This window comes from Paramisgurnus dabryanus, chromosome 13 (assembly GCF_030506205.2).
Source record: "Paramisgurnus dabryanus chromosome 13, PD_genome_1.1, whole genome shotgun sequence".
NCBI classification, from domain to species: Eukaryota; Metazoa; Chordata; class Actinopteri; order Cypriniformes; family Cobitidae; genus Paramisgurnus; species Paramisgurnus dabryanus.
Window position 1 is genome coordinate 36,127,445 of NC_133349.1, and position 72,089 is coordinate 36,199,533.

General features: G+C 38.0%; 1 protein-coding gene across 1 annotated transcript; it reads right to left on the minus strand.

Moving 5' to 3' along the window:
- Window positions 1-11,010: 11,010 nt before the first annotated feature.
- znf407 (zinc finger protein 407) lies at window positions 11,011-54,671 on the minus strand. The gene is made up of 9 exons (XM_065243054.2): window positions 54,609-54,671; window positions 36,674-39,583; window positions 28,731-28,845; window positions 27,040-27,114; window positions 23,119-23,285; window positions 21,029-21,112; window positions 20,819-20,939; window positions 13,510-13,688; window positions 11,011-12,513 (listed from the first exon to the last, which is right to left on the minus strand). Exons 2-9 carry the CDS (start codon window positions 39,525-39,527, stop codon window positions 11,672-11,674), a joined length of 4,437 nt encoding a protein of 1,478 aa, XP_065099126.1. The 5' UTR covers window positions 39,528-39,583; window positions 54,609-54,671; the 3' UTR covers window positions 11,011-11,671.
- Window positions 54,672-72,089: the final 17,418 nt, after the last annotated feature.

Sequence of the window (72,089 nt, forward strand, 5' to 3'; positions counted from 1 at the left end):
TTGAGTTGGTATACTGTCACTCTGAAGAGAAATTATTTTGTGCAAACAGGTAGTTTCCTTTAAACATCTATTTGATTTTATAGAAATAAACATGTATTTAGGTTATTTTGAGGAGCTACATTTTACAAACTCCATATCAGATTGGCCTGATACGGTGTAAGTGACACCCTCAGATGGTATACTGTCACTCTGTGGTAAAATCATTCTGTGCAAACAGGTAGTTTCCTTTAAGCACCTTTTTGATCTTATAAAAATAAACGTGTATTTGGGTTATTTTGGAGAACTGTATTTTACAAACTCCATATCAGATTGGCCTGATACAATGTGAGTGACACATTGAGGTGGTATACTGTCACTCTGAGGTAAAACCATTCTGTGCAAACAGGTAGTTTCCATTAAGCACCTATTTGATCTCATAGAAACAATCAAGTAGTTATGATATTTTGGAGAGCTGTATTTTACAAACTCCATATCAGATTGACTTGATATTGTGTGAGTGACACATTGAGGTGGTATACTGTCACTCTGAAGTGAAATTATTTTGTGCAAACAGGTAGTTTCCTTTAAACATCTATTTGATTTTATAGAAATAAACATGTATTTAGGTTATTTCGGAGAGCTATATTTTACAAACTCCATATCAGATTGGCCTGATACGGTGTAAGTGACACCCTCAGATGGTATACTGTCACTCTGTGGTAAAATCATTCTGTGCAAACAGGTAGTTTCCTTTAAGCACCTTTTTGATCTTATAAAAATAAACGTGTATTTGGGTTATTTTGGAGAGCTATATTTTACAAACTCCATATCAGATTGGCCTGATACGGTGTGAGTGACACATTAAGGTGGTATACTGTCACTCTGAAGTGAAATTATTTTGTGCAAACAGGTAGTTTTCTTTTAATATCTAACTAAATGTATAGAAAATAGAGAGTGTATAGGACATCTTAGAGGTCTCTATTTTAAAAACAGCATATCAGACTGTGATGATACTGCATGAGTGACAACCTGAGATGGTGTACCATCATTCAGAGATGGAATGATTCTTTGGAAACAGGTAGTTCCTTTAACATCTAACTAAATATATAAAAAATACAGCATGTGTTGGATATTTTAGAGCCTTCTCATTTAAATACCCTATCAACTATATAGCAATGCTCTGTCAATCCCCTGAAAAACCCAGCATCTAGTAACACTAACAGCCACCCATAATGCTGTATCAACTACCTATCATTCACTTACTGACTCTCTATTATACGCATAACAGTTCTGTGTTAACTACCCTGAACAGCCTAGCAATTTTATAAACCACCTAAAATACCCTAGCAAAGGTCTATCAATCATTTAGAAAGCCACAGCCTCAACTTCGCAATCACCAAGAAAATAACAATATCCTAGCAACCAATTTAAATACCGTAGCCTAGCAACAGCCCAGCAATCACATAGAATGTCACAGCAACAGCCTAACAACCACCCTTAATATGCTAGCAACTTGATAGTAATCCACCATAATATCTCAACAACAGCCTAGCAATAACCAATAAAACCCTATCAACAGTCCAGCAATTACCCAGAAAACAAGAGCAATAGCATAGCAACCAACCAGAATTCCACAACAACAACTTAGCAACCACACAGAACCCCAGAGCAACAGCCTAGCAACCGCCATAATTCCCTAGCAACCACAAAGAATGCCAGAACAACAACCTAGCAACCACCCATATAGCCTAGCAACAGTCTAGCAATCACAGAGAAAACCAAAGCTATACCCTAGCTACCATTTAAAAAACCTTAGTAACAGCGTAGCAACCACACATAATGCAATAGAAATAGCCTAGGAACCACCCATAATACCCTAGCAATGAATTAAAACAGACCCAGAATGCAACAAAAACAGCCTAACAACCACCCATAAATCCCTAGATACGATTTTAAACAGACACAGAATACAATAGAAACAGCCTAGCAACCACCCACAATACCCTAGCAACGACTTAGAATGCAATAGAAATAGCCTAGCAACCACCCACAATACCCTAGCAATGATTTAAAACAGACACAGAATGCAACAGAAACATCATAGCAACCACCCATAATACCCTAGCAACGACTTAAACAGAAACATAATGCCACAGAAATAGCCTAACAACCACCCATAATACCCTAGCAATGAATTAAAACAGACCCAGGATGCAATAGAAACAGCCTAGCAACCACACAGAATGCAAGGGAAACAGCCTAGCAACCACCCATAATACCCTAGCAATGACTTTTAACAGACACAGAATGCAATAGAAACAGCCTAGCAGCCACCAGTAATACCCTAGCAACGACTTAAACAGACACAGAATGCAAAAGAAACAGACTAGCAACCACCCATATACCCTAGCAACAGTCTAGCAATCACATAGAAAACCAGAGCTATACCCTAGTAACCACTTTAAAAGCCCTAGCAATAGCATAGCAAGCAACCAGAATGCAACAAAAACAACCTAGCAACCACGCATAAAACCCTAGCAACAGCCTAGCAACCACACAGAATGCAAGAGAAACAACCTAGAAACCACCCATAATACCCTAGCAATGACTTAAAACAGACACATAATGCAACATAAACAGCCTAACAACCAAACAGAATGCAACAGAAACAGCCTAGCAACCATTTATAGAACCCAAGCAACCACACAGAATGCAAGAGAAACAGCCTAGCAACCACCCATAATACCCTAGCAATGACTTAAAACAGACACATAATGCAACATAAACAGCCTAACAACCAAACAGAATGCAACAGAAACAGCCTAGCAACCACTTATAGAACCCTAGCAACCACACAGAATGCAAGAGAAACAGCCTAGCAACCACCCATAATACCCTAGCAATTACTTAAAACAGACACATAATGCAACATAAACAGCCTAACAACCAAACAGAATGCAACAGAAACAGCCTAGCAACCACTTATAGAACCCTAGCAACCACACAGAATGCAAGAGAAACAGCCTAGCAACCACTCATAATACCCTAGCAATTACTTAAAACAGACACATAATGCAACATAAACAGCCTAACAACCAAACAGAATGCAACAGAAATAGCCTAGCAACCATTTATAGAACCCTAGCAACCACACAGAATGCAAGAGAAACAGCCTAGCAACCACCCATAATACCCTAGCAATGACTTATAACAGACACATAATGCAACAGAAATATCAGCAGATTTAGTGAGAAACTTTTATTTTGAAATCATTCCTCTCGTGCATTTACCGTAATGTCTAATTTATGTGCAAACAGAAAAAAAACGGGGGGCTAGTTTGACCGTCTTTTTCGGAGTGGCGGCTGGCTTGACTGCAGTTCTCTCGCGCACTGTTGCTTGCAGAGTTCGGCGCTTCATATACAGGGCGGAGAAAAGACAGGGCGGCGGAAAGACAGGGCGGCGGAGAAAAGATTAAAAAACAGCAAAGGTAGAGGAAAACCACATGTCAGTGTTTTACTCCTCCCAAACGTAAGCGCGTCACCTGGAAGTTATAGCCGGCGAAGAGGTAAACAAACAAAGACGACACGCTTATGCTTTATGGAGCGACGACAGCGAGTAAAAAGGTTTCTAGAACGAATAAAAAACTCCAATGATATTAAACAAAGAAATAAAACGTTGAGAGAGAGTTGTATGAACGCTTTTCCCCGTCACGGACCTGTATGTTAAATCATTGCGCCGTCACTCTCCTGCTGTTCTGTACTGCGCGCTCCAGCTCATGACGAGCAAGGAGACGCGCGTGCCCGGCCCAACATACAGTACATCATACAGTAAGTGCCACCTGTTGTTGCATAAACATCGTCTTACATTTTTTAAGGCAAAGTAATGAATGGTGTATTTGCATTATGCGCGGGAGTAGAAGACATCTTCCGTTTTCACAAGACGCATTTATGTTTTAACAAATGAGATAGCTATCCGATCAAAGAAAACACATAAAGTCAAATATAAGGTACAAAGCTGTCACTGGGGCAGTACCCTTTATAAAAGGTCCTAATATGTGCCATTTAGGTACAAATATGTATCTTTGAACTGCCAATATGTACTTTTGAAGTACTAATATGCACTTTTTGGTAAATGTGTACCTTTTTGAAAGGGTACTGTCCACTGACAACTTTTGTGCTTTTATTTCTGAGAGTGTACTCATATACTATCTTTTTGATCCCATCAAGAGAGGCTTCTTGATGGGAAATGCATCATAAAAAAGTCTATATATTTGGCAGATGTAAAGCATACATGTGTATTTTTTGTGTTAGTCCATTTTTATGTTATTTTATTATTATTGTAACAGCTCAGGTGTGTTCAAGGAGCAACATGTTTGTGCAATTTCTTCTCTTTTAGTTCTGTTTTGAATAAGGGGTTGGAAATGAATGCTTTTCTTGTTTTTTGTTTTTTATCCGATTCATCGATTAATCGAACAAATAATCGACAGATTAATCGATTATTAAAATAATCGTTAGTTGCAGCCCTAGTTTTAGACTCAAATTTTAATAAAAAAAAAATATATATATGTAAAGAAAGTGGTGAGGACTATTAAACACAATATGGCAAACTTCAGACAAATTAGACAATGTCTTTAATTTTGATGTAGCTAAGGCGCTTATGCATGCCACAATCTTTTCTCATATGTCCTATTGTTTGACATGTTGGGGTCAAGCTGGAGAAACTGTTATTAAACCTTTAAAATCTTTATATAAACAGACATTAAAATTTTTAGATAAAAAACCTAATCATTTTCATTCCTCTAGGATCATAGAGAAACATAATTTTTTTAACTTTGATAATTTTAGACTTTATTCAAGTTTGTGTACGGTTCATAAAATCCTAAATGGTCTGGCTGGTATTACGTGACTTTAATCATCTTCGCTGTGAAACCTCTGTGAGATCTACCAGACTATCACTTATGAGTGCTTGTCTGGTTCCTTTTCGTCGTTCCGCATTTGGACTATCATCGTTCGCAGCGAAAGCCAGTTAACCTTGGAATGTATTACCAGAGGACATTAAAGGGTGTAAAGCAAGCTCATGGTCTTTTTAAATTGAAGTTAAAATCTTTTTTAAAAATGAACCAATTATGTAACCACTGAGATTGTTGTAGTTAAACTGATTGCTTGATTGATTTATGGCCCTGACAGTATGTGTGAATATATTTATTATATGTGAAAATAGGTATTGCTCGTGCTCTGCCAACATCCCTCCCACTGCCAGACCGGCCTCAGGTCCAGTACCAGCATGTTTATCACAAAGCTGGAAAAAAGCGTGGTGAGAAGTGGAGGTTAGTTGTCATAAGCACTTTGTTTCACCGGTTGACTGTGGAAAGCAAATAGCACACACGTTATACCAATACTCATTACATGTTTATTTTATATTTCCAGATTATTTTTTGAAGAGCCAGAACGTGTGCCTACTGTGAACCGTCATTTTCAGCCCACGGTGTCGTCCTCCTCCATTCGGCCAAAGCCTGCTGCGCCCATTCCCGTTCTGCCAAAGCCTGCTGCGCCCACCTTTGGATCACCCCCTGTGTCGGCAGCACCAATACTGTTGGTTCTCCCTTGACAGCCACAGGCTTCGTCAGTCCTGATTCGTGGGCCATCAAGCAGCCAGAGCTTTGTACCTCCTGCACCAACAGTCAAGGCATTCATGCCGACAAGTCCTTGTGGCCATGTGGGGCTTGCCACGTTCCTAATTGTGGTGGACAGCGGAAGAGTTACACACCTTCCAAGGACAAAGTGGCTGGAAGCACCCAGAAAATATTTTCTTACTGTCCATCCACTAGGAAATCCACCACCAGTTTGACAATGTGGTGTACGATAGCTTTAAACATTTTAAAAGTGTGGTGGATGCGGAGTTGGAAAAGAGTAGAATGGTGTAAATAGATATAAATAACTTTGTAAATAACTTATTTGTGTGATGCCATTTCTCCTGTGCCATCTGTAGGAGAGAGAAAGAGGCTTGTTTGTTTTTTAAAGTTTATAGTTGTTCAGAGTTTTTTAAAAGTACTTTACACTGTAATCTATTTATTTATATAGTTTCAAAAGTTCAAAAAAATGCACTCTTCAGTTTTACTTAAAGCTCACGTAACGCACGCTGTTTCTGCATTTCTGATATTAATCTGGAGTACCTATAGAGTAGTTTTACATCCTTTATATCTCCGAAGAGTCTTTACAGAGTCTTTAACTTTACTGAATCTTTCCTATAATGTATGAAAAAATGAAGAAGGAGAAGTTACAACCGCGGGAGGAGCGAGTACGAGTCATGCAACACTATACAACACTGTTTAACTTATGATTCACTAAATATTCATGTCATTTATATAATATGCACGCACCTATTTCCAGCATAAGACAGAAGTCTTACTTACCGCATGCAACTCATGACTCGGTTGGGAAAATCCAGTGCATCAAACACACAAGCAAAACTCCGCTGCTACCCCGGATAATAAAAAATATCCATTGTTTTTATAAGGCTGTCTTTCTTCTTGTACGAACCCTGGCGAAGTGCATTTGGCACAGAAATACTCTGTAACACGCCCAACTGCTTTTTTGACACTTTGCCTATGTTTAGCATGAGGAAACAACTTTATAACTGTGGTAATAAGTCAGAATGCACGAAATACCATTGAAACACCCCTTTAAGAATGTTCTTGTGTTTGTTTTTATTATTATTTATGCTGCTGTTAAAGTGCACTTTGTAGTATCTTTTTTTTATACAAATGTGCTGGCCTATGATCAATATCAAGACCAAACTACCTCATTTATTTTAACCTTAATCCGTTCCGATCTAACACAATCAGTTTACATACCCTTTAATGGTTGTTTATGTTCAGATAATCTGTGTTTTTGTCATGCGTGTGGTTGTATGTTTGTCTTTGTCAGCTTCATGTTAAATAAAAGTTTGCCAAAGAAAACACAAAAAATTGAAAATACAGGAATGGCTTGAGCCTTTATTTGTTGATTGGTGATCTGAGTCTTTGGATAATCCTGTTCTTTATTGGGCTTTGGCCTGTACAAACCAGTTGTTAATTTTTATCTTAAGTGCAAGTTTGTGTTTTTAATTGTTAAGTGTTTTGATTGTTATTAATGTTATTTATGTGTGCGTGTCCTTGTGATGTTTGTATGTCTGTCAGCTCCATGTTTAACTAAATGTTTGCAAATGGTATTAAATGTTTGTCTCTCGTCCTGTCTCATGTTCTCGCTCATAGATCTGTACCTTATCGTGGTGAGCGAGCTTTAAACTAAACAGATCTTGTTTACTTGTGTTTTCATGCATTGCTTTTTAAATGAAACACATTCTGGATAAAAAATAAAAGTTGTTAAAGTATTTCAACTATTTTGGAGTCTATGTATGCGTGGGTTTTAGAAGGGGTGGGATAGTGTAAAATAAAAGAAGTCTTCCAGACAAAGTGGGAGTGCACTGATACATTACAACCTTTCTTAATTCAGCCCAAAAATGTAACAATTGCCCACTTTTCCACTTAACTTTATGAATCTCATCAGCTAAATCAACTCAGTAACCTTTAAGTGAACCCATCCTCCCGTTAATTTAAAATAATATGGGTTTGGGTATAATGTTTCTGCACGGATCCTGGTCCAAACTTTTAAGTTTTAGACGAGGAGTTGGTTCTAATACACTCTGGAACAAGTAAGGTTTGCATATGGTGGTGTGTAGCTTTCCTGAACCCCATTCTATCACAAAAACAAACCGAGGATTGAGAAAGTTATGATATTTTTAATATTAGAAATCAGAGGAAAAACGTATATATGGATGTCAATTGAAGGTGTGTGACCGAAAATGCTGCTTATTCACATTTTTGCTTGTAACTTTCTCATTTCATCAGATATTTGCATTAAATTTTAACAGACGGTAGAATTTTGTTAGTTCTTTCAAATTAAATCATGAACATTTACTGTTTTAGCTGAAATGGGCCATTTAGTTGGAATTAGTTTTTCATATTCAGACTCAGACCCATGGTTTAGAATGATGCCTGCAGTTCTGATGTTCTGACAGGACATTCGCTTGTCTACACTGCAAAAAATGATGTGTTATTTTTTTACACATTGTGTGTGTCATGCCATTATTTCATGTTAAAATAAATGAAAGGGCCAACACAAGTTGTGTTAAAACAGTGATGAGAGTAACGGGGTTAAAAAGTATTTCCGTTACTGTAATTCCACTTCTTTTAGCGGTAATGAACATGTAACGAAGTATTTTTTTAAATCAAGTAACGCAGTTACAATTACTGAAATTTAAATGAGTTGGTTACTCGCATTACTCTATTTTGTGATAAATGAACACTTGCAGACAAGACATTTCTGATCTAATGTCACAGAACAATGGTGGGCGGCATAATGAATAATAACACAGAAGGTGTGTTAGTATAGGGACAACACATTAAATGTGTTGTCCCTATACTAACACACTCTCTGTGTTATTATTTATTGTGCTGCTTACCACGGTCCTGCAACATTAGATCAGAAATGTCTTGTCTGCAAAAATTTTAATACCTTCTCCTTCCTAGGTTTCAATGAAATTTTGTCAGTACCAAGAAGATATATATAGTTTGTCAACCCTACTTTTCAGCGGTGCCCGAGTGTGGTGAGACCGGTTGAAAGTGACACAAAATTTCAAACAGTTGCTGTAAAATAAAAACACCTCAGGACTGAAAGCTCAAAATATCAAATTCATCCGGTGGTTCTTCTTCATGTATTTATTGTAGTATTTAGTAATAAAATGCTACAACAATGCGGCGAGAAGTGGATATTGCATGACACGCATCTTAAAGTAAACAGCTGGATGAAACCTAGAAGTTTGACCCAGGCTCAGGAGCCCCTAGGGCTTAAGGGCCTCATTTATCAAGCGTGTGTATGAACAGAAGTGTGGGTAGGAACAGTTTTAAGTAAAGTGTGGAATTTATCAAATTGCACTTATACATAGAAATGTGTGTAAATATACGCACACCTTGAAGCACAGAATCTAGTGGTAGAATAGCGATACTACACAGGATCATCCCCAGTGTGTAAAGAAGTGTGCATTTATTATCCACAAGCAGGTGTTAAAAATTATTCGTATCAATACAATAAGCAAATCAGTGTTGAAGTTAAAGGAGCATTTCACCCGTAGAAACATTAATCTTTATTGAAAGTGTGTTATATTTGTAGGTGAAATGTAACATACATTTAGAATTTGGTGCCTATTTGACCGAGAAAAGGGGTGTTTGTAGTCTCACCCCCTCAACAAAGATATTGTACTTCCTTCTTTCAATGATGCAAAATGATGATTTTTACATCATTGAAAGAAGGAAGTGCAACACTGAAATCTGTTTTTCTCCTGTCTCAGCGGCAACTGAGAAAATTATGCATGACCATTCAAAAACATGTCTGGGGTTCTAGCTATACAAAGCTTAATGCAAATGGGTGAAGTGTCCCTTTAATGATTTATTTGTGATTTGTTTAAAGGGAAAATCGCCATCTTAGTCGCGTCCGCATTCGGGATGAGAGCTTACGCAGCCTACGGAGGCTACTCTGCTGCTGCTCTGTGCCCCCGCCCTCCGAATTTGTCATACGTCACTAAGAAAAGTGCGTACACTACGCTAATACTCTCTCCTGAATACAGAGGAGTCTAAGATGGCGGCGCTACCGGAAGGTATTTATTTTCGTTAATAAAGTTTTAAATATGGATATTTCTACAACAACACCGCGCGTATTACCCTCAGAAGACCTTTGTTTATCATCCTGGAGCTGTTTGGATTTAATTTGTGAAGGATGGACGCACTTTTTTGGGACTTGAAGGTCGTGCACTGTGGGTGGACCCCGTAACATTACATTTAATCAACTGAAAGATCTAAAATATTTTCTAAAATACAGTTGCACTGTAACATGTTCCCATGCAGATTTTTTCTGTTGTTAGTCATTCCTCTCGCACTAAGTGAACCAAACAGGATGTGTTATTAGGATTCAACCTCATCCACCAGGAACTCAATTTTTGTGTTTGTAAAGTTCCTCTTTTTCACTCTCTTTGACTTATAAAGGGAGGTGTTGTGACCATATATGGTTCATTGGAGGCGTTGGGGAATGCAAATGACCATGAACGTGCACGAGCATAGTGCTTAAGAACAAGTGGGATTTATCATCAATGATTATTTACTGATGTGCGTACAAACCATGTGTGCACGTTTGATAAATCCCGATTTTTTTGTACTTACACGCATACTAACTTTCATTCGTAGGTCAAAATATAGAACATTTTCTACGCAGTGTTGATAAATGAGGCCCCAGGAGTGGAATTGTGAATCACACTTGGATGCGGGTATACTAAAGTAAATGGGAGTGCGCCATGACACGCACACTGTAAATACGTTGGATGATTTTCCCCGCGATTCTGTCAGGGCTAGACTCACCACCAATCAACTATGAATTTGCTAGGAAAAGCCATGGGAGGCGGGTTGGCTTTGACCTTGTTCTGAGGACTTTTTCTTCAAACACGCTATTATTTTAACTTGACCTATTTTCCTTGACCTTTGTTAAAATGAAATATTATATTCAGTTTAATTATTTCTGTAAATCTAAACTGATTTGTAACACTAGCGTATTATATCAGGTCCTCACCGTGTCCACGCCCATTTAAGTTTCAAAGTGATAGTGAGATAGAGTGAAGCTGAAACAGCTAGTTTCATGACCCTTTACCTGATAAAAATGGGGACATGTTCAATACCCATTTTTCTTGCTGAATATAAATTATAGTTTTATATTTAAATACTATAATTTATTATACATAACATACAAAACATTCATTTTTAAATTTTAAAAATGACAATTTAACATTCATAAAATACCTTCTATGTGACTATAAAAATATTTCCAACAAAGCATTAATCCTGCTTTAAAATGTTATTAGGTACAGTCTAAATGTACCAGTACCTTTTGATGTGTCTAGAAATGTGTTTGAAACAAGGACATTATCCGAAAAACTTTATTCAGAAAAGTGGATAAACAGGATTATTAAATGCTTCAGTTTAATGATGAATACGAGACTCCAAACAATGACCAAAGCAATCCCAATTCTCAAACAGCAACAAACTTAATGGAAAATATTTACAGACAAATGTTTAATTAGCTTTAAAAAAAATCTTTACAACTCTTTCCTTAATCTGTACTTAAAGATCTCTCATATAGGTCTACTGACCGTCACTAGCTGTCTGGCAATAAAAAAGATAAGCAATTAATCAAACAAACAAACATATCTATGTTTCCATTTATTTTATGTAAATCAAGACTTTTATAAGTAATTTTAACATTCGCACCGTCAAAATGCAACCAATCTTGAAAAAGGTTTTGAAATTTAAAGTTCATTTTTTTTGCAATTTAATTAAATAGCTATGCCAACGCAGCCCTCTCTAGTGGGATGTGAGAAGAAAATATTCTGAATTTTTTTCCCAGAAAATGAAAACATCAGCATCTGATAGAGGTTTAGTTCACAAGAGTGTGGCTGTTTATGAAAACTTTAAAAAAATTCATCCAAAAGCAACCTTAGTTAGAAGTGTCAAAAAATGACCCCGAGTAAACGGTCATACATGGAAAGAGACACCAACCACTAGTTCAGTATAGTTTCAGTAAAATGATCTACAATCTGCATTGACGTCCCTTCACTCTGGATTGATTTCTGAGTAAACTACAGTCTCATCTCCACATGGATCTTCTATAGTGCCCTCTACCTGTAGAGTAGAGCCATCAAGCTGAGTGACTATGTAATGTGTCCCCTCGTCATTGACGATAACCTGAGTAAGACCCTCCTTTAACATTAGCTGACTGGCTGCAAACTGTAGCACCTCTTGCATTTGCTTAGATGTGTGCTCATGGCCAGAACCCACTACCTCAGCCACAACATCCACAGATTCCATTACCTTTTCATACACTTGCTCTTCACTTTGACTCTCTGTCTGGGAGATCTGATCAGTCTCCTCTGGGGTCTGTTCTGACGCATCGGTTCTGGTGGTAATCTCTTCCTCTCTAGCACTGTCCTGTTGCCCCAACTCTGTAACAGCACAAATCAAAGCATCTAAAGCAGACTCAGACATACTTTTTGCACCTTCCTGTCCTTCCTGTCTAATTTTTCCTACAGTCTCTCCGGATGACTCCACAAGCACATACTGGGTGGCAGTACCCGGAATCTGGATCTGCCCTCCCGTGAGCTGGGCCTCCACCGAGGAAACCTCTTGTCCAGAAGAGATGAGCTGTCCATCCTCAGTTATGTGCAGCACTTCACCCATTTGACTTGACATAGCTAGGGTCTGTAGAGTGGCGGCAGCTGATTCTTCCAGGGCCTGATTGATGGCCACATCTCCTTCAGTGTAGCCTTGAATGATGATGACCTGCTGAACTGTCTCTGAGCCCAGTTTGCCATCCTCAGGGGCAAACGAAGTTTCTGCTTGCACAAAGGTTGCCCCCTGTCCTTTTAAACGACACTCAAAAGACTTGGAAACAATTCCTGCCACAGACACGAGAGAACAACAACAGAAAAAATACAGATATTAATCTTATCTTGTAGCTTAATAGGACTTATAATGAATTTTAATTAACTAAATGCAAAGGACTTCATAATGTTCAGAGCAGCTTGTTTACAACTGTAATACTGGAGGTTTGTAAAAACACAAAATGATCTTTACTTTAAATGTATAGTTTGTCCAAAATTTTAAATGATACCATGATTTACTCATCATTTCAGACGAACACATTTTCTGTTATTTCAGAAAATGTCCTAGCTTTTCAAAGCTTTATATCACTTAAAAATAGTGTCCACTTTCTTCAAGTAGTGAAGGATGCAGTTGGGATATAGTGGAGTAGTGACGAACACAGGGGGCGGGGCACAGAGTAGCAAGCACAGCAACAACGCCAGTCACAAAATAAACCGAGGATTTTAAAGAAAATGGCGTTGGATTTCGAGGATACTCAGTTAACTCTATCTGTAGCTAAAACAGCTCACAACGCACGGTTCTTGCGAGAGTATATTCTCACCGGATCTTACGCATCGTATGGGTACGCATAATGAACATTTGCCTCTCAACAGAATCTAGCTATTTTTGTTTGTTAAGTTTTAAATATGGATATTTAGAAGGCCGGAATTTATTCCCCTGGAGCCGTTTGGATTTCTTTTGTGAAAGATAGATGCACATTCTTTGGGCTTGAAAGAACTGGACCCTGTTTCTAAGTGGTAAAAAGCTTGGAAGAGCTAGGACATTTTCTAAAATAACTGAAATTGTGATTATCTAAAAGATGATGGACATACTGTATGTATCTAGGATGGCTTGAGGGTGATTAAATCATGGGGTAATTTTCATTTTTAGACGACCTATCGCTTTAAGAGAAACCACATTTATTTTATTATGTCACATTAAAGTGTTAGATGACTTTTTCACCTTCTTACAAATAATAAATTAATGACTGAATGTATAAAATGTCAGAGAAAACAGAAAAAGATGAATACCTGCATGAAGATAAGCCAAGTCTGGATTTTCAATGTCAGGATGAATCTCTTTGAGATGGTTTCTGAAGTCCACTGGGGCATTGGTAGCATAGCTGCACACTGGGCAGTTATACATCAATACCCCCTCATGTTTGCCTGTATGAAGAATGTGCTTACGGATGTTCTCTGCACAGTTGGATCTGCCAAAAACATAAGAAAGGGTCAGAAGAGAGAAAATACATTTTGAACTAACCATTTTTACTGTGAACATTTAAAAACATGTTTCCTGGTAAGGAAATACTCTTGAGGATGACTGATCGCTGGAATTATATCCATGTCGCATTGTTTTGAAGATCTTCATGCGTGATGACGTTTAAAATCTCAGAAAACGTCTGTAGTCCCATGAAGCAACTTGTTAGCACGCCCTTTTAAACACATTAAAGCTTTAAAAACATGAGTGGGGGTATTAATGGTGTCATAGAATAAATCATAAAAATATATTTGGCTTATGTTAACTCGAGGTTTCATTTAACTCCCTGCCACTGATAAGTTAACTCGTCATTTAAGAAAAAACGCTTCCCTGCCAGTGACGAGTATTTCCGGCAATCTGTTATACTGCTATTATCCACCAGGTGGCACTTTTCCATGACTTATAAAACCCAGAGGTATGGCCCTAGGGCAAACAACTGTATGTCCGTGTATGTTTTGAGGATTGCTCTGAATCTGATCTCTAGCAAAAGTCCTTCACAAAAATTAATTTATCTCAGCTTAAATTGTAATAAAAATCGTAAACAATCTTACAAATAAACGTTTTCACTATAATAAAACCATGGAAAATTTTCCTTAGGGAGTAAGGATATCTGTTTGAAAGACGGGAAAGCTCAACTGTCAATCAGCGCTATTACATAACAAAGCGAGGCCAGAGATGAACGTGCTCATAAATGGGAGAAATATATGGAATAATGTGTGCATATTTAAATAACTGTAAGAATATAATATCATTTTTGTCATATAAAGTTTTGAGATAAAATAATGTTTTTTTCATCGTTACTGAGCTTATTTAATGTGCGGTTAACAGTGTGTTTGGCACATTTACATCAGAGTTTATTTCAGTAATATTGCTGTTTTTCCGGTAATAATAATACAATATGCATGTCAATCCTGCTTCCCTGTCTGTTTATTCATGTCATTATGCTGTTATGTTAAGTTATGTGAGGATAGTTATTGCCATATGAGACATTCATTGCTGTTATATGGTAAATAAATAAACCTTATACAACCATGTCTGTCACCTCTTCAGCAAGTTATCCTACTTATTTATATTTATGATATATGTGGAGATAAATAGACCTTTGATATATTCCTGATAACTAGGCTAGAGACAGGCTAGAGATTTTAAACATCCTTAATCCACACTTCTTATCTAGTCTATCAAATATTATCTAAAATATATTATTATGTGAAAAAAACGAAGGGGGCTATGTTATATTGTTTATTGAGAAGGTGCTTTTCCACAAAAAGTGTCAACCACTTGATCATTTGATACGCAGAAGCAGTGAGTCAGCAAGGCACTGCACATAGAGTATGTGTGAAACAGGTGTTATGCTTATGCGCATCCCATGCACAGAATTGATGCACTTGAAGCATCCTCTCAAAGGAATCATCACTTTTCAATGGAAAGTTTATAACTTTTATCTTTGCCTGTCTCGTCCTCGAACCTGCGAACACTGAGACTTACAGACCCAGTTCCTACTGTCATGAAGCTGATCACACCACTGATCTACTGGCCTTCCTTCATCATGGTGCCCAGCCGATGTCTGCCCAGTGACCACTCATTGCTTCCTGTTTAATTTCTATTTTTAGTTATTTTTATGTTTATTAACAGTTATTACATTTTATAGTTTAGTATTCTATAGTATTCAGACACATGAAAAAAAGTTTTATCCCACAAAATATGATATAGTATCTAATATATATTATATCCTTTATTGGATCAGCTATGTCTTGCTCTCTCTAAAGGGATTTTTTCTTCAAAGGACATTTTTCCCTAAAATTATTTTTTTCCTAGGAGCTTTTTCAACCCCTTGGGAGTCATTGGCTTAACTTAGAACTTTAATCCACAGTATATGTTACATTTTTACTCCACTCGCCAGTACAGTTACATTTTAGTGGCTGTACTTTGCTACTTTTGTTGTACTCTTGTACAATTGTAAAAAGTGCTATATAAACACAATTGAATACAATTGAATAAAGTTTGTTCTTCACATAAAGCTTTCAAGCATTAAAAGAAGACTTGAAATATAGTGCATAAAACATTTATTGTGCTTTTGAAATACTTTGTCTTTTTAAGATATTCAAAAAGCATCCCAAAAGAATCCCAAAGACAATTTAGAGCCCAAATACCAATAACTAATCAACAAAATCCTTCGATCTTTAACCCATAGAAAAAAATCATCTTAGTAACAGTTTAAAAGTAGCTGAACAAAAAAAAAACAGATGACTTGGCAACGCAGCACAAAACATCACTCATCGAGATCATGCTTTATCTCTGGATAAATGTACAAAGTCAAAGTTGGGTTGGAAAAAGTTGTTCCCAATTAAGTTAAAGATATAGGCAAAGAAAACCATGCTATTTTTTGCTTTATGTAATGTACATTGTCATGTTCCTTATACAACATAAGGAATCACGTCACATTTTTTATTATTAAAAACAGATAAGCAAACAATGATTTATTACCAGATAGAGACGTCCTTCTGTAATAATTGCTGCTGTTGTTCCTGTTGATCAATTACTGGATTGGATCATAAATGTATGGCTGTTTCTGACAGTAAGCCATAGTTATTTAAAAAAGGTTTTTATATAAGTTTTATTTACATTGATGTCACAGCTGTTGGATTAGTATCTAATTTGTAACTCTTTAGCTCTGCCCACCATACACCTTCGTCTTTTTCTGAAGAAACGAAAAGGCTGTTCTGTCTTTTATAAATCTGACAACACAAAAAATGTACCGTATTTTTCGGTCTATGAACCGCGTTTTTTTCATAACTTGGTTGGTGCAGCTTCTAACATTCAGGTGCACTGTAAGTCAGTATGAATAAATTTTGACATTTATGAGGCAAGAGACAACAAGAGAGTCTGCCATATCCTGCTTCTGTAATTATGTAATTCAATGGGTTCTGACATGTGGAATGACGAGTATGCGAACTTCACGCTAGTTAGCTTGTTCGGTTAATTTAGCTTATTCCACCTTCCAGGTAAGTTTTGTATGCTATGGTTTATCATTTAAATAACTGATAATATTACTTTTAACATACAGAGATCTATTCAGCCTGCTGTTCTGTCTGCTATTATTTAGTTGAATAACTTGCCTTTCCGGATTAAATGTCTGTTCTTCGGCTTGAATTTTATGAAATAATTTTGTAAATAAATGCTACGTATAGTCCACTCTGACTTATATATGTTATTTTGTCTTAACGAAGCATTTTTGAATGATGCGGCTTATACTCCGGTGCGGTTTATAGTCCGGAAAGTACTGTATGAAGGATGAAATACTATAAAGCTTCTAAATAGAACCATAGCTTACTGAAGAACCATTTTTTTTGCTGAAATGGTTCTTTGTCTTTGCAAAACGGTTCTTCAGTTCCCGCTTTTTTATTTTAAATTTAGTCAGTTATTTTCAAGCTGCCTCCTGATTTAATATGGATTATTTTCACCTGTAAAAGCCCTGAATCATCAGTCCTGCTGAACCGCCTGCAGACTAACAACACAAACAGGTAAGAGAGTAAAATAATCATCACTTACAGTTAAAAAAACATTTATTTCTTTTATAACAGGTAAACTGCTTCATTCCCTTTATAACAGGTAAGCTTCATACTTTTTTAAATGATATATTTAGGGGACTCTGCTTTAACAATGACTTGAGATAATGTAATATACATGTATATTGTACATTAAGTTTATTATAAAAGAATGTGATACAAAGTGTTTAAATTTTTTTATTGATATTTCAGAGTTTCGTATGTGTGGTAATCTTGCTGGGAGTGAAGGCAGTTCATATGACCGCTTGATAGGAGATACACGTCCTGTTTTTAAAGGTGTTGTATGCATGTTTCTTTCAATGCTGATATTAAAATAATAGTTATTTACTGTTTTAACATTTTGGAGATTGTGTGTGTGTGTTCTTGTGGCACATTTACTTGTAATAGCAGAATTGCTTATATTATTATTTTCTTTATGTTGTAGGTGGATCATAGTTCTTAAAAGTTGGATAGCTGCAGGTTGGCCATTGGCTTGATAACAGTGGTTTATGAATAAATCTTTCACCAACCATTCACGTGTTTACTGACAAAACAGGTAGCTTGAGCAGAATCATATTAAAACTTCTGTCAAATCATGTTTTACATACAGTACAGTATGTAAGCAAACTCCAGGCTAATATTAACTTTTTGTCTACATGTCTTATCCTTTCACCCATGACCGACAGACCCAAATCTTGTTTGGCCTGATGCTCAACCTTGTGATGACCACTGCAAAGTGATGGGAATCTGTGGTAATCACAGCCTGCATCTCAAGATCAACATGACAATAGCAGACCATCTCTTATCTTACTCTTATCTGACTAAATGTTCAACGTCACTGCCACAAAACAAAGAACATTGGATGGAGCACGTACTGTACTCTACAATGATCCAGCAAACAAAATATGGACTTTTTTAGCTTCTACAAACATTGACACAATTCTATTGACTTTTATTTTTACAGTTAGTATTAACATCCCATTCATTTGTATTCTATGCCATCTGTCTGTTTGTGCTAAAGTGTTTACATCTGAATCTAATGTCATAATATGTTAGTATTCAGTATTTATCTTATTTAGCATATGTCATGATTTTAATGATTATTTTATGTAATTGTTATCTATTTAGAGTTATTGTCTTTGCCAAATTTTATAGTTAATTTATTTAATAATCAAGCAGTTATTTAACATCCATATCTCAGTTGAGTAGTGATTTGTTATATTTTCATAATAATTCATATTTATTTTGATTTTAATACACATATTTATTATTGTATGACACTTCATGTAATGAAAAAGTAAAAATAAAAGTATTTTTCTGATGTCTTGAAGTTCTATTTTTAAACTGTTAAACCTTATAAGGGGCTATATATATATATATATATATATATATATATATATATATATATATATATATATATATATATATAACAAAAATAATCCTCCTGACTGCTGATAAATGAAAGGGTTCTTTATAGCACCACTGAGGTTCTATGTAGCACTTTTTAAGGCAAGGTTCTATATAGAACCATCTAAAAAAGGGTTCTATATAGTACCAAAACGGGTGCTGCTATTGTTACAAGCTGAAGAACCCTTATTTGGTACTATATAGAACCATTTTTCTTAAGGGTGTACTCTATAGGTAACCAAGATTAACATGAGATTGTCAGAAACAGTGTGTGTTATTTGATCTTTAAAGTTCCAGTACATCAAATGAACAAATGGATTTTGTTTTTGCATGAGAGAAGAGAACTTATTTCTTCAACTGTGGCCCAAACAACATGTGGTGACGGTGGTGCTATTGTTGTCACGTTTAATAAACATTGCATTATTACTCCGCTAAATAGTACAGATTAGTTTTAGCCGCTGTACTTTGATATTTTGTCGTCCTATGATTTTTCTGTTTTGTCCTGTTTTTATGAATGTAAAGCTGCTTTAGAACAAATACACAAAGTGCTATAAAAATTAAATTGTATTGAACTGAATTTTCTTTTTTAAGCTTTTTAAACCCCAGAATTCAACTGATTTCTGCAGTTCTCCATCTGTGATCTGTGAGAGTCTTTGTCCACTCAAATTATTCTTCTTGCTGAGCCTTAAAACAATTTATTACACGGCTCTCTGGAATGCTTGATTCTGATTGGTCAGTTGAGACATTTGCAGGTTCGTTCTTTTCAAATAATAACCGCTCCAAAATAATAACGCATAGCCGGACTACTTTCACGAGTAAAATCGCTCCGCGCCAATAAAGATCAATAAAGATTACTGTCTGTTTGGCGCCATCTTGTGACAAACACTCGACAACCACGACAAGACACAGAGAGCTTACTGAGACTGAACTTGACAAAATAGAGCATGACAGCTACGAAGCCAACACACACAAAAATACAGAATGGGCATTAAAACTTCTCAAAGACTGGCTAAAAGAGAAAAAATGGAGACAAGTATGAAGCAGAGGATCTTAATAAGGTATTACGATCATTTTATGCATCTGTGCAAAGTTTCGCGGAAGGATAAAAATGTTAATTTAAAACAAATATGCCAATAAAATGTTTCAAATTCATATTCATGTTCAGTTTTTTTTTCTTATGTTGCAAGTAGCCGTGTAATAAGCGGGATAATGTAGAGGCAGCCGGTAGTTATTGGGAAATAAGCCCCTTCAGTGTGATACAAGACCCTCCGCTTCGCGTCGGGTCCTGATCACACTGTCGGGGCTTATTTCCCAATAACTACCGGCTGCCTCTACATTATCCCTTACATAAACAAACATCCTCTTTCAGGCAGATTTGCAACAAATCCAGTCGATTAAATCGTCTTCATTATTGCCCTGATTGCGGAAATGGATTTTTATGGTTTTAAGTATTTCCTTAAAGCCACTTTGTAATATGTGTAGCTCAACAATTTTTTTTTCTGCACATCACAACTATAGTCTATTGTTTTACCCATTGTGATGAATGAATAAGGGGATTTTGGCGTTATGTTTAATAATATTTATTCCCCTGTGAAACAGGAAGTCGTGACTGGATAACATCATGTTTTTTACCATGGGACTATGGGAAAATACTTCAGAGATTTCTAGGGGTGCCAACAATTTTATCCATAGTGTATTAGAGAAAACCATTTTTTTATAATGTAACCCCCCAATTTCAATAAAACATGGTATTTTGTGATATTTTTAAATTAAAGATCAAAACAAGAAACATTGTACATTTATTTTTTACAGCTTTCGTTGCTCATATTTACCAAGGGTGCCAATATTTTTTTCCACTGTAAAGGTTGGAATACTTTTTACAATATTCAAATAAGGTAATATATTCAAATAACTCTATATGTGACATATGCAACTTCATGTACTTTAAAAAAGTAAAAGAAAAAATAATTTAAAAAGCCATGCTTTTGTAATTCTTTTCTATTCTGTGTTTTCTTTGTTTCAATTTTATGTAAAGCTGCTTTGGAACAATGAGCAATTGTGAAAAGCGCTAAATAAATAAAATTTAATTATTTAAAAAAGTTAAGCTGAAATGACCTTTTCATACCTGTAATCACACCAGGGACAACGGTAGGGCTTCTCACCCGTGTGTACACGCTTATGGCGTGTCAGGTGGGACTGTGTGGTTGATGCAAAGTTGCACAGCTGACATTTGAATGGTCGTTCACCTGTAGTTAATAAAGCAAATGCATTACAACCAGACAAACACTTAAGAGAAAAGAGACATTGTTGCATCTGTAGATGTTTCTGCATGTACCTGTGTGTTGGCGACGGTGTTTTGTCAGGGCATGACGGGTGCCACCAGCAAACCCACACAGATCACACAGGAAAGACTTCTCCCCTGCAAAAAAAGAAAAAAAAAGATTGACAGCAAGAAGAGACACAGAAGCAGAAGTTTTTGTTTTAAAATTGACTAGATGCATGTAATGTTATTAGGAGCATGCAGAGTGAACCGTCACTCAGTGGTGTGGTGGTATCTCCAATATACTGAGATAGCTTAACAGCATCAATATGTAATACTTTGTAGGGGTGCCCGGGGTGAAAACTAACGCAGGGTTAGTTGTAACACGGAGCGCACAGGGTTGAGCGATTTGTTTTTTTCCATATTGTTTTCACACTGCCAAAAGACGGTCTCCTGCAAATTCATGGAAAAGTGTATTTTTTTTCATAGATTTACTGATCAAAGAGTGTTTTGGTGACATATAAGTAAATTTTTTCATCATATGTTTTTATTTTTCGGTTTCTGAGTTGGGTGTGTAAGATACCAAAACCAATGTTATGTAATCTTTATCAGCGTCTTTTTGACTAAAACATAGCATCATTTTGAAATATGTCTGCAGCTCTTAGCAACTTTTTTGGTAGGCTTGAAAATATTTTCACCCTTAAATTAAAGGAGTAGTCCACTTTAAAGATGGGGTCCATTGACTTTTTATAGTAGGAAAAAAAAATACTATGGTAAGTCAATGGGCCCCATCTATAAAGTGGACTACTCCTTTAATTAATTCAAACATAATGAATTAATTTAAGAGACGTTTACATTCCAGCATCATGAGCGGACAACAGCTGAGCACTGCTGCGTCTCTTAATATTTCTCCTCAGCAAAACTCAATTTGACCATCAATTTTTAAAAATTTTGAAAGCAGCAAGTTAAGAATGAAATCCTGTAGCTGAGAATTCACTGGAAATGCCTGAGCTGGCTTATCAAAAATCAGAAAGTAACCATGCCATGTGAGGTTTTAGCAGACATGTTCAGAAATCTCTGGGGCCTGGTCAGTATACAAATGGTTAAGCACACAGATGATGGTACCCATTGACTTCCATTGTAGGAAAAACAAATACTATGAAAGTCAGAGGGAACAGTCAACTGTGTGTTTACCATTATTTATTAAAATATCTTCTTTTGTGTATATAAGAGAGCACACTCTCTGTATGCTTACGAATCATTTTTGTGGAACTTGCTGTAATACCCCTGTCAATCTGCATGGCACTGCATGACATTGAAGCATACTGGTCTCTCTTTATACCAGGGCGGAGTCACGGTACAGTATGCAAATTTCTTTGTGATCAATGTTCATTGATCATTCATTGGCCATTTTCAGATAGTATCAGAGTGATTGGTCCCCCAGGATCGAACCCCTAGTGTCACATCATCGACACAACGTCAAGTGAGTGATAGAAGGGGAACCGATGTAATTGATATAAAACAAAATGAAATGTGTTCTTTGTGTGATGTTCTTGTAATTATACGGGTAGCTCAATTCTGAACCAACTGAAGTTTATGAAGAAGTGTTTGAGGTAAACCAAATAAAAACTGAGTTACACTAATCAATGCGTAAAGTAACCAGAGCATGTACAAGAATAGCTATGGTAGGGTGTAAGAAATGGATGAAGATGACAAATGTTTCATAGGTGTGTAGAATGAGTGAGATTATCGAAATGCATCTCAAATGACAACCTGCTATCAAAAATGACACCCAGGCTATTAACCTATGGAGATGGAGAAATTTTGGAATCATTATAAAGAAGATATTTTTGTAAATGATGGTAAGCACAGTTGACGGTACACATTGAATTCCATGTTTTTTTTCCTTTTATGGAAGTCAATGGTTACAATCAGGTGTGTTCTTACCATCTTTTATCAAAATATCATCTTTTGTGTTCAACAGAATAAAGAAATTTATACAGATTAGATCAACATTAGGATGAGTAAATGATGACAGAATTTTAATTTTGGGTGAACTATCCTTTTAATTAGTTTGTGCACAACCTGTTACAATACTGCAATGATAAGGACTTGACCATTAATGTATTATCATTGTATTATTCTTGTTTTAGGTGTGTTTGTACCTGTATGTGTTCTGTGATGGTCCTTCATTGCGGAGAGAGTCAGGAATGCATAATGACATGAGGGCCAACCGCATTTAAATGGCTTGTTTCCTGTGTGCAGCTTCATGTGGTTATTCAGAGCCCATTTCTCACTAAAGCTTCGTTCACACAGGTCACACTCAAACTTCCTAGAAGAAAGAGATAACATTTACAGAATCTCCGCAATCACAGTGTTCTGTATAAATATACACTGATCAATTAAATTGTGCAAGATTCATTTCTTTGCAATAACTTCATTTTAGCTTTTTATCTCATTTAATTCCATTTTAATGGAATAGCGCTTTTCACTATGTACTTTGTTATAAAATAGATTTACAGATGGTACACAACCAGAATAATACTTTTGTTGCCTCTTTCATGCTGCAGCAGTTGTGTCAATATGTATTTGCTTTAAATATTGTTTACCTTTACTTACTTAAAAAGAAACTATATGATAGAACAGTGTAAGTCTATGAATAAACACCTTACCACAATGAAAGACTAGTATCCTTTAAATTCTCTGAAGTCGCATATTAGATTTTTTAATACAGTATTTATCTAAAAAATATAAAAAAAATGTACTAATAAAGCCAGAATTAAAACATTTAATTGCTTTTCATTGTTCAGTATGTATGTCTTAACATAATTATTTGAAGTTCGCTCTTACTTATTGTCTGAAAGGCAGATTTCATTACTGTTTAGGCTACTATTGTCACTTTTATTGAGTCAGTTCTGGTTTACCGGCTGTCAGCTTCTGCTTGGTCCTAAATTTGTCATTTGACATGGTTATATTCCTCATAAGCAAATCATAATAATTGCTGGAAACTGCCCATTCATGTTTCTTTATCACCCTGCATACATTTTACACTTCTGTCTAGCATGAATTATATTTTTAGATGTGACTGTTTCACACTGACCCGCACACTGCATATATCAGTGTAAAATGAATGTGTATGGAAATTCTCTCTAAATATAAATTAACACTTTTAAAAAAACAACAACTGAGCTCAGTTCCCTAGCCAAAGAAGAAATTGAATTATGGTAAGGAAAACATTTTAATTTGTATTAAAAAACAAACAAAATGGCCGAGCAGTTGTATGCAAGCCTTACATCCCCAAGTCCCATGTTAAGTGCCAGATGGAGTCTTGTAAAGTTTTTGTCAAGCTCCAACACTGATGACACATTTGCTAAACAATTCCAGCTGTGCCAGCGTGTAAGAAAGAGAGAATGACAGAGACAGAGGATTATCTGTCATTATTACACGCACGTCTCTACGTTGCGACATTTTGACAGGTATAGTTTAATGTTACACAAAATTATATATAAATATGTGTATTTAATAACATATCTGGCATTATATTTACAAATGATTAAACCAAATAGTGTGTTCATAAATTTTTGTAAAGCAAATGTTCTAATCGAATGACTTCAGTCTCCTCAAAAAAAAAAGCTCAAGATGTGTTTCGTGCCAAGAGAGGTCACACTAAATACTGAGTGATGACTGAAGAAGACATTTAGTTCTGAAAATTGTTTTGTTTTTAATTTAGAGAACATATTTCCTGTATTTTCTGTTTGTATCTTAATAAAAACATAGAAAGAGTGAAAAATAAATATAGATGGACAATAAAACTTTTAAAAAACTTTAACTGCTAAAACAACAAAGCTGGTGGTGGTGGCCTAAGACTTTTGCGCCGTACTGTATATACAGTGCACAGCATAAATGAGTACACCCCATTTGGAAATTAAGATTTTTCTCCCTTTGTCAGTAAATATGAGACCAATTTGCTTTCTTTTTTATTAGTTTTAATAGTTTTATTAAACATTTATTTTTATTAACAAAAGAGTGAAAGTCACTGACCATCTTTCGTATACAAAAAAATAACTAATTTAAATCAAATGAGGTGATGCAAAAATGAGTACACCACGATGAATATGTTAGCAAAAAAATTAAATAAAGTGTAATTAACAGGAATTCACTAGGAAATGATGAATATAATTAATCATCACACAGGTGGCCACAGGATACTGGCAATTGAGAGTTGTATTTAAGAGAGAAAATCCACTCCCATGTAATGGTGACAGAATAGCACCACATGGTAAAGAAATGTCTCAAGACATGAGAAATAAAACAATTTCTTTGCACAAAATGGTCAAGGTTTCAAGCTAATTAGTTAAGCATTGCTAATAAGTTTAAATACTGTCACAAAAGGGATCAAAATTTTTTAAAAAGGATGGACTTGTGGGAAGCTCGCTGCGATCTCCAGGACATTCACTGAAGTTAACACCTCATCAAGAGTGTTTTGTGATGAGATATGTAGAAAAAAAATCATCATGCAAGTTCAGTACAGTTGGCTAAATCATTAGAAAGTCAATCTGGGTTCTTTCCCGTGACATTATACGACGGAGGTATAGTGCAAAGAAGAGGCATGCATGGCTGTCACCCACAGAGGAAGCCACTGGGAAAGCCAATGCACAAAAAGCCTTTTGCCTGAGCTCATATTGAGAAAGGTAAAGACTATTGGGTCTCTAGCTTTCTAAACTTTGGAGTAATGAGACAAAGATTCATCTTTGTGGCTCTGAGGTGTTCCAAACTTTATTGTGTGGCAAGGGTGAGGAGAACAATAAGAAAATGCATAGTACCAAAAATAAAGCATGGTGGTGGCAGTGTTCTTCTGTGGGCTTTCATGAGTGCTGCAGGTGTCGGAGAGTTGAATTTTATAGACGGCATCAAGAATACACAGATGTACTGTGAAATACTTAGAGAGAAGATGCTACCATCACTTTGTGCCATCTTTTAACTCTTTCACCGCCAGCGTTTTTAAAAAAAGTTGCCAGCCAGCGCCAGCGTTTTTCATGATTTTCACGAGATTTCACGAGATATCTCGTCAAAGGCGGTGAAAGAGTTAACATGATTGTGACCCAAAACACACATCTTAGGTCACTAATTCATTTTAGAAGAAGCACAGGGTAAAAGTGATTCAGACCCCATCCCAGGTTGAGGTATGGGGAATTCTGAAAAGACAAGCAGACCGTCATTTTCCATCAAGGATCTGAAAGAGGTCATTGTTCAAGAATGAAGAATAAAAAAAAATGTAACTGTATGTTGTCAACATGTTTATTCAATGTCTAGAAGAATCAGTGCTGTTTTTTTTTTTAAAGAATGGAGGCCATTTTTTGTAGGATGTACTCATTTTTGCATCACCTCATTTGATTTAAATGTCTTATTTTTCATATCCTTAAGGTGGTAAGTGACTTTAACTCTTCTGTTAAGAAACATAAATGATTTATAAGCATATTTAGGAGAAGTCTGCTCTCCATGCGCTGTCAGGTTACTGTAATGTCACACAGTAATCGCTCTGCCCAGTGTACATCATTTCAAACATGCTTAATTAGCCATAAATGTAAAATTACAATCAACTCTGTTGCGCACATCTTCCTGTTTATTTCAAGTGTAGTGTGAGCGCAGTCCAATGGGGGAGAGTGGAGGGGAGACAAACATTCTTTTGTATATTTCGCTCAGAGTAAATATAATGTAAGTGCGCCCTTAATGCTCAGCATTCCAAAAAATTCAACACAATGATGATCGCATAGGCTGCATGAATTCGACAGAGACAGACCTGGCCTGACACTTTGCCTCATGTCAAAGTACAATGGCTGACAAAATATATTGACCAGTGTCACCCGCTTACAGTAAACAATGTAAAGGACATACCACTTACATTCACTGTAGCAAACAACACGAGCTGAATCATACATATTCTTGATCAACTTTACAGAGGGATTACTAAAAGTCTTCATCCTGGCTTCGTTTTTATTGTCTTGCCATTGTGTAAATTAATAAAATACTACACAACATATAACATTGTAACAAGCTTTTTTTCTTAATCAGTAAGAATGGCCCACCTCTCTTTGGGTTGGCCCAGTCCATGCTTCCCCAGAAGATGAGTGTTAAGATGTTTTTTCATCACAAATGCCCATCTGTAACACAAATAAATACATGAACAATACTTTTTAAAGCATCACAGCATAAAGAAACTCTATCATTGAGGAAACTTCAATGAAAACAAGATCTCTATGTTTCATATGTTAATCAATGACCCTTTCTGTGAATAGCTATGAAAGTCATTCTTTGGTCATTTACTGTACAGTACATCCTTTACAATGTTAAGAACATTCTGTGAAAATATAACCTTAATAATTTTAATACTGATAATTTTAATAAAACGATAATCTACTTGTTTATTTTGCTTGTTATCAGAAATAAACTTCTCTAAAAGGACTCTGTTGTTGTTTCTTGATTCTTTGCGGAGTTTACTGGAAGTTGCGTTTCTTCCATGAAAGTCGTTTGTTTATGATGTCTAATACAACCGATCTTGGTTCTCAAATCTGATTGGCTGAGAGTACTTCCGCTCAATTTAATTTCGCTTCTATACTTAGTCTGAGATATCTCCCATTGTAACTGTTTTCCTCCGGCTCCAAAACGGCCACCCCAATCATTGAACAGAGGGCGGACTGAGAGCTGTGATGTAGATGCTAAGCGCCGAATGTAAGATTGTAGTTTACAGTGGACATGGAGACACAGAATGCGATTCGCTCTGTTGTGGAGAATATTCCCGGCATTTGCCAACTGAAGCTGGAACAAGAAGGGTGTTTGTTAAACATTTTGAATGTAGATGAAGTTGTTGCCCTACTCCCGACAGGTTTTGGGAAAGGTTTAATTTATCAACTATTACCGATCATCAGCGAAAAACTGAGGGCAAGGTGATAGTTGTGATTGTGTCCCCCTTGGTTGCTCTCATGGAGGATCAGGTTAAAGAGGTAGCAAAACTTGGTCTGTGTGCTGCACAGCTTGGCGTGCACAATCGAGAAATCATGCAGGGGAATTTCATTGTTCACAGATAATGGTGTAGGACGCGTGGGCAATCATTCATTGGTGAGGTTCCTAATTAACCAGAAAATAAAGTTTAATTTATTTACATTATGGTTAGGGCTGTCTGGTGAAAGAGTTTTTGAGTTTGGGAGGAGTGAGGGGGTTCCTCTACTTAGACGTGAGTGGAAAGACACCGTAAAAATAGTGTTACTTCACATAATCTGAAAGAGTCGTTTAAAGCCATGTTCACTCTGGTATTTCACTCAACGGATTTGTTTTCGCATCATACTGTGTGTGTTTACAGAGGAAGTTCGATGTGGCTATGCCGGCGCATAACACACGTCATACCAAACATGGTACTTATTTAAGAAGTGATAAAAAAAATCAAATGAAGATAGTATAACTTTTTTTGTTGATTAAAGACAGAGGGTATGTTCCTTTATTTGATATATTGTATGTTTATATATTTGAAAAATAAAATTTTCTTGAACGCAATGCACTTTTGTGAAAATCATAAAAAAGGCTGGTACTGGCTGGCAACTTTGAAAAAATAGCTGGCAGGGAAAGAATTATGGATTGAGAAAGCTTGACCAATAATGTAAACACTCATGAAAACAGTAAGGGTCAAAAAATCCCTACAAAAACAATAGGGGTTCAGCACTGAACCACTAACAATCTCTGGGCAGAATATAAATCACGGTACATCTGTCTTTCATGAACTTACCCACAGATGTGACACTTATACTCTCTCATGCCCAGGTGTCTCTTGACATGGTTGCGGGCATCACCTAGCTGAGCAGTGGCAAAGTTACAGATCTTGCACATGAATGGTTTGGATCCTGTAGTGTACAAAAGCAATAAACATTTAATTTGTTTCATTATAATGAAAAGCATATCAAAATAACATTTCAGTAACTTTCTAAACTCTTGTAGGAAAAGGGGATTCAATTGAAATGTATGTTTAAAATCAAGTAAAAAATGTAAACTCCTCACTAGTCGAGAAAGTTTTGAATTTTTAGTAAGTTTTTAACAAATTTAGTAAGTTAACGGTCCAAACATATAAATGTATAATATAAGATAGTTGGCATACATTTTAAATGTATAATATAATATGATTGGCACCAGATACACAGATAAATTTATATAAACATTTAATGTAAGGTTGGTTTTTAATTAAGTCCTGCTATAAACAAGTTATTTTATATAAGAAATTTTACTGAAGACTCCTGTGGTTTCCCACTGGATGCAATGGCATTCTTAGTAGAGGTCTTCATAGGTCCAAATATTTGTACCGGAACCAAAAGAGATCCATGAATGTGCTACACAGAACTGACCAGGACATGTCTAATATTTAAAAGTTGGACCCGGATCTGTGGAGACTTGAATCCAAGCATAAAAATGGAATGCAAATTTTGGATTCAGTCATTTTTAAAACCTGTTATAACTCATTAAAAGGTAAATGAAAGGACAGAAATGCACGGAAACATTTCCCTTTTGTGTGAAAAAAGGTATATACAGCCGTTTCTCGTCATGCATCGCAAACAATGACAAGCGCCTCATCAGAGCGTAAGGTTTCATTAAAGCCCGGAAATAATATCCTCCTCCATTTGGTCTTTCATTGTTCTTCTGAAGTAACGCTTCTTTTCTAAAGATGAACGCTTCTTTACTCTTCCTCATTGTCCAAACATAACTGAAGAGCTTCCTCACGTGGTTGTATAATGTTTATCATCCAAACACGCAGTAAAGTCTTTAAATCTGATAAAACTTTATGCTTTGTCAACAGTTTGAACAATATTACCAAATGAATAGTGGGTAACGCCTGTGGCATGAGGTCAGCCAGGAAAAAAGGTACTCTCTTTACTTCAATACAGATTATATAAACAGGCAAATTTGTTTTCGATTATAATTAGTTTGTTAAAAGTAGACATTTCAGGCTTTCTTTGGATTTCTGTTTCATGTTTGTGTGACAAGTATTCAAAGAGTTTCAATTGATTTTTGTAACACGTTTTGAGAGACAGCTGGCGGAGACAGAGATGTCTGAATGTGCACCATGTTTATTTCCTATACACTCCCTGACAAAAGTCTTGTCGCTTATCTATTTTGTAGAAACATCTGCTATTAACCTGACTTTTAATAAATCAATTGGTGTTAGAAATAGTTCATATGAAAAGCCTTCCAAATTATGTTTAATGCACTGAAATATATTAGTTTCCCTGAAAAAATATTTATAATTTAATCAAGAATTGTTTTGTCGCCTATACAGAAACTGAACAAATTTACTGCAAATACAAAAATATGTCAGCAAATTAAGTGGTGGTGCTGTGAGATACAAATTTTATATCTTGTATGACTTCCATGACCTTGAAGGACTGCATCCCTGCGGTTTGGCAAGGAATCATACAATGTATAGATGAAGTCATCAGGAATAGCAAAGAAAGTTTTGTATGCCTCCCAGGGTTCATCAATATTCTTTGGGTTCGTCTTCCATGCTTCCTCTTTCATCCTACCCCACATATGCTCACATATGATGTTCATGTTTGGTACTAGGCTGGCCAATCCTGGAGCATCTTGATCTTCTTCGCCTTGAGGAACTGGCAAAGAGAATTTGGCCTCTTTTATGGTTGGGAATATAAGAGGTAGCTAAGATTTCTTGGTATTTTAGACTATTGATGTTGCCTTCCACCCTGCAGATCTCTCGCACACCCCCATACTGGATGTAACCCCAGATGGGCAACTTCGTTCCTGGAGAGCCAGCATCCTGCAGAGTTTAGTTCCAACCATAATTAAACACACCTGAAGCAGCCAAATTAAGGTCTTACTAGGCATACTAGAAACTTTTAGGCCGTCCAGGACTGAAGTTGCCAATCCCTGCCACAGACCATGATTTTTCTGCCACCAATTTCACTGTTTTCTGGGTGAATCTCAGATCCATGCGGGCTCCAGTAGGTCTCCTGCAATATTTGCAAGATTAATCTGAAAAATCCACCTTCTGCCTCTTTTCCAGCATCAATCCTTTTAGCAGGCTGTGTGAATTGGCAAATGCCACACGGTTTTTCAATTGTCTTTTGTTTACTGCTGGCTTATGGTCACTGATTCGACCATGGAGGTCATTTCGAGACAGAATCCGACAAATTGTTCTGGTTGACACAGGGAATTCAGGTGACCAGGTCTCGTGGAGCTCTGCTGCAGTGGAAAATGGGCTGGCCTTGGATATTCGAGCCAACAAACGGTCCTCTTGAGCAGTTGTCTTGCGTGGTCTGCCTGACCTGGGCTTGTCAAAAACGTATCCAGTCTCTTCAAATCTTTTTTTTATCCTCTGTACTTGACACTGAGACACATTGAAGGTGTCTGCCACATCAGCAGTGGATCTGGTCTTCAGCCTCTTGATAATCAAATCTTTAGTCTCAGGGTGAATCTTAGGCATGTTTGCAGTTGATGTGAAGGTCTAGTGTACTGGGGTTCTTTTTATACACACCTGAAAGACGGTGTCGCGGTGGGAAAGTGATCTAACCGGTGAGAGGCTGAAGCACCGGTTATCACCATTTCACCGACTATCGCGGCAAGCCTAATCGTCACCTTCCTAAACTAATTGCCTAAGTAACTTTTTCAGGTTTCTCCGAAAACACAAATAATGCAACTAACTTCAGGGGCCCTAAACACAGATGCAACAGTTATTTTTGTAAATCATAAATTGTTACAATAAAACATATTAACACATGAGATAAGGGGAATCATAGTGGTGAGCATTGTGGTGATAGTTTTTATTTATTGTGAGGCTGCGTAAAAAAATTCTCGTGCAAATAACGATTAAAATATTTTCATAATTTTGTTGTGTGGCTGTATTACGTTTATTTTATGTAAATAATAATTCAAATGTTTTCATAAGAAACCTTGATTTGTAAGTGTACTTTGGGGTTGAACCTTGCTTGCGTTTCTTGGGTCCGATTTCAAAGCCCCCAAACCCTTTCAGCTGTGAGGGTGGCCGCAGCGATGTCCTCTGCTGGCGTCAGGTCATGTGTAGAAGCAGATCCACCTCCCGTTACACAGCGTGCCCGATTTATGCTGGCAAGCTTGGGATTCCCCCATCTCCTGACATCATTGTAGCCCTTGGCGCAACGATGGGGATGCCAGCTGATGAGACAATTGTGGCTATTTGGGCGGGTTTCTCATATTCCCATACAAAACAACTTCTCTGTCTTTGACTGCTCTTACAAGAACGTGGATCTCCTCGGCTGTGAACCGCTCCTGGCGTGCGCCTGGTAAATCCCTCATAATAATAGCAACCCGTCATGGAACTTGCGCCCTTGCGTTTAAAGGGAATGTTGGATAGCGTTCTGATTGGTTTATTTGACGTTACGCCCAAACCACACCTATGAATAATGAACCTACTTCAGACCAACCCCTTATTGATTTGCGCCTGGCGCAAGAGTTATTTCTCCCGCCTGGAAAATAGCAACAGCGCCCAAGATCCGCCCACAAAGTCACTTGCGCTTCGCACTTGCGTTTCAGAACGTTAAAATAGGGCCCCAGAGGTTGAGTAGATTTGTGTTCTTCTTGATGCAGCTGCCATTTAGAAAAGCTTGTAAAATTCTAAATTCTCAATGTCTTTTGACTTAGACAAAATACATAGCCTAAAACATTTTTGTCAATTAGTTCAGGAAGGTGACGATATATAAAACTTGATTACTTTACCTTATATGTTAACATGATTTCTCGTTATCGTTTGATTGATGGCCATCAGTGGTTGAGTTTAAGTCAACAAATCCCATCATTCCACGCTGCTTCAGAGCGTCATTAATCTACTTCATTGTTATTATTTTGATTGTGCGCCCTCTAGTGGCGCAGATTATACAAATAGCATCTTTAATAAAATCATCCAAATCATTGTTGTGTTTACTAGACCCTGTTCCCACAAAATTACTAAAAGAGGTATTCCCTGTAGTGTCAGACCCAGTACTAAATTTCTGTAACTCATTGGTAGAACTAGAATACATTCCAACAGCTTTCAAACTGGCAGATCTTAATAACTTTAGACCAATCTCAAATCTCCCTTTTCTTTCTAAAATATAAGAAAAAGTAGTGGCAACCCAGCTACGCACATTCTTAGTGAATAATAGTATGTATGAAAAGTTCCAATCAGGATTCAGGCCCCACCATAGCACAGAGACAGCACTGCTTAAAGTTACAAATGACCTCCTTTTAACATCGGATTGTGGTGAAATCTCAATTCTTATAGTACTAGACCTTAGTGCAGCCTTTGACACAATAGATCACACAATCTTACTCAATAGACTAGAAAACTCTGTTGGGATCAGTGGTCAGGCATAGCGAGACAAAATGTTTCACTGCTATGCAAATGATACCCAGCTTTATATCTCGTCACATCCTAGCGAAACCCACCAGTTTTCCACCAGTATTAGCTATATTAGTGAATGGATGGCAAATAACTTCCTAATGCTAAACTCCAACAAGACAAATATACGTATTATATAACCAAATGGCTCCAAACTAAATATGTCAGATTACAAGTTGCCCATAGATGGCTGCACTGTGGGGGTCATCTTCCATAGTAAAGAACCTAGGTGTGATGTTCAACAGCAATCTATCTTTCGAAAGTCATATCTCCAACGTCTGCCGTACAACATTCTTCCATCTTGAAATATCTCAAAATGCAGATGCATCAGATGCAGAGAAGCTTATTTACACTTTTGTGACCTCAAGAATAGACTATTGTTACTCGTTACTCGGGATGTAACGCAAATCAGGTAAACAAGCTTCAGCTGGTTTAAAACGCCGCTGCTAGAGTGCTTACGCGATCTAAGAAGTATGATCACATAAGCCCAATTTTGGCATCTTTACACTGGCTACCAGTTAAATATTGCATACCTTTTAAAATACTGCTAATCACCTATAAAGCCTTAAATAGCCTAGCACTTTCGTATCTTAGAGAATAACTATCAGATTACAATCAATCACGTACACTGCGGTCGCAAAATTCTGCTCACTTCATTATCAAAAATGTCTAAAGGTGGTCGATCCTTTCCTACTAAGCCACTAAGCTCTGGAATGATTTACCAAAAAACGTTTGAGAATCTGACACAGTTGATCAATTTAAGTCTAAACGAAATATGTTTCTCTTTAACAAAGCATTCACATAATTTCTCTAATAAATGTAATTATCCCGCAATAGTTATCGTGTCTGGAAAAAAAAAATTCACATAACTCATCTGGGTAATACACTTATGCTGCAATGAAGTTAGCCTGTCTGAAACCGAGTGAGTATTAAACCACAATATTGTATGACACTTGCAGTACATGGGAATGGCCCCTATGCTAATAGGATTTTTTTTCTCTCTCTCCCTGTCTCGACAATGAGACCCAGTTCCTGCTGACATGAAGGTCATCACACTACTGATCTACTGGCCTTCCTTCAAAGTGATGCCCAGCCGATGTCTGACCAACAACCATCGGCTGCCCCCGTTTAATCTACTTATCCATGAATATATTTATAATTATAAATGTTTTACTTACAATAACATTTTATTAAATTGTATCTAATATATAGTATATCCTCTATAGCAGGGCTCCTCAAATCTTACCCTGGAGGGGCGGAGCACTACAGAATTTAGCTCCAACCCTAATCAAACTTACCCACCTGTGATTTTCTAGTGATCATGAAGACCTTGATTGTGTTTGATCAGGGTTGGAGCTAAACTCGGCAGTGCTCCGGCCCCCCAGGGTAAGATTTGAGGAACCCTGCTCTATAGAATCAGCTATGTCTGGCTTTCTCTCAAGGTGTTTTTTCCATCCTAGGATTTTCCCCTCCTGACTAAAAAAAGCCTGGAGGATTTTTTCTCCTAGGGTTTTTTTTCAACCCCAGAGGAGTCAGCTGACATTTGCTTAACATAGCACCCTCATCTATACGTTAAATTATACTACGCTCGCAAGTATGGGTTAATTTTGGCCGCTGTATTCTGCTATTTATGTTGTCCATCGAATTTCTTTTTTTTCTCCTGCATCTATTAATGTTAAGCTGCTTTGAAACATCTAAACAGTTAGGAATTAATAAAATATTTATTATTTGAGCTGTCAGGTCAGTTTTCCCAGAAAAAATTTAATTTGTGTGATGACGTTACTTCCATAAAAAAAAAAAGAGGAGGAGCCGCTGATTAATTGCATGTGCTCCGGATGGTAGTGTGTAGCTTGCTTAGAAAACAACTGCTTGGAGTTTAAAACATGTCATCTAAATGGTGGCATTTTATCTGTACAATTTCAAAAGACGATCATCTGGGGATTGGCATGTTAATATGTTAGTTTAGTATGTTCTTACATCTAGGGAATCATCGGTTAAAACAGTGAAAGCTCAAACTGCAAGCTTGTGCTAAAACAAGAGTCAATATCATCATGGCTCTGACGCTCTGATCACAGATATCAGTTTCATCCACACAGGGTAGCAGGGCAAAGCACAACACATGAACAGAACATTAATCTGTTGAAAATATATCCAATGTGTCGTCATGAGCCACAGGGTTTCATTTGGATTTGTCTGTGCATGTTTGTTTCAGATTTTGTTACCATCCACATACATTATACGACTGACAGACTGAAACGGTTAAAAGTTAAACATCCACATTTGTGTTCTACTGAAGAAACAAAGTCACCTACATCTTGGATGGCCTGGGGAGAAGCTGATAAACTTAAAAATTGTCTATATCTTTTGTGATTATCTATATCTTTAAAGCATTTCCTTCTTTCATCATGAAACTTCACTCATTCTGAAGCATCTCTGTTTAATTTAATATTTAACTACATTAAAATCTAGAATTTTCTAAAGTGAGTGAAATTTTCTCAAGTAAGTGTTTACTCAAGTAAGTGAAAGTTTATTAGAGTAAATGAATGTACTGATTTTGTTTCAATTAAGCATTAAATAAAAAAACCTTGTATTTATGAAATGTAGTTGTAAGAAAACGCATCAATAAAGTACAGATATTTAAAAAATGTATTTGAGTTGAGTAAAAATACTGTCAACCTTTTGAGATGCATACTCAAGTGTCAAAATCTGTCTACAGGGGGCTTCTCCACTAAATTACTTCTATAATACCTCAACTATAAGACTGAGGAAGGAAACTTTGCATCAGGGTTTATTTTGTGATAAAAGCCAGCTGGATGTTCATTATGCCTTATGATACTTCTTACAATATGTAACACTGGACCACAAAACCAGTCGTAAGGTTCAATTTTTAGATACGGTACGAAAAATGTTATGGTAAACTGTATATATATGATTATCATTAAGATCATCTGTACTGATGACGAGCTGGCTGGCGCCTTGCATGGCTGACACCGCCGTCAGTGTATGAATGTGTGAGTGAATGGGTGAATGTGAGGCTAATTGTAAAGCGCATATGGTCATAGGTCTGTTAAAAGCTCTATATAAATGCAGTCCATTTACCATTTACTAATGATTTTTTTGGCATTAAAAAAATCAATAATTTTGACCCATGCAATGTATTTTTGCCTTTTTCTACAAATACACCTGTGTGACTTAAGACTGGTTTGTGGTCCATGGTCACATATGATGTTCTGTACTATTAGGTTTGATTAATATTAGAAAGAGAAAGCCACATACACACAGCAAAGATTTGAAAATGACAGAAAGAGCTGTACCTGTGTGTGTGCGAATGTGAGCTAGGAAAGCCATGGAGTTGCTGCTCTTGCACACTTTGCCACAGTACTTGCACACATTGCCCTGGTTCTCCTGACGCTCTCGATTAATTTGCTCGGTATCCTCCAGTACGTATTTGTTTACTTCTTTTAGCATTTCCTCGTGCTTCTCTTTAATGTGCACGAACAGATCCTGCTCTGTTTTGCATGGCTCATTGCATCTAACACATTTGAAGCTAGCGCCACCTTCTGGAAGGTCCTCAATGCTTCCCTGCTCATTGCGCACATGTGCCGCACTGCTCAAGTGCTGATGGAGGTTACTTTCAGTGTAAAAAGACTTCCCACAGAGCAGGCAATGGAAATTCTTCTCCTTGGATGGATGCTTCATTGAAATATGGACATTCAGGCCACTTAGTCCATCCGCCAAAAATCCACAGTCCTCGCAGCGGATACATGGGTTTGGCATTGTGGTCTTTGTCTCAAGTCCAACTTGTGTTTTAGACTTTCTGACAACCTGCTTTTGTGATTGGTCTGTAATCTGATCTCTGTCAAGTGACACCTGTTCATGCACTTTTATGGCTTTTAAGGAAAAGATGCACGCATCGAATGGAAGCTCTCTGCGGATTAGTTTTTCTTTGGAGGGACTACCACCTCCCAAGTCATCCTCTTCAAACATGCTTTCTTCCTCCGTCTCCCCTGGCACATCATCTTTCTCTGTTGTCATTAACTGGACTGTATAAGACACAGCTGACTCAATAGGGTTAGTTGCTGACTCTTTGTTCTCGTTGGATGCAATCTCTAAAGCCTGCTGTTTTGCTTGTTCATCTGAATTATTCTCATCATCTGCTATTGAACACTTTGTAGTTATGGTGCTTGCAGCTGTTGGGTCAGAATTGTCAGAGTATGGTTCAGATCCTAAGTGTGTCTCATCGCAAGTCCGCTCAATTTTCGCTGACATCTGATCAGGCAAACTTTCACTGGAGTTTTGCTTCTGTCTCTCCAGATAGCTCTTACGTTTCTGCTTGTGTTTTTCTGTTGCTGCGTGCCGAAACATCTCTCTGCGAGTTACAGTGTAGTAGCTGCATGCTACACAGACGAACTCAAAATCTTTCGTGTGCCTACGTCGCACATGAAGGGCAAGAGATAGTGCTGAGTGAGCAACAAAGTCACACTGAGAACAAGAGTTCACCAACTGATCCTTGTTTTTGTTACAAGGTAGACTGGAATGATTTTCATCCATGTCACCAATAGTTGTCTCAATTTCTGCAAATTTTTCTGTCAGTTCTGCCTCATCTTCCTTTGTTTGACCTGGCGGCTCATCATTTAGTAGAACCACCCCAGTGCCTTCACTTCCAGCTGCTTGCATTTTGTTGATGTGCTTTTTGGTTTCACAGTGACGGTCCATGTCACCTTTGGTCACACAGTAGTAGCTGCATAGCTTACAAACAAAGCTGTACATCCGACTGTGCCTGCGCCGTATATGCACACTAAGGTTGGTGGCATTGGAAGCTACAAGCCCACAATGGCTACAAACAGTCAGGTTAACAGTCTTAGGTCTACCTCGCTTCCGTTTGTTAAAGGAGCCTTGTCTTATATTCTCAGGTGGCTCTGTTAAAACACCTGAATCATCCACCACTTTATCAGAGCACTGTTTATTAATTATTTCTGCATTCTTTCCTTGTTCATCTGAGAGAATTACAGAGATTTTTTCAACACAATCTTTAAATAAAGGACTTATATTTTGCTTTTTGGCTAGCTGTTGGTGGGTTTCTTCCGACAGGTGCATTTCCATAGATTCTTTGGTGGCTGTGTAGTAATGGCATGCCTTACAGTGAAAACGGTGCTCTACAGGATGTTGAATTTTAATGTGTTGCGCCAACATTACTGAGCTGTCAGCTGTGAAGGTGCATGTCCCACACTGATGCTGTGACCAGCTTCCTGCAGAATTTGTCCTCATTTGTATAGCAGGTGGAGGAGAAACTGATTCTGGAGGCATTGTCTTCTTTGCTTGTAATGAGTCCTGTTGCACTAACATCTTTCTTTTGTGCTTATTGCTCAGGCAGTGCTTTTCATAATCACACTTTGCAACACAAGAATAGCTGCAGCACTTGCAGAAGTAGTTTATTTCTTTAGTCTGACTTATATAGTTGTTATCATTTTCATTTATATCACTGTGTTCTTTATTTTCAATGTGAAAACTGCAACCTGCATTATCACTACATGCAGTGGGCTCGACCATTTCCAGCAGCATCTGGGTGGGACTGGTTCTTCCATCCTCAGAGGTACTACAAGTCTTCTCTGATATGACAGCTAAAGACTGATGCGAATGTTTGCTGTCTGTTAAAACTATGCACTCATCTGATTGTTTGTCAGAAGCCGCTTCCTCTGATATTGACACTGAAGTATTTTTCAGTTGTGGCTCTGAAAGCAGTGTTTCTTGCAATTCCGTCTTTTGCACAAAATTATTCTCGGATGCAATCAGTTTATCAGAACTGTTTTTAGAGACACTTTTAATATGCAAATCTCCTTTATGGGAATGTTTCCTTTTTGAGTGAATTTTTAGTGCAGTTTGAGTTTTTGCTACAAAACTGCAAAGCGAACAAACCAAAGCATCAGTTACTTCTGCAGAACCATGTTCATTAGACTCTGTCAAAACAGACTTGTTCTCTGATATAGCAGTCACAGCACATTCGCTCTTTTCTTCAACAGATCCTTTTTTTGGGTCATTTGAAGATTTAATCTGTTTAGGTGGAGTTGTAACATCTTCTGTCTCGCCATTGCTGGCGTTGTTCTTAGATTGCCCATTGTCTTTTGAAATCTCCTTTCCAGATCTTAATTTTCTCTTTAGATTGTCCATTTTGCTGTCTGCTCTTAATGAAAAAAAAATGATATTTTTAAGGATCCATGAAATTCCTATGAAAATAAAAAAGAAATACTTACATAAAATACTTAAATACATATCAACATTCTAAATACTATTATATATCATTTGAGAATAATAAATAAAAATGGAGTAAAAGAGGATATCAATTTACACTCAAGATCATGGGTAAAAGGTTAGAAGTTGGACTTGCAACCCAAAGGTTGCAGGTTCAATTTCCAATGCCGACAGGAAAACATTGAGGTGTCCCTGAGCAAGCCACCTTTCCCCTAGTTGCTTCCCAGTGCTGCAGTGAATGCCTGCTCACTGGACGGTTTAAAAGCAGAACTCATATTTCGATTATGGGTTACCATACCTCTGTGCTTGGCGATAATTCAATAACGATAATTTTCTCTATATAAATTTCCCCAGTAAACTGATAAAGACAGTTCGATAAGTGAACACTTTCGGATGGTGCACACTGTCTTTGTTTACAATCACAGTGTCAGTTAAGACTTGAAGGAGTGAAGTAAGATGAGGCAAGTTGTTAATTATTTAGGGCTGCAACAAACGAATCGATTAAATAGATAAAAATCAATTACTAAAAGTGTTGGCAACGAATTTCATAATCGATTCGTTGTGTCGAGTGACGCAGAGACGTTTAATAAAAAAAAAAAGGAAAAACTTCAGTTACGCGCGGAGCGGAGTGAACACACTGGCACTGCGTCCCAAACCGCCTAATTCCATACTATATAGTAGGCATTTTCGCCTACTATATAGTATGGAAGTATGCGGTTTGGGACGGAGCGTCGGTCTCTCTCGCGCACTGTTGCTTGCAGAGTTCGGCGCTTCATAGACAGGGCGGAGAAATGACAGGGCGGCGGAGAAAAGATAAAAAAACAGCGAAGGTAGAGGAAAACCACATGTCAGTGTTTTACTCCTCCCAAACGTAAGCGCGTCACCTGTACGTTATAGCTGGCAAAGAGGTAAACAAACAAAGACGACAGTGAGTAAAAAAAGTTTCTAGAACGAATAAAAAACTCCAATGAAAAACTCCAATGATATTAAACAAAGAAATAAAACTTGAGAGAGAGTTGTATGAACGCTTTCCCCGTCATGGACCTGTACGTAAAATCATTGCGCCGTCACTCTCCTGCTGGTCTGTACTGCGCGCTCCAGCTCAGGCCGAGCAAGGAGACGCGCGCGCCCGGCCCAACATACAGTACAACATACACTAAGTGCTGCCTTTTGTTGCATAAACATCGTCTTACATTTTTTAAGGCGAAGTAATGAATGGTGTATTTGCATTTTGCGCGGGAGTAGAAGACGCATTTTCCGTTTTCACAAGACACATTTATGTGGCCAAATGTAAATGGAACAGTTTTAACAAATGAGATAGCTATTCGATCAGAGAAAACACATAAAGTCAAATATAAGGTACAAAGCTGTCACTGGGGCAGTACCCTTTATAAAAGGTCCTAATATGTGCCATTTAGGTACAAATATGTATCTTTGAACTGCCAATATGTACTTTTGAAGTACTAATATGCACTTTTTGGGTACAAAGGTGTACCTTTTTGAAAGGGTACTGTCCAGTGACAACTTTTGTACTTTTATTTCTGAGAGTATACTATATTTTTGATCCCATCAAGAGAGGCTTCTTGATGGGAAATGCATCATAAAAAAGTCTATATATTTGGCAGATGTAAAGCATACATGTGTCATTTTTTGTGTTAGTCCATTTTTATTTTATTTTATTATTATTGTAACAGCTCAGGTTTGTTCAAGGAGCAAAATGTTTGTGCAATTTCTAAAGATTTTAGTTCTGTTTTGAATAAGGGGTTGGAAATGAATGCTTTTCTTGTTTTTTGTTTTTTATCCGATTCATCGATCAAATAATCAACAGATTAATCGAATTATTAAAATAATCGTTAGTTGCAGCCCTAAATTAATTATTAGTGCCCATATGATTTCTGCGGTGTGGATAATGCGGACGGAATCAAGGAATCTAAATGCTCGAAAACATTTTCCTTTTGACTAATGTTGAACGCACAAACAAGTTTCATTAAAGCCCGAAAAACAGCAGACAAAATTCACAAATTCAGGAAAGCTGGGCAAAAACCATTGCGGTTTCTTGATTTTTTTTTGGCCATTTGCATTTAACTCTTTCCCCACCACTGATAAGTTATCTTGTTAATTAACTCTTTCCCCGCCATTGACGAGTTTTCTCGTCGATCCGCAATACCGCTATTTATAAAATCTCTTCAATCACTTCCAATTGTATTTGCGAATGCTGCGTCCCGTGCATTCGCAAATCCACCAGCGCTCGAGCTCTCTAAAGAAAATAACCCCTACTGTACGTGTACGTTGCACTGGGTGCAGGGAGTGCTCACTGGAGTTGTAGTTTCCTAGTGTCACATTACACATTGTTTATTTCGCATAACTAAAAAATATATATATATTTAACCTGCCAAAGTGGCTAGTGGGATTGGCTGTCTTACCCACCACAACGAAAATCTACCCGTATTTGGCAGGTGTTAATGTCAAGCCCTGCACACCAGTATTGTTTTTTGTAAGGTATGTTTGCAAAAACGAATTAAATGTCCTAATATAACTAAGGCCTAGTCCTGGATTAATCTAAACCCTGTCCGAGAAACTGCCCCATTATGTTTCCTGATGCAGTCCACTGTGCCAACACACATACAGTGTACCCATAAGTATAAGATAAAACTTAATTGTTTGCTGTGGTGTGATGAAATTGGTAAGGTAAATATCAGTCAAAGGTCATTTTATTAAAGGGGACATATCATGAAAATGTGACTTTTTCACATGACTATCAACCTAGAAAATGTGAAAAAGATCAACCCAGTTACTTAGTTTTGGTAAATCATTCTCTGCAAGCATGTTAAAAAAATAGGTCATTAAAATTTGTCTCTCCTTGTGATGTTAAAAGGGGACAATACAGCTGCTTAATCTGCACTATCCAACCATGGCACTGCCATTTAGTTCAGAGATCAACTAGGGCTGTCACTTTTTATTTGATATTCAAATATGCATTCGAAAATGACGTGAAATATCCGTATTCGAACTATAAATAAACCATCCGGTTTTATAAATGCCATGTGTAGCGCATTTTTTACAGTGAGACAGTGAGCTCAGAGTGAGACAGACGACGGCAACTGTGCGCAAGAGAGGGAATCAAATGGGACCAAAATGAACCTTATGTGCATGTCAATATAGAAGTATAGTTTGTATATAAAATGATATATAGTTTAGAGTGTTAAATATTATAGCAGTATAAAAAGCTTGTGTTTATACTTTTGCATTATGAAATTAGCATGTATGAAGATAATTTCATCATTTTTACAACGCAATGTAAACTTTATATTAAACAACAATAGAATTTGTCTCTTAAACGGATTCGAAAAGATCATGTGCTGACTGTCGCGCGTCACATAGACGACAGAGTCAAGTGAGATCTGCGAAACTCAGCGGTAAGTTTAATTTCATCTCAAGTATCAAAGGGTTTGTGCTCTCTACCATAAAACGGTCAAGCAAACAGCACGTGCATTGTTATTGTACTTGTGAATGATGGCTCACAAACGCGTGGAATAGGCTATGTGTGTGTGTTTGTTGTCAATGAGATTACTTCTCACAAACACGCTCAAGCGCGGGATATGTGTGCTTGTCAATGACGGGCATTAAATCCGCGGAATTCCGCTGAGTTTTCTGCTGAAATCTGCGGCCGCAAATTCCGTTTGGGTCTGCCTATATACTCCTGCTGCTATTTAAGTTGTCACGTTATTGTTTGTAACTGTTCTGAATCGTTTTTTTTATATATATAAGTTTGTTATTCATAAGTTGATAACCTGCTGTTTCAAACATTAAGTAAAAAGTAATCCAGACAGCCCTGTTTATGACACTCACTGTTAATAATTTTGTGATTGAATCACCATTACGGTGTTTTTTTATGCGCGCGTGGGGGTGGCCTAGATATTCGAATATATTCGGATACATTGCATGATATTCGAAATCCGTTCGAATTTGATTTTTCTCAAAAGTGACAGCCCTAAGATCAACTCATTTGCATTTAAAAGGACACACCTAAAAATCACATGTTTGTTACACCTACAAAGTGGCAATTTTAAAATGATATTAAAAAAGTGAAATGTCCCCTTTAACATTTGATTATGTCTCAACACATACATGCTTTATCAACAAAGAACAACAACCTTATATCCTGATGCAGACTGAAGTAGCAATGGATCAAACTGATACTACACATTCTCTGCATTTCATGTGTGAACAATTATTGCATATCAGTACACAGATCATCACTTAACATTTGTCAGACAATTGTCTAAATATGATCACAATAGATAGAAGAATTAGAATCCAAACATTTTGTTACAGTTGGTAAACTGTGATGTTGAAAAATAAAATGTGACATGTACTTTTATCTCATTAGGGCACGATCACAGAAGTGTGAGGACCCTATTGTTCTTCAAGAATTACATGTTTTACACTTGGACACATTAGACATTGCATAATCAGTGTAAAACATATCACTTCCTGTTGCCAGCTGGTGGTGCTATGACCATTGAAGAGGCTGTTTACACTTGGCATTAGCATGCTTTTTCGTATGTCGGATCACAAGTGGACAACGTTTATACCAGGTATAAACGGTGTTCAAAAAGTGTTGAGCTTGTCCACTTTCGACCACTTTCAACCACATTCAGAGGTAGTCAAAAACACTTTCAATCGGTAGGGTGTAGTGTGTACGCTTTTGTAGTGTAAACGCACATGTGGTTGAGTGTGTTCGAACAGCCATAGGAGACCGCCTTCTCTCCACCTATTTATCTAATCTAAAGGTATTGAACACAATGTTTTATGTCTTTTCTGACTTCTGGCGGGGACACAAGTGGTACACAGTGTTTCCCATAGATCTGAAATTTACTTGTGGTGGTAGCTGGTGAAAAGGGCACAACACAATACTTTGATTTATTAAACATTAATATTAATTTCACATATAGTTCATTAATCTAACCACCCCAAACTTTCTTTGCCATAAACAAAGCTGACACTGTTTGTCAAAGCACCACGAAAACACTTGATGTTTTTGCACTGATATATGAAGTAATTTGATGACCCCTGTTATCAAACTCAATATATACAATACTATTTATATATAGACAGTGCAGGTCTATAGATTATAAATGTGACTGATGTTATAATGGTAATAATTTCTATTAGATAGGCACTTTTACTGCTTCTGCTTTCTATTTCTCTTTTGCCGATTAAAAAAAGCTTAATCCATTAATTATTTCAGATTCAAAAGTCTACTTGCTGTCCCGATGACAGACTTTACATTACAGCTTTGCGTTTTTTATATCCTGAGTCAGCTAGAGCTTTGCTCGTTCAGTATAAGCACTGCTTTTTGCGACAATCTCTGTGCAAACTGTTTATATTTTAGTAAAGATATGGTCTATTAATAGTGAGATTATTAAAAAATGGGATAAAGAAAATGAAGCGGCGCGTGGTCTGAAACAGCACTCGAGCTTTAGCGCGGCAGCGCTCGCGGCCGTTCTCCGATGGACTCGGGTTTTACACACAATATTAATCAGACTTGGGACCCGAAGTAATGAACTAGGACCAACCCGGACCCCACTGACCATTAAAAATATAAACCCGGAACCGTACGGGTCCCGCGTCCTCAGTGAAGAAAGACCTCTAATGGTAAAACTCTGCTCAAGTTCAGAAACATGAAAGGATACAATGTGACACTGAGCTTGCTTCGCGTCGCACCCAAATTCATTTAGAAACAGAGAGCACGTGAACGGACACTCAACGGGAGAGACACAACGTGCTTGCATGCAAAATGAAGCCAACTTGGATGCTATAAACACATATGCACATAAGCATATGCAACCATTTTGGTCGCAGTGTAGTTCCCTGGCTGCTCCGTATGTGCTGCAGTTGATCCAGTTTGCCGCGCTGGATGATGAGTTTATGACGCGTACATCATCTTCACGGTCACCCGACCCCCACCTCTCTCTTTCTCTCTCAACACCTCTCTCTCTCTCTCTCTCTCTCTCTCTCTTTCTCTCTCTCAACAAAACATGGGTCATCCAGTCGAGTTCAGAAAATACGGAAATTCGTAGAGTGATTTTTTTTCCTAGGCGGGTCGCAATTTAGCCTATGTATGGGAAACACTGGTACAGCACTATTTGAGCCTTTCATTGATAAAGCTAAAGCGGCTGATCTCCGCTTAGTTTTTTGCAAGTGTGTGAAGTTGCCCGATCTTATTTCATCAATTGCGCTGAAATATCAGAGAAAGGTCTAACATATACATGTACAAAACACTGTGTAGCATGTTTACTTACAACACAAGCAGCGGACTCCGACATAATATTTGTTTCTCGTCCATATAAACTCGTCATTGCTCCGGCTCGCGTTTAAATGACAGCAGAGAGACTCGCCCACAGTCTCCACAGGCCACCAGTGTTCGAATTGAAGGAGGTCTGGGGGGGTCCCGGACCTGCTATAAGCCTCGAGGGACCCCCCCATAAACCACAAAAATATAAATTAAGGTTTTTATTAAAATTAAAATACAACATGAATTTAAAATTCTCATGTTGTGCTGTCACAAAGCGATAGGCTACTGTCCGTTATTCGTCCCAATTTCGCAATAAACTAATTCAAATGATTTCAGTCTGAAATAAATATAAATTCGCAAGTGCGCCTCCCGCTGTTTTCTGGAGGAATTGACAGACGAGTTAATGTCTCTGTCTGCGTGTCGTGTGGATTATATTCACCTCAGTGACGGTAAGAATGTTTAGTAATCTTTAGGGTTAGGTTTTTTTAATCTTCTTAAACTATTATTTCATACCAGTGGCGAGACTACATACTTAAATTGACAGCTGGTCCACCAAGTCAAGAAACACAAAATATTTTATTGGGAAAGCAGAAGAAATCAATAAATTAGCCTATAGTCTTTTTAAAACGAATCGCTCAAATACGCATCATTCAGAAATAAATAACTATTTATAGAAAGCTTATCTTTTGCATGTGTGGTTTTAAACCTTGCAAATGTTAACATGCAAGCGATTTTAAACAATTTGAGCGCAAGATGTTAAAGTAAGCTGTTTTGTGTGTGCAGAGGCGCGCACACATCCTCAAATGGACGCACAGAGACGCGCGATTCTAAAGCATGCAAACACAAAATTATTTTGAAATACCACAGTCTTGGCACCTATTCTCATAAAAACATTCAGTTATGTCTTAAAGTGATTGCAAACAGTTCAGAAAGAAGTCAGATCTTTGTGGTGGTCTGAAGTAGCAGTAGCAGTTCTTATCTGCTTGTGTTTCTGTCATTTATATAAATTAAAAAACAAAACAAACGGAAGGAAAATCACTTCTGTATCTTTACAAATATTAATTATATTTAATTCATATATAAAGAAGACTGTGTTTATGTGTATTTGATTCTATTTATACCTAAATACTACTGTTAGATCTTACTTTATTTGTAACTTTGTTCTTTTCTATTTTATATGCTCATCATTTCTTAATTTGTTCTTATTTTATTTTCCTAGCCCCAGTTTTGCTGATCCGAAAATTATTCGATCTATGATTTAAAAAAACGCAATGTAATCCATTTAAAGGCTCTCTATGCAAATATGTTCGACGTCACTTGTTGTTGATATTTGAACTGTTTTCAAACAAACGGAGCGTAGCTAACTCCTCCCCCTCCCCCTCCCTTCCGTGCTTTCGTGAACGCGACCAACCCCCATTCTTGGCGTTTATTGGCTGTAAAACGTGGTTTTTGTTTCGTGGTGCAGGTTTGGCCACTGTGTGTATATTGAGTGCATTTACATGCACAGATTAAGCGGACAACTATCAAAAATCTGCTTATTACAGAAAACTGTTTTCATGCGTTTCCATGCAAATCAATAAACCGGCTATGCAGACAACTGCGTTTACATGGTACTTGGAGTTTTCTCCCAGGCAGTGACGTCACCACCTATAGTACATAATAGTCTATCAAAAAGCCGACGGCTTACAGAACCAGTAAATGTAACATAAGCTTTCTCTGCCAACTGCTTTAGTCAAGCGGAGACTTTTATGCGTTACTTTGCGCTTACTTCCGCGTGTGACGTTTATCTCTCATACGCACATGGACAAAACCGTGAGAAAGCGGGTTAAGGTGTTTACATGCCACGCGAAATCGGCGTAATGAGCAAAAAACTACCTGTGCCGATCGGTTTTTGCTTACGCCGTTTATGAGCTTTCCCCGATTTAAGAAAACAGTTTTACGCGTTTACATGACCCCACGTGTTATCAGTTTATTAAGCATAATCGGCGTAAGACTGTGCATGTAAACGCACTCATTGAAGTTTGTAGAGCCTGGGCTGTCTATAGAGATCGCGTTTTTTTACAGTTTGATCAGCGGTCAGGTAGCAAGCAGATAGTGAGGAGATGTGTGCTGTATGTAACAAAAAATGTTTTATGGTCTAAAACACGTGAATTCGCTTAGAGAACCTATAACCACTACTAGTAAAAATATGTAATTTAAGAGTAGGCATTGAGGTCCACCCTATTTCACCACTATTCTGTTTAAAATTTCTGGCCTTGCAGTGTTTCACACTAATTTGAGGGGTAAAAAACGTTTATGGTTTGAGTTAAGGGTAATTTGGTGTTTATTTGATTAAAACCAGGATCAGATGATTGTTGATCCAGGATCACATCTTACTTTGTCAAATCACAGCGACCCTATAATGAGGGGGGTGGGGCTTGGCCAGGGGGTGGGGCTTAGGTAGGGGACCCCCCATAAACTTTGAAATACTTCAAACACTGCAGACCACCCCCTCAAAGTATCAGGACAGAATAGTTCGAAAGTGGACAAAAGAGATGGATTTAAATATCAGGTGTAAACGTGATGTGTCTCTCTCGTCCACTTGTGATCCGGTATAGGGATGTTCATATCAGTTAATTTTCCCGACAGACAACCGTAGCTTTATTAACCAAACATTAACCATTCAATTATAAGATTTTAATATTAAATTGTCATTGAGTAAAAATACAGTTGACGGTTGTCTGTGACCTGGTAAAAACAAAACATTTTATTTCATTTGAATATGCAAATAGCAGCCAGATCAACAACAGAACCAGGATTCATACATTATCCAATATTCACGCAAAATTACCTTATCAAAGAGCGCGCGATCAGTCCAGATGATTATTATCCAAAAAGGGCAGATCGTCTCTTTTTCATCTACAACAGTGGCCATTTCTAAAGCAGGATGCATTTCAAAAAGTTTTGCTTTTGCGTCGTCTTTCTCCGTTTGTGCAAAAAGAGAGATGGTCTGTCAGGGTGCGCGAGACGGACACGCGCGCGTCTTCGTTCAGCTTCCAAACCATACTCAAACATGCACAAAAAGGATTGCTCATACAAATGATTACTTTATCAGACCGTCAGGCCAGCAATAATTTGTGTCATTTACAGGAAATTCACAAATTATGGAAAAGTAATGAAATGTCTGTCGGCCGACTCGGCTCATGACAAACCGCACCGTGCTTTAACAAACATTATTTTCTTTTAACTGATAATGTTAATCGGTCATAAATTCTTACGTTCGGTTAACGGTTAAACGGTCAATATGAACATCCCTAATCCGATCAACACTAACCATTTGATTGTTGACAATTTGGCATGATCTTGGATCGTTTGGTTCTTCAAAGCTCATCCTAGACTTGCTGTCATAGCAACAGATCCGTAAGCTCAAACCTACTCGGGATCAGGCTTATTTCATGTAAATAAGATTAGTTTGTACCTTTTTAAGCGGATGTGATACGGAAAGTCTTACGCAGTTGTGTATTCTCCATTATACGAGCGCAATCTGCGTAAGATGCATGATGAATAGCTTTTCAAATTCAACACGTAATAAAAAAGTATAGATTAAATCTTTTAGCGGTTATTTAAAAATATATAATATAACAAATATATTTTTTCTGTACTTGTGCGACTTGTTTTTGTTTAACAGATTTGATTATTATTCTTAAACGAATGACAAGACAAACATGCCGGTCACATTCATTTTAAATTTGTATAAATTTTCCAGCAATCAATCATACACAGCAGTAGCCTAATAGTACATTAAGGAATATTACTCGGTGTGAAATAAGTTTTCTTTGAATAAACTCATCTACGATTTTAGTTTTGTCTTTTGATTGTCAAGAAGGCTTACGCTACGCTGTCATGCATGAAAGGGTTTGCTTAGTAATTTCTTCTATCTGTTCTATCTTTAAAACTCTGTTAACAAAGATGTTTCCCTGTCCCTCTCCTGTGACAAAAATGGCAATAATCAAATACAGTACGGTTTTTTTTTGCACATATCTTTATCTTCTTATACACTTTTCTGTGCAAACTCAGCAGATGCAGGACTTTCAGTTAATGTGGACTACTGCTGATATTGTTGTAGTCAGAAATCAGTTATATAAAAATAATGCAATTGAAGTAAACTTATTTAACCACTTGCAAATAGTTTCCCTAAAGGACTGTCGTCTGAGCGGATTTCAATCAATCAATCAATCAACTTTATTTCTATAGCACATTTTGCCGACAAGAACAGTCTCCAAAGTGCTGTACAAAGACAATAGAAAAGCACACAAGTACAAAACCACAATAATTTAAAATAAATAAATAAAAACAAAATAATAAAAGACACAGGACCACATAACTCACGCAGTGTTAAAAGCCAAGGAATAAAAGTGGGTCTTAAGACGAGACTTAAAACATTCCACTGTGGGGGCCGCACGGACCAGAGGAGGCAGAGCGTTCCACAGTCTTGGGCCAACTACAGAGAAGGCCCGGTCCCCCCTGGATTTGAGTCTGGATTTAGGAACCACAAGCTGGAACTGGCCATTTGACCTCAGTGAACACGCCGGTGTATAAATTTGGATGAGGTCAGTGATGTACTGAGGGGCCAGTCCACTCAGCGCTTTAAAAACAAACAAAAGATTTCTTTACTGTCGTGTGCATTGCTCTGAAACAGTTGCACTTTATAATCTTTTGATGTAGAATAACATTTACATTCCCTTACTGCACACTTAATTTATGCTAAAAATGTTGCTGTATTATCTACAACTGCACAAAAGAGAGGATCTTATAAAAAACTACAATTCAAATTTTATTTATCAGCAATTAAATTGTTACATTGGCTGTGGATTTAACTATAAAAAAAAAACTATATTATAGAAAGAACAACTGCTCCAGAGATGATCTGTACAATCAGTTAGTTTAGAGACATCACTCCTGTTAGCACATTACATGAAGATGCAGGACTACCACCTGTGTTTTTTTATTCTGCTTTTTAAGTTGCTGTTACAAACAGACAAAATAGCAACTGTTTTTAAAAGAGACTTAAAGTACTTTAATAAGGAGCATTAAAGTTAAATTACAATCATTAATTTCAATCTTTGACAAGCATAGTAAAGATATCAAGATTATATTACACAGAACATTTTACATTATGTAGGGTGATTTTATGTAAAAAAGTAGTTTTAACTGGGTTTACAAATTCAGCTTTATAAAAAGTTCACAACCTATCATCAATAGCTTGCGCACTACAGGGGTTAAAAAATTCTTGGCTTTTGTAACAACCAGCCAATCACAGCGTGGCTGATCAGTGTTTCTACTATCGATATGTTTTGCCTTTTCTTGCAGTGCACGAATGTGCAGTGATCTCAGATAATTCAATCCTGCCATCCTAATCATCAACAGCAGGGGTGTTCAAAGAACCGGATAAGCAAGATCATAATTAGCAAGATCTGAACATCTCGGATGTCTCATTTGATCTCGGATGTATTTAGCAAAGTACGAAGAACGGGCCCCTGGACTGAACACATCTACATGCCAATAACATATATGCGCTTCTAGGTGGCAACAGGAATTGACATGTTTTACATTAATTATGTAATGTCTAATGTGTCCCAAAGTTCACATATTTGGTGAGTCCTGAACTAAACAAATCTACATGTCAATATTCAGTGACAGTCATAGCACTACCAGCAGGCAACAGGAAGTGACATGTTTTACACTGATTATGCCAGTAATTTTCAAAGTGTGGTCCGCGGACCACTAGTGGTCCGCCAAAATATGACCTAAACTAGGCAAGTGTTAATACAATCGTCACTTATTTAAGTAGATTTTTAATGCACTTGCAAAACTGTGATATCAGTTCTTGCCATCCTGTTTTAATAATGTAAAAATGGATCGGTGGCTAAACCAAAGAGGAGTCACAAGAAGGATTAAGCCTCATCTGAAAGCAGCTAAAATCCACAGATCTATTCGTTTTGTAATGTACTAGTTTTTGTTTCATGTGTAAAATCCCTGTAATTTCAGTGATTTTGGACATTAAGGGAAAAAAAATTTCAGCATTTTATTGTTACCATAGTTACAACTATAGAGTTCATACAGTATACCCACCACTTCAGTTTTAAACTAAGGGCTCTTTGGAATGACATTAAGTGGGACCTAGGCTGTTATACTATGTTTAATTGCAGTTTTTTTTCCATATGTGCAGTTTGTTGTTCATATTAAGCTGCAACTCATTTCACATTTACTTGTTCAAATGAAATAAAATTCATATAATAATTTCTGAACATAGCATTGCATTTGTGTTTAAGACATTAGTTTTTGACTTGAAACAGTTGCATATTAAACTTAAATTTAGCTTATCCTTCCTATTTTGTTGTTTTTTGGGGGCGTGTTAGATTGGGATTCTGTTAGGTGGTCCTCAGAAAGAAAATTGGAAGATAAAGTGGTCCTTGGGCTGCAAACGTTTGAGAAACACTGGATTATGCAATGTCTTATGTGTCCCAAAGTTCACATGATTGATAACAGTCCTGGACTGAACACATCAACATGGCAATATTCAGTTACAGTCATAGCTCACCTGCTGGCATCATAAACATGCATGTTTTACATTAGCTTAAAGGCACACAAGGCAAGTCTGAGTATTATTTCTCTACTAGCTCCCCCTAGTGTCTGGGAGTAAATGCGTTCTAAGACTATACGAGACTGAAGGACACCGGGTCGGATACAGCGAACTTGCAAGTGGGGTATTCTTCCTACAGACGGTAGGGGCGGGCGAGAGAGTCTTCATTCGTCATGTAATGAGTCATTTAACCATATACCGACTTACGAAGATGATTTATTAACATAAAAATGCTGCCTTGTGTCCCTTTAAATATACAGGAGTGGTTTCATGGACAGGGATTAGCTTAAACCAGGACTAGGCCTTAGTTAAATTAGGATATTTATGTCATTTTTAAAAGCACAATTTATAAATAAAAACTACTGTTGTGCATCTTGAGGCATAACAATCACATTGATATATTTTAAGATATGTCAGAGCAAGTGGTTTTCGATCAAGACAACACTAACATTTAAGTTAATAACATTACCATATTCCTCTTATATTAACCCACTTAAATGCATATCACCCACTGTTCACTGCTTTCCTAAGGCCATCGGCTAGCTGTGGCCATGGGTGCGAGGGCTCTTTTATTGCTGCTTGCAGATTTAATATTCACCTTTAGACATTTCTTGACCCCACAGCAAAAAAATGAGTTTTGCCTTTATTGCCCCAACTGCATATATTTGTTATTTGGCTCATTTTACTACATACTGACATGGTTTCAAATCTATAGTTATCTGATTCTTTGGTCTTCTGAGGTCTTAAAGGAACACGCCAAGAATTTTGGAATTTAGCTTATTCACCCTATCCCCCAGAGTTAGATAAGTCCATACATACCTTTCTCATCTCCGTGCGTGCTGTAACTCTGTCTGACACCTGTCTGTCTCATATGACCTTGTTATTTGTACACGGTGTGACTATACAAATCACAACACATAAATTGGAAAATGTTTGTGTTATTTTGTCACTTTTTGGGAGCAGTATGCTAGCTGAAGCTATTCACTTTCAGTCTTTGTGCTAAGCTAAGCTAGCGGGGGCTGCGTCAGACAGAGTTACAGCACGCACAGAGATGAGAAAGATATGTATGGACTTATTTAACTCTGGGGGATACGGTGAATAAGCTAAATTCCCAAAATCTGGGCGTGTTACTTTAAAATACATATATGTAGAGCAGGAAAATCTTTTTTTTTTTAAGGAATGCATGCCCTACCAAAATACATATTTTGAACTCGGGTTTATGAAATTCTTTGTATGACCCTGATGACAGGTATCTGTACTGTAGGCAAAAAAAAAAAAAAAAGGATCGGAGCACCTCTAATTTTAATGTTCAAATAAACGTAGTGTTTATTTTTCAGATTTACTTTGTTAAACATTAACAGAAGAGATTATATAATAATCATCAAATACAACAAAACCGCAACACACTAAATTATTTATAAACAATATCCCACTATTATCTCAATCAATGTTTGTTGGCTAGCTTATTACAGACCAAATATAGTTTTTATATAAAGTTCCGCAGACTAAACATAGTTAAAATTACATTTCACATTAAGCCAGAGTGTACAAAAATGAAAAAATACAAAAGAACCCTGCTGTTATGTGAAAATATTGGATGAAATCACAAGTTTAGCACATTAGCTTATACAGACGAACTATATAATAACGTCAGAGCGTTAAATTCAGTTAGTCTAAAACTGTTCATACGTAAAAATTATGAAAACGACGACCTTTAATCTAAACTCTAATCCGGTGATTCGGCAGGTTATATCTTTATTCCATAACAAGAACGATCCTACAACTTGTCCTATTTACATCATATTATCATGAGTCTGTGTTTGAGTGGCGTGATCTTTGTCCAATGAATAGCCAATTTTCTGCATTGGTCCAATAGAAACACAGGAAGGGTGGTGTTTATTTCTACAGCTCTAGAAACGACGGCAGCGCAGAGGCCCAAAAAGTGTATCATATGCGACTTACAATTGTTTTATTTTAGGCGTCATTGAACAACCGTTACATAGACAAAATACATGTCATAATACTAAACATCAACTCGCTTTTAATATTGTCAATAAAATGTATGATTAAATGGCATTACCTTGGACGTTGTTCCTACTGTAGCACTCCGCGCTTTATGCTCTTGGTCACAAATGGCGCGCCGTAGTCTTCTAGCTGTGACGTCATATAACGCTGCAGTGTTTTCCAAAGCCACTTTAAAGTCTTTTGAACTTTTCTGAACTGAGGTTTGCAACTTATTTATGAACAAAAATCATAATTTATAATTTTATTTAATTATCATAACATTTACATAAACATAATATGTCTCCCCACAGACATATAATTTGGAACAATAAGTAATAAATATAAGAAAGAGTTAAAAGTAAGAATAAATTAATATTTAATGACAAATGGGTTAAAATTATTTTTATTGTTGATAAAGTTTATTTGTTTAGAAATTCAGAATTTCTAAAGAAATGTAATCTCCCAATATCCACAGGAGAATATTGTATCTGTTCTAGTAGGCTTCACAAAGTAAAACAGACTCGGGCAAAAAGTTAACTTTTAAAAATAAATCCTCTTAAATAGCATCCATATGAAATATATTGCATACAATTATAGATTTTTAAGAAAAAAGTATTGGGATAATGTTTTTGAGAAAAGTCATATTAAATAAAATTAATAACAAATTAAGGGAAGCTTATTTTTAATACTTAATTTATTAAATTTACCAGTTACTGCAAAAAAAGCCCTTATCTTTTTTTACTCTTGATTTGATAAAATACACATAAAAGTCCCACTGGAGCGCCTTCTGCTTCTTCTTTTGTTTGGTACCATACATCCAGTGTGTATATCGCCACCTACTGTGCTGTTCTGTAAACTGGATTTATGAAGGAAACTTTTCTTTCTTGACAATTGAATATAGTTTGGTATACACATACTTTGCCCTACTCTAGATCCCTGGGGGCTATCCGGCAAAGGTGTTTAGCTCCTCCAGATTATTCCTAAATAATAAATGAATTACTTTCACTCGCTCTGGTTTCCATATAAAAAATTCCAGTACCTCCAGAAATCTTTCTTTTTAGCAAATAACATCGGCATGTTTTACTGATCCACACATAGTAAATCTTCAACTCAAAACACCATTTCCACCTTTTTAATGGTTGTCTACATGCATAAAAACAAAGCATTTTGACTCCTCTTCCATATATAGCATCACCATCAGATTATTTGCACATCTATAGAGAGTGATCAAAAAGATCTTTAATTATAATGTTTTAGACTGTATCACATTCTTAAGGAATACCATTTCATACATTAAAATTATCAGACTTACAGGACTCCATTGAACTACAAATCTTTGATTAGAGAAATTCTACAATTAAAAAACAATTAAACAATCTACCATCTTATCCTTGTGGATTTTATCAAAAGACATCCATACTGTGTCATATGCTGCTTTTTCTTAATAAATGTATAGGCTACTACTGACATTTCTTTCATATCAATGTCTTTGTTAATGATTTATGTGTCAGGGACAATACATCATTCCAACAGTAAGAAAAAATGCATTGTACAAGATTAACCAGGCTACTTCCACCTGCAGTCACTGGCCTGGGCAGGTAGATTAGATGGCATACATAAAATATACAAATTTACACATACATACACAATATAAACTAGAAAACACAATTAAAACACAAACACCATCCACTTAATTTTGATAACATTAGTTTTCTAAAAAACTCATTTAACAGTATATTAAAACTTATAAAAAATATGTGCATGTTTTAAGGTAATCAGAAACTTTTTAGTCCCTTATTTCCCACAATGATGATACTGAAATGACCTTCAATCAAAGACTTACAGCTTTTGATTACAGAGTGATTGTCTCATTTGCTTGGTACCAGCACGAAATACAAGAATATATATATAAGAAAATAAAAGTGCTTTCAAATATATCCATCATGCACTAAGATTTCTAGTATGAAAATGTCTAATATGTTTTAAAATTACTTTATAATATTTCAAAGTATTTTTAAATTTTTCAATGTGTTCGTGGTGTCTGGTAAATTTCTGATGTGTCGTATACATTTTCAGCCACTAGAGGGCAGTAAGATTGAAGTAATGAAAATAAGTAATGTACGCTCACCTAAAGGATTATTAGGAACACCATACTAATACTGTGTTTGACCCCCTTTCGCCTTCAGAACTGCCTTAATTCTATGTGGCATTGATTCAACAAGGTGTTGAAAGCATTCTTTAGAAATGTTGGCTTATATTGATAGGAACGCATCTTGCAGTTGATGGAGATCTGCTGGAAGTAGCCATCAGATGATGGGTACATGGTGGTCATACAGGGATGGACATGGTCAGAAACAATGATCAGGTAGGCCATGGCATTTAAACGATGCCCAGTTGGCACTAAGGGGCCTAAAGTGTGCCAAGAAAACATCCCCCACACCGTTACACCACAACCAGCAGCCTGCACAGTGGTAACAAGGCATGATGGATCCATGTTCTCATTCTGTTTACCCCAAATTCTGACTCTAACATCTGAATGTCTCAACTGAAATCGAGACTCATCAGACCAGGCAGCATTTTTTCAAGTCTTCAACTGTCCAATTTTGGTGAGCTCGTGCAAATTGCAGCCTCTTTTTCCTCATTGTAGTGGAGATGAGTGGTACCCGGTGGGGTCTTCTGCTGTTGTAGCCCATCCGCCTCAAGGTTGTGCGTGTTGTGGCTTCACAAATGCTTTGCTGCATGGTTGTATTGAGTGGTTATTTTAGTCAAAGTTGCTCTTTTATCAGCTGGAATCAGTCAGCCCATTCTCCTCTGACCTCTAGCATCAACAAGGCATTTTTTCCCACAGGACTGCCGCATACTGGATGTTTTTCCCTTTTCACACCATTCTTTGTTTACCCTAGAAATGGTTGTGTGTGAAAATCCCAGTAACTGAGCAGATTGTGAAATACTCAGACGGGCCCATCTGGCACCAACAACCATGCCACGCTCAAAATTGCTTAAATCACATTGCATTCCAATTCTGACATTAAGTTTGGAGTTCAGGACATTGTCTTGACCAGGTCCACACCCCTAAATGCATTGAAGCAACTGCCATGTGATTGGTTGATTAGATAATTGCATGAATGAGAAATTAAAAAAGTTGTTCCTAATACCCTGCTGAAAAAACCAGCATACCAGCAGGACCAGCATATGTTGTGTTTTGGTGCTGGTTTGCTAGTGAACACCAGCTAAACCAGCATCAAACCAGCATCAGCACCAGCATTAGCACCAGCTAAACCAGCACCAAACCAGCATTAGCACCAGCTAAACCAGCATTAGCACCAGCATCCCATGCTGGTCATACCAGCGTATGTTGTGTTTTGGTGCTGGTATGTTGTTGTCCCTAGGCTGCCAGGTTAGACTGGGTACAGTAGAGACATGTGTACAGTTGAGACACCTTAAATAACTTGTGATTTTGCTGTGCACATGCATAATAGTGAGCTCTTATGTTGTCACAATGTTCCTATGAAAGGCAGATTATGTTGCGAAGTTATGTCGAGGCGACAAATCCAGGAATTTCACTTTTCCGGTCGCCATGACGTACGTTTGGTAGCTGGGAAGTCGGCTTGTTGCAGTCACATCCAAAGTCAAAAAGACTACTCGACATAGTCAATATATCTAGTAAATTCAGAAGATCGCCCGACAAAGTCGAAAGACGGGCTGCGTGAGAAGATCGCTAAAGAAAAACACACTCGTGATGACGGCAAGCTAATCGACTGGGCAGATCTGAGGTAAACCTGCCAGCGGCTGCTAACATAGACAATAGACCAATACGGGTCAAAACTACGTTGCAGCAAAAGAATACAGAAAGAAAGCCAGAGGTAGCCTGGCAGCTGAATGAAACATTCCCAGGAACAGGTCTGATATTTTCTTCATGGCTCCATTGTGTAAATTTGAAAGTAAGTGTTCACTGGATATTTCATCCTGAAAGTCATAGAGCTTAATAAATCCTGCACATCAGTGACTCTTTTAAACAAGTGTTTATAAGAAGATAAGAAGCTGTGGACAATATTAAGAATTGTGACAGTTTTGTGTGAAGATTTATGACAAATGAAAGCGCAGCTGCATTTGTTGACCAAAAGAGGGCGCCAAAGCCCACAGAAAAGGCTGTAGAGGAGAAAATACACAGGCTGAAAGGGGAACGCAAGGAAAAGTTGGAACAAATAACCAAACAGAAGAATGATTAGTTCAGATGATGATGAGTTAATAGACGAAGATAATAAGAAAGCAGATCAAGTTCAGACCAAGCTTATGAGAAAAGATTTTTGGAATTTCAGTGGTTTAGAAGACAAAAACAAATGGATTGCAGATGTTCTAAAAGATGAGGATGATGATATTAAGCCACATGATAGTGTATCCAAAGCTAACTCAGTTGTAAGCCAGACTTCCAGTACTACTTCTACAATCCTGAGAATTAAAGCTGAACGTGAAGCACTGTTGGCAAGAGCTGCAGCAATAAAAAAAGAGCAATTGGAGCTTGAAACTGAGCTTGCTTTTAGACGCCAAACTGAAGGTGTACGAAGAATTTGAAGATGCTCATGAATTTAAATGTGATTTTTCAGAGCTACCTTCAGGACCCAGATTTGAACCCCTGATAGACGATTATGTGCATTGTGGAGCTGGTAAGACATCCTTTCCATTCAATCCAAAGCCAGCCACTCAAGTTGGTGCTTCAGATAGAAAGTCATTGTCAAGGTTTGATGCTGTCAGCAGCACGCCACATCTTAATCATCATGATCACACTGATTTTTCTACAGATAGCCAGCACAAAGTGTTACAGCGTCAAAACGAAGTCACCAAGATGCTCATTAAACAACAGAGTTTGTCTCAACTCCCTCAAAGAGACATGTCCACGTTTACAGGAGATCCTTACAGATCTTTGATAAGGGTATTCGAGCATGCTATTGACAGTAAAACAGACAGTCATCAGGACTGGCTGTACTACCTTGAACAGTTCACGAGTGAAGAGCCACTTGATCTTATCAGGAGCTGTGAGCACATGAAACCTGACAGAGCTTATAGAGAAGCCAGGGAACTGCTTACTCGTCACTGTGGAGATGAAATGACCATTGCTACATCTTATATTAAGAAGGCTATGGAATGGCCTCAAATAAAGGCAGAAGATAGAAAAGGATTGAATGTTTTTGCTTTGTTATTGGTTGCATGTTGTAACACAATAAATTATGTGGACTACATGGACAAAATGAACAATCCTATCAACATGAAGTCCATTTTATCCTACTGTAACTTCCATTCAAACTGAAAGAAAGATGGAGAAGTTATGTTTATAACCTTCAAGAAAAAACAAGAAAAAGAGCCCAGTTTCCTGATTTAGTGGAATATGTCCCGGCAAGTAAAGGTTTCCAATGACCCGCTGTTTGGAGATATCCTGGACTCCACTTTAAGTAAGCAGAACAGCACAAAAAAGCAACCAAGCATTAGAAAAAGTGAGTCTAAAAAAGGCAGCTTTGCCGTGAATGTATCAGCTAAAGAAAATAATATCCCATCAATCTCATCAGGATATTATATACTATCCTCGGCAGAAATACATCCATCGCGGGTCACGACGGAATTATATCTACGATGACACAGGTTCAATACGCTCGTTTTGGTCTTCCACCGTGCATCCACCAAAGAAATCAAAACGGACGGTCGATGACAGTGTGCTAGCCAATATTAAAAGGGCAACTAGTACCAAATCCGTTACGAACGATATTACTTTTGGTTTACTCAACACTCGCTCATTAACAAACAAAGGTCCTCTAATCTACGATCTCCTGAATGATAACAAGTTTGATTTCCTCTGTTTGACTGAAACATGGCAGCAACCTCATGACTTCTGGCAGTTAAATCAAACGGTTCCTCACGGTTTTGTTTACACCTGTCAACCCCGTACCTCTGGTCGAGGTGGAGGGCTCACGATACTTTATAATGAGAAGTGGAAAGTCTCTCCCATAACTATGCCTCTGTATGAATCATTTGAATCCACTGTTTTAAAAATGAATGGACCCATTCCCACTATTATAGCTAACGTCTATCGTCCGCCCAGGAGCAATTCAAATTTTTTAAACGATTTTTCTGTATTTTTAACACTGCTTTGTTCTGCATCTCAAAATGTTATTATATTGGGCGATTTTAATATACATATAGATAATTTGAATGACACTCTTACCAGAGATTTCATATCATGCCTTGACAGTTTTGTTGATTTTCCGACCCACTGTAAAGGCCACACTCTCGACCTTATCTGCTGTTCTGGTGTAACCCCTTCTAACTGTCTCGCATTGGACGTGCCCATATCAGATCACAAGTTAATATCATTCAATGTTAACTTAATGGTAGAAAAAAACAATATGGGTCGTTCCATCTCTTTTCGGAACGTCAAGAACATTGATTTATCAGCACTTTCTAATGAACTTGACAATTCTATCATGAGAGATGTATTTTTTACTCCAGATGACTTAGTTTCCTACTATAACGAGGGACTACATAATGTGTTTGATAAGCTTGCATCTCTAAAAACTCGGACTGTATATTTCTCTCATTCTGCACCTTGGTTTACACCTGAACTCAGACAACTAAAAACTAAAGGACGTCGCCTGGAACGTCTATGCATTAAAACTGGTCTTACTGTTCATAAAGAGATGTATGCAGATCACATGCTATCCTACAAGAATGCTCTCCTGACAGCTAAATCTGATTATTATTCTGTTATAATTAGATCAGATGAAGGGAACACTAGATCCCTGTTTACAACAGTAAATACTATTCTACGGCCTCCTGATAGCCTTCCTTCCCATCTTTACTCTAATGACTTACCCCGGATTTCCACCGACTGCGGAACGGCTGCGGATCCGTTGCGGAACGGCGGCGGAGTCAATCGGTTTCCATTCAAGTCAATGTGTGTATTTCCACTGACTGCGCTCCGAATCCGTCACAGCTCCGGCCATCCGCAGCCCTCCGGCACAAATACGCAGAGCTTCTATTTTTGACGGATGCCGGACAGCTCCGCAGGGCGGAGCCATGACTTTATCGCGTGATCATACCTGAATTCACGAGAACTCGTGTTTTTTTATTAAATCTTTGCAATACAAACATTACAAACACACACAAATAAAGTCATTAATACAGAAACAACAAATAATAGACAGGAACAGAGCCAGGGGAGTTTCAAATAAATACATTAAAGATAAAGCATATATAAATGTTTTAGCAGCCTTCTTATTTTTTGAATTTTGGATGGATTTGATGTACTGCTCTGTCTATGCGAGATCTCGTGTTGTGATCTGGGCTGGTTTGTAAAAACGTCATAATTCAACGGCATAATGGGCAGAGACAGAAGGTATCGCGCGATCATCACGTGAATTTGCGAGACCTCGTCACTTCAGCACGCAGCCGCTCTGCAACAAAAACGGAACTGGTGGGTATTGGCGGACGGCAGAGTGCGGAGAAGTAACGCAGCGGAGCTGATCTGCAGCTGCTCTGCAGTCGGTGGAAATCCGGGGTTATGTAATAAATTTATGACCTTTTTTATAACTAAAATTGACAATATCCATCAACAATTGGCTCCCCAAAATAGCCTGGTATGCGATCTCCCGTTTCTGCTAAACCTTGATTCACCTCTCTCTTTATTTTGTAGCTTTGAACTCCCGACTGTTGAAGAAATATCACGTTTCATCCGACAATCTAAGTCTTCCACTGGTCAGTTAGACCCCCTCACTACTCACTTAGTTAAAGCCTGCTTATCCACTCTATCTGGTATAGTAACTGATATTATTCATTCTTCTTTGACTTCTGGGGTTGTTCCTTCATCTTTTAAAGTCGCTGTTATAACTCCAAGACTTAAGAAACCGGGTGCTGATCCTAATAATTTTTCAAATTTTCGCCCAATCTCCAATCTACCTTTCCAATCAAAAGTCTTGGAAAAGGTTGTTGCATCTCAGGTACATGCCCACCTCTCAAAGAATAGTCTGTTCGAAAAATTCCAGTCTGGTTTTCGACCATTGCATAGTACATAGACCGCCATGGTAAAAGTCGTTAATGATCTACTGATTGCAGCTGATTCTGGACTCTTAACAATATTCATCTTACTCGATCTAAGTGCAGCCTTTGATACAATTTCCCATCGTGTTCTCTTAGATAGATTACGGTCTATAGGTGTCACTGGCATTCCTCTTACCTGGTTCAGATCCTATCTCTCTGGACGCACACAATTTGTTCAGCTCAAAAATTTCCGGTCATACTCGTCATCTGTCACTGCTGGTGTCCCTCAAGGTTCTGTTCTGGGCCCTCTTTTATTTATCATTTACTTACTACCCCTTGGTAACATCTTCAGGAAATATGGCATTAGTTTTCATTGCTATGCGGACGACACCCAGCTCTACTTATCATCCAAACCAAATTCTACTCTTCTGTCAACCTCTTTCTCAGATTGTCTAGAAGAGATTAAATCCTGGTTTTCACACAATTTTCTCAAATTTAATACTGATAAAACAGAAGTTCTTCTAGTTGGCACAAAATCCAATTTGTCAAAATCTAATAGCTTCACAATTTCCATTGATAACTCTACAATATCTTCATCCTCTCAGGTTAAAAGTCTGGGTGTTGTCCTCGATAGCACTCTGTCTTTTGAAAAACATGTAAATAACATTTCTCACTCTGCATACTTTCACCTACGGAACATCAGCCGTCTTCGTCCATTTCTCAGCCCCAATTCAGCAGCCATTCTTGTTCACGCTTTAGTCACTTCACGCATTGATTACTGTAATTCTCTTCTATTGGGCTTACCTCACAAACTCCTTCACAAACTTCAACTGGTCCAGAACTCAGCTGCCCGTATAATTACTAGAACCTCTTCCATTGAGCATATATCTCCCGTTCTCTATCACTTACATTGGCTTCCAGTTAAATATCGGGTAGAATATAAGATTCTGCTTCTCACTTTCAAAGCTCTTCATAATCTAGCACCCTTATATCTCTCTGAACTGCTTCACATCTACACCCCGAAGCGTACACTTCGATCTTCCTCTTCTCTCTCCATTGTAGTACCACCGGTTCGCTTAGTCACTCTGGGGTCCAGGGCTTTCAGCTTTGCTGCCCCCCATCTCTGGAACTCTCTCCCAAAATCTTTACAAGAAAGTGATTGTCTGGTTACTTTTAAATCACGTCTTAAAACGTACCTATTTAAATTAGCTTTTTCTGATCAGTTTTTACCATGGTATTATTTACTGTTGATGTTCTGTTGTATTGTCTTGAGTTGTTTTATGATTGTGATTTTACTGTTCGGTGTCCTTGAGTGCTCTGAAAGGCGCCTTTAAATAAAATGTATTATTATTATTATTATTATTATTATTATTATTATTATTATAGTAAAGGCCAATCTGAGAAGAAACCTCTTGCAGCCAAGTGTTTTTCAAAGTCCCTGTCTTTACTGACAGAAGAACCATGCACTGAATGCTTGCAACAAGATTCGAGAACAGCCTCTGAAAGAAAGAATTCAGTTCTTGAAAATGAACGGCCTTTGTTTTGGGTTTCTGACAGCAGGTCATATATCCAAGGACTGTATAAAAGAGCCTCTTGTCCAGATTGTTCATTTAAGCACCCAGCTATCTTGCATGTTGTTAAGGAAGATGCCTCTTTGAAGAACAACAGTGCAGACGACAGGTCACAAAGCACAAGTGAAGTCACAAGTGCTCTCATGTCTGCAGGGTGCGGCAACTAACCAAAGTGTGTCGCTAAATGACCAGTTGTTGCGAGGGCCTAACTTAACTAACACCCTCATTGGAGTATTGTTGAAATTCAAACAGGTGCCTGTAGCCATGATGACAGATATAGAGTCCATGTTTTACCAGATTCCAGACACGGATGCGGATATGCTATGCTTTCTCTGGTGGCCAGGTGGTAATCTGAATGTGGAAGCAAAAAATAAAGAATGTGTGTGCATTTGTTTGGTGCAACATCATCTCCTATTTGTGTGTCATATGCATTAAGAAGAACAGCGGAAGATGCAGCATCAAAGAGTACCCCAGAAGCCACACATACAGACCTCAAGAACTTCTATGTGGACGACTGTTTGAATTCAATTCAATTAAATTTTATTTATATAGCGCTTTTCACAATTAGTAATTGTTTCAAAGCAGCTTTACGTTAATAGAAGCAGAGGAAAACACAGAAAAATCGACATTATATATCTATATCTATCTGTCTGTCTGTCTGTCTGTCTGTCTGTCTGTCTGTCTGTGTGTGTGTGTGTGTGTGTGTGTGTGTGTGTGTGTGTGTGTGTGTGTGTGTGTGTGTGTGTGTGTGTACCTGGTAATTATCACGTTGTGGGGACCAATTGTCCCCACAAAGATAGGAATACCAGTGTTTTTGTGACCTTGTGGGGACATTTTGATGTCCCCATGAGGAAACAAGCTTATAAATCAAACAAGATGATGTTTCTTGAAAATCTAAGGTACAAGAAATGTTTTTGTGATGGTTGGGGTTAGGGAATGGGGTAGGTAAGGGGAATAGAATATACAGTTTGTATGGTATAAAATGCATTACGTCTATGGAATGTCCCCACAAAACATGGAAACCAGAGTGTGTGTGTGTGTGTGCACGCGCGCGTGCGTGTGTGTGTGTGTGTGTGTGTGTGTGTGTGTGTGTGTGTGTGTGTAAAAAGATAAGAAGATTAAACGGGTTCCGCCGGTGGTCATTGGTCAGGCATCGGCTGGGCATCACGTTGAAGACGGCAAGTAGATCAGTGGTTTGTTGACCTTCACGGCAGCCGGAACTGGGTCAGTTTGTCTCAAAGTCCTCATGTTCGAGGACAAGACAGGGAGAAAGAAACAAAATCCTATTAGCTTAGGGGCTGTTTGCATGTAATGCAAGTGTCACACAGTGTTGTGGTTTAATATCTGATTGGTTCCAGACAGGCTAGCTATTGCGGCATTAGTATATTACCCAGACAAGTTATGTGAATGCTTTGTTCTGTACAGACTAACTATTGCGAGATAAGTACATTTACTAGACAAATTATGTGAATGCTTTGGTAAAGGGAAAAGTCTTAAGTTTAGATTTAAAGTGATCAACCGTGTCTGATTTTCGGACATCAGTTGGCATTCCAGAGCTTAGGGGCTAAGAAGGAAAAGGATCTACCACCTTTAGACACTTTTGATATTCTAGGGATAGTTAAGAGACCAGAATTTTGCATCCGGAGTGTACGTGATGGGTTGTATTCTGATAGTAATTCTCTAAGATATGAGGGTGATAGGCCATTTAAGGCTTTGTAGGTGATAAGTAGTATTTTTAATTGTATTCAATATTAAATTAGTAGCCAGTGTTAGGGCTGTGCAATTAATTGTTTTTCGATTTCAATTTTGATTTTTGCACATTTCGATTGCAAAAACAACATAATCAAAAGAGATCGATTAGTGTGCCACTTTTCTGTTATTTCGTTTTGAGTTATAAATCCAGCGCACCCACATGCACATGCTCTCACATCTATCTGAAGTCCGAACACAAAGTAGTAATCCTCATGTATTTGTCACAGGTAGGGGTGGACCCAGATGTTAATAAGGTCACGCCCCTTTCTCCACCTCGAGGAGGTTCCCAAAGCCACCCCAATGACCAGACACACACAGTAAGCATAATATTAAAATACTCTTTATTTAAATTACTTAAAATAAAATAAATAGGGGAGGGAGGAAGGGGAACTTAAAATAACGGCCTCTTCAGGCTCTCGTTATCTCCCTGGCAGGGTTTCACACAGTTCCTTTTTCAGGTCGTTCACTCGCTCTCTTTCTTCTCTTTCCACAGGCATCGTCTTGGACACAAAAGCACAGTTACTCTGCTTTGGACGGTTCTCACCTCTTGGCTGGGCTCAGCGTACCGTAAGTACAGGTTTTACTCTGTTTCTCCTCAGAATAATCACTCTCCCTCCTCTTTTCTCCACAGGTATCGACTTGGACACAAAAGCACAGTTAATTTACTTTACGATGGCTCTCACCTCTTAGCTGGACTCAGCGTACCGCAAGTACAGGTTTTGCTCTGTTTCTCCTCAGAATAATCACTCTCTCTCCTCTTCTCTCCACAGGTATCGACTTGGACACAAAAGCACAGTTAATTTGCTTTACGATGGCTCTCACCTCTTAGCTGGACTCAGCGTACCATAAGTACAGGTTTTACTCTGTTTCTCCTCAGAATAATCACTCTCTCTCCTCTTCTCTCCACAAGTATCGACTTGGACACAAAAGCACAGTTAATTTGCTTTACGATGGCTCTCACCTCTTAGCTGGACTCAGCGTACTGTAAGTACAGGTTTTACTCTGTTTCTCCTCAGAATAATCACTCTCTCTCCTCTTTTCTCCACAGGTATCAACTTGGACACAAATGCACAGTGGCGGGCTTACAGCAATCGGCGCGACGTGTGCTGGGGTAAGTAATTCCTAGGTAGCGTCGGGGCGAACCCTCACGACCAGTAGATGGTAGCAGAGGGGCGGAAAATCCCAACGTCTCACCGGGCCGAGCGCTGCCCTTTCCTCGTAACCGTCAGGTGTTCGAACTCTGGACAGGGGCGCCCCTTTGTAGAGGCCACGGGACGAAGAGATTACGTCACCTCTCTCTCTGCAACAACAATGCTTATGTAATTGGAAACATCAACAATAATAGCCCAAACTCGTACTCACACCTCTGCTGTTTCCTCGGCTCTTCACCGCCACTCTTCACATCCGCCCAATGGCTAGACAGGGGGAAAAATCGTTTCTGAGCACCGTACTATTTCTGGAGGCCCGAAGCACGCTCACAACGTATGCTGTACTGAGCTAACTATGCCAGCAGCCTCTTTGTCTTCCCTTGACGAAGTGTGTGAAGGCGGGGGTTAATCTGACAAAACACACAGCCAAACACAGCAACCCACAGCAATATACAGCACCACGTAAAAAATAAAGGTTTCCACAGCACAAAGACTCACCCACCACTCCAAGTGTACAAAAAGGACGCCCGTCTTCTCTCACTTCGCTTAGTTCAGGTTTGGCGATGGAAATATGCGGCCCAGCTAGTGATGTACGTTATTGTGTCTGCTTCGGTAAATATTTCCTGAGCTCACCCACCACGCTCTATGAGGGGTAGGGCCGTCCTCCTTCTCCTGAAGGGAGTTAACATAAACCAGGTCAATACAACAGTCACTTTCAGCTTGCTCTAGTACTCACAGCGATGCCGTTTTAGATCCCCTTTTTCACTTCGTCTCAATCCGTCATGTGTTCGTTCTCCTCACAACCTTTAAGGTTCACGATGTCCTCACAATTGACCGTTCCAGCCCAAAAGGTTCCTTTGGGGTGCTCCTTTAAAAAGATCCACGACTGGCCTTTCTTTCGCCTCCTGTGGCTCTGTCCTCTTTCCGCTGGCTTTCCTAGCACAGCCCGGATCAACAGAGCCTCCGGGCTCTTCAAAAGGTGCGTGTCTTTGTTCTGCCTTTGGCAAAGGAGCTTTCCCCGTGTCAATCGCTTCTCGTGTCCATCGCTGCTTTTCTTGTGTTCCTGTAGAGCTATTTATGTGTCTCATCAACCCCCAGCCTCCAATCACCATCCGCTTCATAATGTCTTTCACCTGTGGCTCGTAAAGCCCTAATTTCGTTGCCCTGGAAACCAGGAAGTGAGAGAATGCGTCGTTAATGTAGCCTGGGCGGAAACCATCCGGGCGGAACCAAACTTCCCTAACTTTGGTTCCACCCCTGAAAAGATCGTCACCTTGTGACATATTTGTTTAGTTTATTTCAAGCGAGCTGAGGCAAACTATCCTTTGCGTTTAAAATATAATCAGCTGCATCGCGTTGCCGCTCTCTGTCGCTCTCTCTCACATATGCAGAGAGCTGCGCGCTCATGCATCTGTCCGAAGTCAGATCACTAGGTAATAATCCTGTTTATGTTTGTAAAGTTATGTTTATGTTTGTGTTTGTAAATATTATTGTAAAGGACCAATTGTCCCCACAAAGGAATACCAGTATTTTTGTGACCTTGTGGGGACATTTTGAGGTCCCCATGAGGAAACAAGCTTATAAATCAAACAGGATGATGTTTCTTGAAAATGTGAAGTAGCAGAAAGTTAGGGGTTAGGGGAAGGGAATAGAATAGAAAATACAGTTTGTACAGTATAAAAACCATTAGGTCTATGGAATGTCCACACAAAACATGGAAACCAGAATGTGTGTGTGTGTGTGTGTGTGTGTGTGTGTGTTTGTGTGTGTGTGTTTGTGTGTGTGTGTGTGTGTGTGTGTGTGTGTGTGTGTGTGTGTGTGTGTGTGTGTGTGTTATATGTATGTATAAATGCATGTTTTTACAGTTATTTAAGTTATCGTGTTAAAATAACCAAGATTAAGATTTTTACCAAAATAATCAGGATTATGATTTTTCCCATAATCGAGCAGCCCTAGCCAGTGTAAAGATGCCAAAATTGGGCTTATGTGGTCATACTACTTAGATCGGGTAAGCACTCTTGCAGCGTCGTTTTGAACTAGCTGAAGCTTGGTTACCTGATTTGCATTGCATACCCGAGTAACGAGTTACAATAGTCTATTCTAGAGGTCATAAAAGCGTGGATAAGCTTCTCTGCAACTGGTGCCACAGAATTCAGTAGCCACAGAAGATAAAGTCATTGCTCTTGTGAGTGAGCTGATGACGTTGTGTGCCAGTGTTTTCATTTGACCAAGTGGGTCAGCAGAATAAAAATAGGACCTGCCGAGTTCTATTCCTGACCACGAACAAGGGGCTGAAGCCCCCTGCATTTGGGCCCACAAATGCTGCTCAAATGTAAAATTTCTCAGACGCTAGTCAAGACGGATATGGAATTGTGTTGTATCTCTTGCTGACAAATGACCGGTGTGAGAAACATGTATCATTCTTGATAGGAAAGTCCGAAGTCGCTTCACTCAGGAAACACTTTTCAAGATTGCGGCAGCATGTGCGGCACGCCGTCAGTGTTCGGGACAACTGATTGTTTTATCTGTTATTTTAATGTTTGTCGCGTGTGTTACGACTCAACTCCATGCACTGCGCTTGACATATAGTTGTCAGATGTTGTTGGATATAAAACTAGCGCTAAAAGACTCTTTTGATTTTGGGTTGAGTGGCTTACATGGAAAGCACCATCCTGTCTCATTGGTCAGTCCTCCCTACCTGTGCCGGCTACCTTGTCTCCTGCTTTGGAGAAGACGTAAGAGAAGGCGGGGGAAACGTGGTGGTGTGCTGGTTCCAGCGAAGATGTGACGTGGGCTATCTGAGCCGGCGGATTGCCGCCGCGTTCTTGTGGATCTGTGGCCGGTCCCTCGCTGGTCGGCTTTCTGAGATCCTGGCGAGCTAGCGAGGTATGGTGTAGACATTGCGATCCGAGATGCGAGTACAGAGCGGTGATTTTGTTGGCCTCCTTGCCCGCTTAGACGGGGGGTGAATCTGGCTAATCTTCGCTGCCTAAACCGCGCAATACCTGTAATGCCAAAGGAGGATCGCCCAACGACTAAAAGACTCACCCTGATTAATCTAAGGTCTCTTTCCAACAAACTCTTCTTCAAGATTAATAAATTGGATTTAATGTTTTTAACCGAAACCTGGGTGTGCAGTGGAGATTTGACCCTCTTTGTTGAAACTGAATTGTACTTTTTTAAACAAGCCGAGGCTGAAGGGATGTGGTGGAGGGTTGGCAGTTATTTTTAAAAACTCTATAAACTGCAAGACCCTTCAGGCAGAGATGTACTCTTCATTTGAATTATAACTGTTGCAAATTAAGGTGTAGACTGGTTCCTTAGTATGTGCTCTGATTTATCGACATCCTAAATTGAATAAGGACTTTCTAAAACAGTTTGCTGAGTTTGTGAGTGGACTTCGATGCAAGTATGATCGTTTTTTGATCCTGGGAGATTTCAATGTACATGTGTGTTGTCCATCAGACCCATTGGTGAAAAATTTTCTAAATCTTATTGAGTCTTTTGATTTACTACAACATGTTAAAGGGTCTACTCATGTACGTGGTCACACACTAGACCTCTTACTATCATATAACTTGTGTAATCTCAGTGTCACTCTGGATAATGTGGCATTTTCAGACCACAAATCTTCTACTTTTGAATTATCATTAGATTATGAGGGAAAAAACGGACTGCCTCTTCCAGGCTTGTAAGGAACATTAATTCTACAACTACTGACTCTTTTAATAACCTGTTTATCAGAGCTCCATTAACAACTACTTTGGAGAACCCTCCTTCTCACTGAGACGCTGAGACGTTATTAAATGTTCTCAACTCTACACGCTCCAATATCCTTAACTGTGTTGCTCCTTTTAGATCTTCCTTAGTCAAACATAAACCTCAACTGGGCACTTAGGAGGTCCTGCAGAAAGGCGGAGAGAAGGGGGAATAAGGATGGACTCCAGGTGTCATTTGAAAATTTTTAACAATCACTATTCACATATCAATCTCAAGTTAAACAGGAAAAAATATTTTTTTTGTCTGATGTTATTGCCTGTAACAAGCACAAACCTAAGACTCTTTTTAACACTATAAATTCTGTGTTACCCTCCATGACTGCTAATGTGGACGAGTCTCCTGAACTCTGTGAACAATTTTTTAATTTCTTCTGTGACAAAATTCAGCGATTAGATCTGAAATTGTTAATCAGAGTGTAGTTCTGCCTGATATCTGTTCGTATTCCTCCACTTTCATCCATTTCAGATCTCTATCTCTTACCTCATTAACTGAAACTGTAGGTCAGATGAAACTCTCTAGTTACCCTGGGGATGAGATTCCATCTCGTCTTTTTAAAGAAGCTTTTGACATTATCGGCCCGAGTGTTCTCTCTGTTATTAACAAAAGTCTGAATACTGGTATGGTACCTGATTCCCTGAAGCATGCTATAGTTCAACCACTACTCAAAAAAACCAAATTTAGATTCAGCGGTTATGTCAAATTTGGTTTGGTACTGGCCAAATAATTGATTTTTTGTTAATTATAATTGTTGTACAACCTGAATGTGACAGATGCCACGATTCAGGTGTCCTGATATGTAGACTGCCCTCAGTGAGTCCAGAAGTGCATGGCAGAAACTGCTGCCACATATACTTTAAAGGTGGAGGAATCATATGGTCTCCACAACCTCAATTGGTAGCATGACATCCTTCCAAAGGAGTATGGTAGGCAGAGACTGCTGCCACCTAAACTTTAAGGGTGGAAGGAGGTAACCCAGCAGAGAATTGCTCCTGCAGAAACCTCAGCACCACGTTGACGGGGCAGTTGACTGGGTCTGTCAGGTGAAACGAACACTGAGAGGTAAAGTTTCTCCACTTTAGGGAATAAGCTTCCTTGTTGAGAGAGCTCTGAAGTAATCATCTCAATTCCACAACCTCATTTGGGAGCATAAAGTCCTTCCAAAGGAGTATGGTAAGCAGAGACTGCTGCCACCTAGACCCGAAGGGGTTTTTAGGGCCCTGGAGAAGTTTTGACCTGCACTGACATTTTTGCTTTTATCAGTTGCTTAAAAACATAATAATT

Coding starts and splice junctions, on each gene's coding strand:
- znf407 (XM_065243054.2), bottom strand. CDS start 39,527: ATGGACAATCTAAAGAGAAAATTAAGATCTGGAAAGGAGATTTCAAAA. Junction 20,940..21,028: donor ACACCGTCGCCAACACACAG/GTACATGCAGAA, acceptor TATTAACTACAG/GTGAACGACCATTCAAATGT. Junction 13,689..20,818: donor TGTCCCTGGTGTGATTACAG/GTATGAAAAGGT, acceptor TGTTTTTGGCAG/ATCCAACTGTGCAGAGAACA.